The sequence below is a fragment of the Bidens hawaiensis genome, unplaced genomic scaffold, assembly GCF_021521415.1.
Source record: "Bidens hawaiensis isolate Kalapana, Puna unplaced genomic scaffold, B.hawaiensis_p1.1 tig00030217_1, whole genome shotgun sequence".
NCBI lineage: Eukaryota > Viridiplantae > Streptophyta > Magnoliopsida > Asterales > Asteraceae > Bidens > Bidens hawaiensis.
This window is the reverse complement of record NW_027505173.1, coordinates 6,140-78,228: the sequence shown is the minus strand read 5'-3', so window position 1 is coordinate 78,228 and position 72,089 is coordinate 6,140. Positions and strand designations below refer to the sequence as shown.

General features: G+C 40.2%; 2 protein-coding genes and 1 pseudogene across 2 annotated transcripts; 1 reads left to right on the top strand and 2 right to left on the bottom strand.

Annotated features, from left to right (window-relative positions):
- The first annotated feature begins 15,743 nt into the window (after nt 1-15,743).
- LOC143611220 (la-related protein 1A-like) lies at nt 15,744-21,586 on the top strand. The gene is made up of 14 exons (XM_077085476.1): nt 15,744-15,964; nt 16,708-17,158; nt 18,206-18,374; nt 18,457-18,547; nt 18,642-18,713; nt 18,811-19,052; nt 19,193-19,262; nt 19,339-19,446; nt 19,533-19,837; nt 19,921-20,064; nt 20,150-20,213; nt 20,340-20,485; nt 20,805-20,909; nt 21,407-21,586. Exons 1-14 carry the CDS (start codon nt 15,764-15,766, stop codon nt 21,543-21,545), a joined length of 2,307 nt encoding a protein of 768 aa, XP_076941591.1. The 5' UTR covers nt 15,744-15,763; the 3' UTR covers nt 21,546-21,586.
- Nucleotides 21,587-33,964: 12,378 nt separating this feature from the next.
- On the bottom strand, nt 33,965-40,895 carry LOC143611222 (molybdopterin biosynthesis protein CNX1-like). Its single transcript, XM_077085477.1, has 13 exons — nt 40,658-40,895; nt 40,064-40,190; nt 39,841-39,962; nt 39,648-39,749; nt 39,490-39,573; nt 38,428-38,655; nt 37,524-37,708; nt 37,322-37,426; nt 36,516-36,809; nt 35,901-36,058; nt 35,152-35,258; nt 35,008-35,064; nt 33,965-34,350 (listed from the first exon to the last, which is right to left on the bottom strand). The coding sequence occupies exons 1-13, from the start codon at nt 40,808-40,810 to the stop codon at nt 34,120-34,122; spliced, it is 1,953 nt and encodes a 650-aa protein (XP_076941592.1). The 5' UTR covers nt 40,811-40,895; the 3' UTR covers nt 33,965-34,119.
- A 21,417-nt stretch (nt 40,896-62,312) lies between these two features.
- Nucleotides 62,313-63,077, bottom strand: LOC143611223 (nuclear transcription factor Y subunit B-4 pseudogene; annotated as a pseudogene).
- Nucleotides 63,078-72,089: the final 9,012 nt, after the last annotated feature.

Below are 72,089 nucleotides of genomic sequence, written 5' to 3'. Positions count from 1 at the left end.
GACCAACGAGATCTTATTGTGTCTAAGTTGCTTGATCTTACCGTCCACTATTTCAATGGGTTCTTCTACGAAGTTGAGTTTATCATTTATTTGAACACCCTCTAAGGGTAACACCGATGTCTCATCCGCCAGACATCTTTTCAAATTTGACACATGGAACACGTTATGAACTGCACTTAGTTCCTCAGGCAGTTCTAATCGGTAAGCTACCGGACCGATTTTTGCAGTGATGCTGAATGGTCCAATGTATCTAGGGGCCAACTTCCCCGCCTTTCCAAATCTGACCACACCTTTCCAGGGTGATACTTTCAAATATACCTTTTCCCCCTTCTCAAATGACAACGGTTTTCGACGGGTATCGGCATAACTCTTCTGCCGATCCCGCGCGGCTTTCAGGTTGTTCTTAATCTCAAGAATCTTGCTGGTCGTCTCCTGGACCAGATCCGATCTAATGACCTGCGAGTCACCCACTTCAGACCAGCAAAGTGGTGATCGGCACTTCCGTCCATACAATGCTTCATAAGGTGCTGCCTTTATACTGCTATGGTAGCTGTTATTATAGGAAAATTCAACGAGTGGGAGACGTTGATCCCAATTTCCCTTAAAGTCCAGTACGCAGGCACGAAGCAAATCCTCCAAAGTTTGAATGGTCCTCTCAGACTGACCATCGGTCTGAGGGTGGTAAGCCGTGCTTAGGTCAATACGTGTTCCCAATGCTTCTTGGACAGCTTGCCAAAGTTTAGAGGTGAAATGGCTATCCCGATCGGAGATGATCGAGATGGGTATGCCATGACGAGACACTATTTCATTTATATAGATCTGCGCAAGTCTCTCAGTGTTATAAGTATTCCTAATCGGAATAAAATGTGCCGATTTGGTTAATCGATCCACGATTACCCAAATTGCATCATGACCTCGGGGCGTCTTGGGGAGATGTGTCACAAAATCCATTGTGATCTGCTCCCACTTCCATTCCGGAATTTCCGGTTGTTGCAACATTCCCGAGGGTTTCTGGTGCTCCGCCTTAACTCTCGCACACGTCGTACACTTGCCGACGTATGTGGCTATATCCTTTTTCATACCTGGCCACCAGTAAAATTCTTTCACGTCCTTGTACATTTTATCTGATCCCGGATGTATGGAATATTTTGATTTATGTGCTTCGTCCATGATCAAATTACGAAGGTCGTGGAGGGTCGGAATCCAAGTCCGATTTTTGAAATAGAGAATTTCGTCCACACGCTGTTCGAAATTCTTTTCGTTACCGTAAAGTCCCTCTTTTTCCAATTGTTCCTCTTTCAACGCCTCGCGTTGAGCGACTCGAACCAAATCTGAAAGGTTTGACTGAACAATCATCCCCAGCGCTCGCACTCGCAATGGCTTAACCCGATCCTTCCTACTCAAGGCATCGGCTACAACGTTAGCCTTGCCGGGGTGATAACGGATATCACAGTCATAGTCACTCAGTAACTCGACCCACCTTCGTTGTCTCATATTTAGTTCTTTCTGATCGAATATGTGTTGCAAACTTTTATGATCAGTGAAGATGGTGCACTTTGTACCGTAGAGATAGTGCCTCCAGATTTTAAGTGCGAAGATGACTGCTCCCAGTTCCAAGTCATGAGTAGTGTAGTTTTTCTCATGAACTTTTAACTGTCGAGACGCATAGGCTATGACCTTTTTATTTTGCATCAACACGCATCCTAACCCTTTACGGGATGCGTCACAATATACAACAAATCCATCGTCTCCGTCGGGGAGACTTAAGATTGGCGCTTGGCACAATCTTTGCTTTAGCGTTTGAAACGCCGCTTCCTGCTCTTCACCCCAATCATACCTTCGATCCTTTTGGGTCAGCAGGGTTAAAGGTTGGGCGATGCTGGAAAAGTTCTCTATAAATCGACGATAGTATCCAGCTAAGCCTAAGAATTGGCGGATTTCCTTTGGAGATTTAGGCGCTTGCCAATTCTTAATTGCTTCAACCTTACTCGGATCAACGTGTATTCCTTGGTGGTTTATAACGTGACCGAGGAATTGCACCTCTTGTAACCAGAAGTTACACTTGGAGAATTTTGCATATAACTTCTCCTGATCCAGGAGCTCTAGAACTAACTTTAAGTGTTGCTCGTGCTCTTCTTTACTCTTCGAGTATATCAAAATATCGTCAATAAACACGATGACGAATTTGTCAAGATAGGGTTTACAAACTCGGTTCATGAGATCCATGAACACCGCTGGCGCATTTGTTAGTCCAAAAGGCATAACTAAAAATTCGTAATGGCCGTAGCGAGTCCGGAATGCAGTTTTTGGGATATCCTCCTCCTGGATTCTAACCTGATGGTATCCCGATCTAAGATCTATTTTTGAAAAGTAGCTCGCACCTTGTAGTTGGTCGAACAGATCATCGATTCGGGGAAGAGGATACCTATTTTTGATTGTCAACTTGTTCAATTCCCTGTAATCAATGCACATTCTAAGGCTCCCGTCCTTCTTTTTCACGAATAAAACAGGTGCACCCCACGGGGAATAACTGGGACGTATAAATCCTTTATCCAACAATTCCTGCAACTGGTTGGATAATTCTTGCATCTCGGATGGTGCAAGTCGGTAGGGTGCCTTAGCAACAGGGCCAGCTTGAGGTAACAGATCGATTCTGAATTCGACCTGTCGGGTTGGCGGTAATCCAGGAAGTTCCTCTGGAAAAACTTGTGGAAATTCGCGTACCACGGGAATATCGTCCACCCGTTTTTCCTCAGAATCAGCGGCCGTCAGGCTCGCTAGATACGCCACACATCCCTGACGTATATATTTCAACACCTTGAGGTGGGATATAAATGGTATCATGGTGCCGGATTTTTCTCCCTGCACTAATACCTCCTCGTCATCCGACACCCGGATCTTGACGGTTTTCTTTTCACAGTTAATTTCTACCCTGTTACGTGCCAACCAATCCATTCCCACTATCACGTCAAAACTACCCAATTCTACCGGTAACAAGTCGATCAGGAAGGATTGTTCGTTCAGAATAAAAGGGCAATTCCGAACTATCCGATTAACTATCATGGTTTTACCGTTAGCGACTTCTACGGTGTAAGGTTCTATGGTTTCACCAATAGGAAGGTTTGCTATCGAAAGGAATCTAACGGAGACAAAACTTCTATCGGCGCCTGTATCAAATAATACAGAAGCGTAATGATCAGAGACGAGGAAGGTACCTGTCACTACGCTGGGGTCCTGGCGCGCCTCGTTCGCTCCCATCACGAATGCTCGGCCTCGCGCCGGATTGGACGACGATGCCTGACCCGTGAGTTGTCTCCCGTTTCCTCCCTGGTTCAGTTTCGGGCAGTTCCTTTTGAAGTGATACGTGCTGCCGCATTCGTAGCAAGCACGGCTAGTGGTCACCATCTGGTTTCCTTGCGGGTTCTGCTGTCGGACTGGTTGAGTCCTAAATGGTTGTGCACGAATCGGTTGCGGTTGTCGGTTCAGGTTGTTCAGATTTGTCTTACAATTTGGTGCGTAGTGTCCAATCCTGCCACACCGGTGGCACACCACCTCTTTGCACACGCCACCATGGTGATAACCACATTTCCCGCACTTAGGAAACGTTCCTTTCTGCGGTTCTTACCTTCCGCCCGAACTAGTCATGGCATAGCTCTGGGCAGCGGGCCTAGCTCGTTTGCTTTGCTGCTTTTCCTGGATTCTATGATCGTGCGTACCCCGTTTTCCCCCAGCGGATTCTCCTGTCACCTTTAGTGATCCGCTCCGCAAGAAATCATACGTGACAATGCCAGCCTGTGTCACTGCACTTTCATACGTCCGGTGTCCCCCCGCGTTGACTATACTCCTCACTACTGGAGTAAGTCCCCAAATATAACGTTCCACCCTCTTCGTCTCCGGGGTGACCAACCACGGTACTAATCGTGACAGTTCATTAAACCGATTGGTATAACCCAAGTGGTCCGCCCCCTTCATCTCCAGATTCCACAACTCATTTTCCAGTTTCTGCAATTCATTCTTTGGGCAGAAATGTTCCAACACAAGAGCCTTAAGCTCCGCCCAGGTCATATGGTTTGTCGCTGCCTGACCTCGAGTCTGTACTATGGTGTTCCACCATGTCAAGGCATGGTCTGTGAATGTACAGGTGGCGTACTTAACGACACAATCCTCGGGACAGTTGCTAATATTCACCACTGATTCTATTTTCTCTATCCATTTAACTAACCCATTCGGTCCTTCAGACCCGCTGAACTCTAATGGCTTGCACAACATAAAATCCTTGATCGAACATCCCCTGGATGCACGAATTGGTTCAGTACGGTTTGTCTCTACCGTAGGTATAGGGCCATTGCTGTCAGTAACGACCACCCTAGGCGGTGCGTCATTACTCGGAATAGTGTTATCATTCCTTGGAGGATTAGCATTTTGTTCCCCGTCATTATTTATGGGCGTTTGATTGCTCGGAGGGGTTGGATTGGTCGAGTTGTTGATACTAGCGGCGATGCGCGATACTATATCCGGTATCGCCGCCTCCAACTGTTGAGCAATCAAACGGCTCACATCTACTTCCGATATTTTCGTTGATCGTTTCGGTGCCATTCTACACAACATCAAGAAATACGTATAATCAATACCATTTCAAATTATAAAACACAATACATATTTCATTCATTAGTAAACATTGATACATATTACACAAACATCAGTTTACATACTTTCCAGTCAACATTACACAACTAAGTTTTAATACAAGGGCCCTATGTCGGTATCATCTTGACATAACCCGTAAAAGGGTCAGTGCTTGAATGATACCCAAAAGTATCTATAAAGATATGCCCCAAAAGAGACCCACCCTAGGGGCCAGTGGTTGTATCATAACTAAACAAGATTCACTCCGTGTTAGTATCACCACTACCTACTTACACAGAGTATCAAAAAATGGTCCCTGACTATCCCCATCCAAACATAACTACTAAACACGGTGGTATGCCCACCACATCATCACTGCCACCAACGCCACCACTACTGCCATCACCCCCCGGAGCCACGCCTCCAACCGCTGAACCATCAATAGGGAGTACGAGCACTCCCTTGTCAAACGGTCGATTGCATACTGGCAATCCAGTATGCGGTCACCAAGGTACACCCGTCTCTGTACCCCCACGGTCAGGGCGGCTGAGTGCTCATTTACTTGCTCTGTGAGCACTCGTAGCCAGGCTGCCGCATCCCGCTCCTGTCTCGGAAGGCCCCAGACAGGTAGAGCCATCGACTCGGGCTGAGATGAGGACTCTCCCCGACGAGTAGCAGGGCGGGGTGGGGGAGAGGTCGGTGGGACACGCGGAATGCTGATCCGCGCCGTAAGGCGGGGACCAAATCCCGGAGGGACAGAGGTGGCCTGCGGTGCGAGTGGAGTAGGGGATCTGACGATCCGGGCCGGGGAGGACTGGCTCGAGCTCCTGTGACTCGCCTCGCTAGGCTCGGAGTCGGATGACACGTGTAGGCTCCCGGAGTTTCCGGGGCTAACCTCCTCCGGATCCTCCTCTACTGATAAGCTATGCGGGCTTGACATTTTTACCTGCACACAAGTTAACAAGCATATAGTTCTTTCCATAGTGTAATTCATAATCAAATTAATACATACTTATTTATACAACTTTACCACATAATAATATTATCATATATTTACACATATGTTGCCAATTTTACCTATTTAAAGTTCCTCGTGACTTCCCCTGAATTCTCCCGTGCAGACAAGTCTGTTATTATGTTCCGGACCATAATAACTCACTTGTCCATCCAAGTTCATCCAGATCCCGTCACAATAAATTATCAGTTGATATTCAGATCCTATAATACTTGAGCTACTGGTTATATTTTAGGTATCTCTTTCAGACATCCTAATTCTTTATAACCAATGGCTCTGATACCAAGTTCTGTAACACCCCGTAACCGCAGCGGAAACGTACACGGGATGCAACAGACACATCTGATATCAACAGCATTGCTTATAAAGAAAATACCACTACATTAATTTATAACATATTACATTGTTGCGAGTTTCGTTACTGTCTAGGTGTTACACACATATTTTACCGATAAGACATTAATATATTCATTACAAAATATAGAACAGCAAGCTTCCAACAGGTAGCACAGATAGTTAAGCACATATCAATCATTCCAACTTGGGCATACCTAGAAAACATGTAAAGAAAACGGGTCAACTACGAATAGTTGGTGAGTTTCACTAATTTAAATAAACACTGACAGATCATTTTAATAACCATTTATTAGCAGTGTAATTATGCTGGGAACTATGTTACCCCAGAACATTTCCATTAATCTTCTGGGAACTAAGTTACCCCAGAACAATAATAACCTCTGGGAACTACGTTACCCCAGAACAATAATAACCTCTGGGAACTATGTTACCCCAGAACAATAATAACCTCTGGGAACTACGTTACCCCAGAACAATAATAACCCCTGGGAACTATGTTACCCCAGAACAATAATAACCTCTGGGAACTACGTTACCCCAGAACAATAATAACCCCTGGGAACTATGTTACCCCAGAACAATAATAACCCCTGGGACAATGTTACCCCAGAACAATAATAACCTCTGGGAACTATGTTACCCCAGAACAATTCCACACGATAAACAATTTATAAATTCTATGCATCAAACCATATATATATAAATATGCAAGTGTTTCCATACGATCGGTATGTACTTAAATATTTTAACAAAGACATGTTTTCCGCCCCGGGAAAATATTTAAAACAGTTCAGTAAAGGGGGCTCGTGAAAACTCACCTTTTTGTGAGTCGGTGGGTAATACAATGAACAGCTACGTGCCTGGATCTGTAATATAATATCTAGTCGTTACTATATAATTCCCGTAAATTAAATCTATGTCAATCGGTACGTCTGGGGACATTGTTAACCCAGTACTGTACTCGATCCGGGGACAATGTTGACCCCGTGACACTTCTAAGGACTCAGATTGTGACATTGCTTAGAGTTTGACAGTCAAAATTATCATTTTTATGTTTTCTTCGATTCGCGTGCCTAGCACGGTTATCCGTTTTTTTTTTAAGTTTCAAAAATGAGTTTGACCACACCCGACCCATAAATGGTGTTTGACTGATATTTTAGTTAAAGTGATGAAATTAGAGCTCGGTTTGGACACCCCGTTTGGCCGCGGGGCCCGTTTCCGTCATTTAGGTGCCGGAAACAGTAAAATCGGTTAAAATTACCCAACTCATCCGAATTATTTTCGGATGATTTATTTTTACTTAATTTACTTAGTTTTATGGAAATGGTCCATTTTTAAGGTTTTCATATACCAGTCAGCTCGCTTATGCGAGTTTTGCCGGTTTACACGTTTTAAGCTTTAAAAATTTGTTTTTATGTTCTTTTTAGCACAAATAATTACCCGTTTAATCTCGGGTCTTGAAATTTTGCTCAAAACTTATTTTGACAGTAAGAAATTTTATAAAAATTTTCCAGATTTATTTTCTTATATTTACATTTATTTATCTATTTTTAAACCTTATTAAAACACTAAATATGTCAAAAATACCAAAAGACTTTAGAAAAATCCCAAATTTTTCTGGGATGATCCCTGCCATCCTCATAACTCCCTGGAATTTTTCCAGAACCCAAAACTCATTTTTCAAGCCATTTTCACAAAAACCGAGCTAGAAAGCTCTAGAACTCGTTTTACCGAAAAGCCCCTTTAGACTTTTCCAACTGAGCTCAAATTTTGTGTGTGACTTTTATATGTTATAAAAAGATTATCCTAAATTTTTCAGAATTTTTCATCAAGTTTAGCTATTTTTCACCATTTTTGGCCAAAACCGAGCATTAAATTCACCAAATATTCATCTTTTATTCAAAAATTACCAAAAATTCACAGATCTCTTATTTTCATGTGTAGATCATCTCTGTGAAATTTCGTGACCCAACTCTAAGCACATTACAATCTGTCCAAAATCACTAACTCACACGAAAACCGAACTATCTTGTGTTTTCTAGCGTTAGATCGCAAAGATCCGGTTTTCTAGCCTTTGCTAGCCACTAGATACAACACTTACAAGCACAATAACACTATACCAAGCAAGTTACACCAACAATCAAACCATTTCTTTCATAGTGTCGGTTTTGATATAAAAACAAAGGTTTTAACCGTAAAAATCCGTTCTCGATTCTTTTTACTCATTTCTTGGACCAAGATCCCTTGTATAACATGTATACATCTCTTGATTATGCAAGAGTCGGTTTCATCTCGGGTTTTCACCCATCTTTCACTTGGAAACTCATTTTAACAAGATTTTAACCGTAAAATTTCGTTCTAAACTCTTTTAACTACTTTCTTGGATCAAGATCCCGTGTATAACTTGTATACATCACTTGATCGTGCAAGGATCGGTTCCATCTCGGGTTTTCACCCATATTTCACTTGGAACCTCTTGTTCTTGCAAAACAACTCAAATACATGAAATCAATACTATGATTTAACCAACTAAACCATGTTTTTACCTTACAAACTTGATAGAAATCAAGGGTTGTGGATGGATGATGAAGGAATTGAGAGAGTTTTGTGTGAGATGTGTGGTAAAAAAAAAGAAAATGAAATGAATGATAAAAACAAAGGACCGATCGGTCCATTAAGATGGATGGGGGTGGGCCCCACAGATCAATTCTAGGCCACACATTCGGATTACGCAATCCGGATAATGTTGTGGATAATCTGGCTCAGTTCGTTTCTCGTTTAAACTCGTAATTCGGCTTAAAACGAGCATAAAATGGTCGTTTTTCGGGTTAAAATAAAATTTACATAAAACCGACTTAAAAACTTTAAAAACTTAAACCATGACATTAAAACATCATATTATTAATAATTACACATCTTTTTCGGCTTGATCGATCGTCTCTTGCTTGGTTTGATGTTAAAGGTTTCGTTTATCGTACCGACGTACTAATAAATCGAAATCCTTTTTCTGTGCTATAATTCACTTATCCCGAAGCATTAATACTTCGTAAACATCACTAAACATTATATATTTCGTCTATAATGTAATTCCCGATTCGTTCGGGTTTCAATAATCGTTCATTGGTTAATTGTAATTCCAATACGATTCACTATATAATCGAGTATGATTCGTACTATGAATCATATATACTCGTATATACGTACTATAACTCATATAATCAATGTTAAATGACACGTAAATAGTATATACCGGCTAGGGTATACCTGGATTTGCCGGAATCGTTACAATCACTGACGCCAGAGCCACGCCACTTCATTATCACCGGGCTCCGGGGACTTCCTCAGGTAGTCGTCACCCCTTCTTGAACATTTGCGTAAAAGTATGAAACATGAGTTGGTCTCTGTTTCCAAAAGATCATTTCTTTATGTTTTGGTGAAGAGACATATATATATATATATATATATATATATATATTAAACCTAACCTAAATGAAGATAAAATTGTTAGTGTGCTATAAAATAATAAATCATTCAGCTTATCAATAAATATGACTATTGGTTCACTGGTAAACATTTGTGTATATAACTAGGGGTTCAAGAGATAAAATAACATGTAGGGTCTCTAGAATTTGCTTTTGAAAATATAATATAAAAGAACTATCATAACCAAATTTGTTATTGATGGAATTTAAAAAAATAAAAATAAACATTTGTTTAACCCTTTTATCTTTATAAGTTGATACTATTATTGTTATTATTTTCTTACAGTGGAATATGTTCCAAGTTTATCAATGAGTCACTATTGACAAATTATAAACCAGTTTAAAATCATAATATGATATGGTAAGTGTGTTCATAAAGAATATCTAAAACATTGTTGAACCAAATATACAACTTAATAAACAGATGAACAAATGTAAATATTTACTATTTATTTTATCTAAAACATTGTTGAACCAAATATACAACTTAATAAACAGTTCCGACTCAAATTTATAAAACAACAAATAACAAAAATAATAATAGTAATTATACATAAGTAATCATACAATACGTTGAAAATTAGAAATATAAATCTTACCAACAAAGGAATTACTTGTAGGTTATTACAACTCCCTAAAAGAACAAATCTAGTATCATTGTGAATTATCATTTAAGGTACGGATTCTAACCCCTTCCTTATTGTTATTATATTCGTTTGTTATAAGCCCTGTTAATATTATATATATATACTACTTTGGAACTCTTAACGTTATTTGACAACTCGATTCATTTGGCCGTCCGTTCGATTCATGTTCCGATTGTGATTTGTTATTTGACTTGATAGCATGCGATATATCTTTTATGATATTGTGCTCATTATCGCATGTTCCGATACTAATTATAATGTTATGGTTATTATTTATGGTTTATTAAATATATGTTATGATTGATTGTGCTCTGTTACCCTGAGTTCTAGCTTATCGTGGAGTGTCCCACGAGCATGTTGTTGTGGCATAAACAACATGTGCTCCTACCGTGACGGAGAGATTAGTTCACGGCGTCTCTTAAGGGCAGGTGTGGCCCATAGCTATTAGGAGGCGTATGGATTGGTCCTAGATATACTACTGTTTCTGCTACGGGAAATGGCTGTGGGTATGCCAACCCACGCCATTTCATGTGATTGATATACAGGAGTAGCTACTTGTATATCGTCACGTATTATATGTTTCTGTCGGGCTCACGGGTACATCTGTAAGATACGGTTTGTTTCTTTAAATTACTCTATATTGTATCGTATTACTGATTATGTTTCTGTTACTGTTGTATTACTGATCATGTTATAGCTTATATTGTAACAGTTATCGTTGTTATTTTGAGCTTATCGTTCCGTACTGGGCATTCGGCTCATTCCGTAAACTTTTCCTACACAGGTTCACAGGTTACTCTGGGCGGGATGAGAGAGTGAAATAAAATAGTAGGCTGCTATCTGAAGTTGCTAGTTATCTGTGAAATGTTTAAATAATATGTATTTGGACCTTAATGTTTTGGACTACTGGCTTGTAACTCTGACTTTTAAGTAAATGGAATTATGTCTTATGTTTCTGATTACTGTAAATAGTGACATATCAGCCCACTCCGGGTTGGGGTGTTACAGCCGGAATCAATAATCCATTCTTCATGCTGTATAGAATTACCTGTCATGGCCATGTTTGCTTTAGAAAAATGATCACCTTGCATGTTACTCTTAGTCTCTATAAAGTGTTTAAGAAGTGTTTGATAGAGTTTACATTCAAGCCACCAAAAGTGGTATTGCTTTGACTGTTCTTGACGCACCCAGCTTTCTACTTTCCTTTCTCTCTTTTTACTTTGCCTGGCCACCAATCGGGATCCACAATTCTCTCAAAACATGTGCCCCGTGAGTGACCTATTTTTTCAAAGTGCGTGCAAACTTCATTCTCGTTGTTGCGTTTTGTATCATTTGCCCCACCCTTATACCTTTGAGTCGTAAACCCACTATCACGTCTTGTCTGTTTTCCGGCTTGGAATGCAACAGAATCAGTTTGGTTGCGTTTGGCAGCGGTTATGCTTCTTTGTTATTCATCCTCGGAGGCGAGATGATATGCTTCTCCTAAAGTAGGAGCCGGCTTCATCTATAGCAGGTGTGTCCTTATGGCAGTGAAGTCGGAATCCAAACCCATAAGAAATTCATATAGTTTCTCTTTCTTCTGAAATCCTTTCAACTTATTTCTGACATTGTGCGAACAAATCCCGCAGGTGCAGCGTGGTGAGGGTAAGACCATATGGACCTCGCCCCATATGGAACAGAATTTTGTGTAATAGGTAGAGACCGAAGAACCGTCTTGTCTGGTCATAGTAACGGACTGCTTTAGTTCGTAGGCTCTCGGTGCCCTTTCTTTCCCAAACCGTTGTAAGGCCCCTGTCCCGATGCCCTATATTGGGTGTTGGATTTACTGATAAACAAAATTCTATATATTATAATGAATTAAACTTTTCACCGGAACATAAAAACATCAATCATTCATTACAAACATTCCAATTATTATCTTGACATTTTTCAAATTTGTCTTGCAAAATAAAAACATAACAAAAATAACATCATAACATTCTTCTTATGATGTCAGTCTCTTCAGTCCAATGCCATGTGTCTCCCTCAAGCCAACTGCTTTAACCTATTTTCCTGCGTGCATACTAAAAGTCAGCTTCGCTGAGTGAGTTCTAGTCAATCAGGCAACATGCATTACATTCACATATATACATATCCGAAGATACATATCGCATACTTGACTTGTTTTCCTTCTTTCATATATATAAACATACATACATTTATCCTTTCATGCTTTCATACTTTCTTACTTTCCATATTCATACTTTCACGTTTTAACTCATTTAATATATACATAGTTGCCTCTACGTTTTAAAGAGCATTTCGTCCTACTTTCTCGGATATTATTAGGGTCTGGTCCCTTCTTCCTTAGTTATTATTAGGGTTCGGTCCGTACATACCTCGGATATTATTAGGGTCCGGTTCCTTCTTCTCGTTTCATACATGTCATACATACTTTTAGTTATATATTTATCCATACACATCTACGTACATACTCTTAACCCTTTCTATGTCGTGCAAATATCATTCATAAACATCCATATAGCATACACTTACCACTCAAGGTATTTGTATTAACTAAACACGTAGGAGTATGCACAGATCCCCAAAAAACATAACAAAGAGAGGGGCTAGAAACTCACCTGGATCTTGTTTCTCTCGGAGTTAACTGTAGCACCTCTCCTTAGTTGTGCACGGCTAACGGTGTAATAATTTATAAGTATCAATTAACTACTTCTAACCAGATCACACTTCTTAAGTTAGTGAAGCCTTTAATGAATGGGGGTACGGGGCAGCGCCCCTGGCAGCGAAGTCCTAGGGGCGGCAACCCTCGCAGGGTCCAAAGGGCGTAGCCCCTAGCCGGGGTTAAGCTGCACAAACCAATCGAATCGAGTTTTCACAAACCAATCGACTCGAGTTTCCCTAAACCAGTCAAATCGAGTTTCCACAAACCAATCTAATGGAGTTTCTAGAAACCAATCAAATCGAGTTTATGGAAAACCATTGAACTGAGTTTCTGGAAACCAATCGAATCGAGTTTTTGAAAAACTAATTGAATCAAGTTTATGGAACACCAATCGAATCGAGTTTCCACAAACCAGTCGAGTTTCAGGAAACCAGTCGAATCAAGTTTCGAAACCCTATCAAATCGAGTTTCTGGAAACCAATCGAATTGACTATTTATGAATCCGATTCAAAATTGATTTTCATGCCCTTCAGCTATAATCATTTTCTTTCATCCCTCCTAGACCCGTTTTACCCTTTTTAACGAGTTTCAGCCTTAACAACCTTATCTACTCATTTTTCACGGTCCGAACGCCATCCATTCGTCCCGATTCATTCCAAACAACTTGCTTATGGAAAATTTTGGGTTTTTCTTACATGATATGGTCTAATTTGCCTTGGTATGAAATCTTATGGCATACCGACATCAAACACTTAAACTTTTATTCAAAAACATACCATTTTGGTTCGGTTTGGTTTAGGTTTGATTCAACCCATGAATCAGGATGCGTTTTCTTATGGTTTGATGATAGTCGACACGAAATGGACCCTTTCTTCAGCTCGGATTTGGGTTTGAAATGATAAGAGTGTTTGTGTGTGTTTTTGAGTGTGTGTAGGCAAATGGAAAATGAGAGTTTCGGGTTTTAGAGAGGTTTAAGGGGTTTATATAGTATAAGCCCATGGACCTTAAGGCCCATGACCATTCCCTTAGCCCATCTTTTATTTCCGAGCCCACAACTCAATTTATTATTGTTTAATTTAAGTAAAAAATAACACGCCATTAAATAAATAAAATTCTTTTATTTATTATTTTAAAAGTAAGATGTTGCAACAGTTCTCTTAAGTCCTACCAGATTTCAAGGGAGGTATTAGCATATTTGACACTACCTCGAAGTTTTTCTCCATGACGGTAGTCAACCATCCCTTGATCATAGCATCACAACGAAGCCACACCATATAATTATCTTCAATTAGATTGGGTTTTGGAATAGAACCGTCTACGAAACCCATCTTGTTTTTGGCAAATAAAAAATTCGTCATCGCTTGGCACCTATCGTTGTAGTTTACATCGATTAGCTGTCCGTTTACTTGCATTTGTTTGGGGTAATCAAAAGTGTGTATATAGTAGGGTGAACTAGGATCAATAGCTTTGTGATTACTCATGTTGCCACCGGGCGTTTCATCATCTCCAGCCATGATGATGTTGGTTAAGAACAATTGGGTTTATAGTTTTTAAAAAAACCCCGCTCTCATACCATGAAAAAATTCATATCCGAGAAGGTTATTTTTCATTATTCTAACTTTAATATCGAATACATAAACTATTTATATATCTAGATCTGGAACATCCTCTTGGTCAAATACAATTAGAAGAAGGATAAATAGTAAAAATAAACCTTTAATACATAAACCTTTAAACTAGTTATAAAGTTATCTTTAAATAGTAAAAATAATAACAAAATATAAAAGGCAACTGAAGAAGTATAAGACTCATATTTAAAATCAAAAACCAATATTAATAACATCGATCAAGTGCTATTAATCGTTTACCACGCTTCTTGTGTTTCACCTATCTCCTATCATGTATCATTCCGTGTCTTACGATCACAACCAAAACTCTAAAATCAAATCCAAACATTCAATATAAAGACCTATAATAAGAAAGAGTTCAAATACTACACGAGACAATCACTTTCACCACTTCATTATCCCAAGTTCATGTTCCAATTAGTCAACGTGTTCCTCTAATCCACCAATCTTAACACGTTCGTCGATTAGGTCCCCGCCTATGTGTTCCTCCGTGCATAACTATCCCCCCCCCCCCCCGTGCAACTTTGGTAAAATCATGCTTAATGTGACATACCAATTGCTAAAAATACCATCTACTTAATTTATGGTTAACTACGCAAATTTACTATACCGTCCCCTCCTAGTTATGTTTTGTAGTGAGCCATAATAAAGATGTATACCAAAAGTGTTTACACTTCATGTTTCCAATTAGTTCGAATTTAGGCGATTTCCATGATGCGTTCATGATATCACAAAAATAGTGACCCAAATCTTAAGCGAGTAAGAATGGCTGACCCTATATGGTAACCATAGGGTGCCACACAAAGCCTTGGTAGGCTACGACTTCACACTAATTTCTACTAAGTGTGCAAAGTCGAGTTTAGATTGATCAAATCGACAACTTAAACTAAAATTAATTAGTTAAACTGGCTTATATATAGTTTTATGTTATTCAGTTGTTCTTCTAGTCATCACTAGGTGGTTTTCATTATATTGTGGTTGACAGCCTTATCCACCAAATCGGTAACGTTACATTCATTCATGTCATGAGTCATAGGATCATCTCACTTTCATAGAAAAATAAAAAAACCGGGTGTTGTTGGTCCGGTGGATGTGAGTTGGGCCCAGTATATTGACCCAGAACAGACAGCCCTAGTTCCACATTCACTCCTACTACACTACACAATCACTCAAAACACTAAACACTTGATGTCGGAGACTTATACATGACGGCGCAGGCAACCCCTTAATCAAATCAATCATTCTCCTTTTTACTTTCTTACTTTCTTTCTTTCTCATCAAAAGCAATCAACATTCTTTCTTTCTTTATAGCTACTACTACTACTGGTTCACTTAATTAATTAATGGTGCTGATGGCTGACAGCGATAATAATAATAATCTCAAAGACCCTGGTCCCAAATCACCATGGAAGACCACACCCTCATCAACTCCGCCGCCGGTCATAGCTCCGCCCGCTGATTCTTGGCCGGCTCTCTCCGCCTTAAAATCCCCTTCCGCCGCCGCCGCTGATTCAGTCACTACTTCTTCTCCTAAACAAACCCAGGTTTTTATTATATATTATATTCACTTTCTTTAATCATTACCTTATTATTTTGAATACCTACATGTTAATGTATGTTCTGATTGTAGTCACTTATCAAATTGGGGGTTTTGTTTAAGGTTATTCATTTATTTATTGTTATTAACTGATTGAGTTGAATACATAGAAATTGGCTGTAATATGTGGCAATTGAAATGTTTAATGTGATTTCATTTTATTTTATATGTGGTTGGTGAGATCAATGTGTGACCTTTTTTGCTCAAATATAGATACTTTTGTTGGACCATATCTTCACTTGTTTTTAGTAACCAAGTTTTCCACTTAACTCATTCTTGTGTAATTTTTTTTTATTAATTTTTTTTTGTAAATGAAGTAATTAAATTAAACACATAAGAATCTTGATTGTTGTATTGTGATTGTTTTATTTTTTTCAGTTAACTTGAAGTAGGAGGTAATAGTGAAGATTACAATTCATTAAGTTATAACAAAGTTTCATAATTGTTTAAATAAAGCCAAATTGAAAAAAAAAAATCAATAATCAAGATTTGTATATGTAAGAATTAACATTTACAAAAAAATATGCAAGATCGGAACACCTAATAAAAGTTAAGAGACGTTGATAGTGGTTCGTTTAGAAAAGTCGGTTACTATTCTGCAAAGTTACCTTTTTTCCTATCTTGATTATTAATGTTATTAATCAAGTTACTAAATCTGTTTGTATTTTTGTTTAAATTTATTTTTCTCAGGCATCCGCCGAGGAGACAAAGACACACGGACGTGGGAATAATAATTTTCCTTCTAAGCAACCATCTCGTCAACATAAAACTGTCAACAAACATAATCCGAACACCGCACCATCTTTTCATGGACCGTTACCTTTTCATCAGCCACCAATGCCACCTGTTTATGGTGGCATGGCACCGTGGCCCGCTCATGTTCCTGTCCATGGGTACGCTTACCCGCTAGCTGTCGGGCCATTTGTTCCTGCAAGTGGGACCGCTGCAGCTCCACCAAGAGGCAATCCTAATAATTATGGCGTCGAGTTTCCTAACAGAAGACCTAATATGCAAGAAAATCAGAAACCGTTAGGCCCAAAAGAGAATAATGAGGGGCTTCAAAATGCTGGGCCAAGACCTTTTATTAGACCTCCCTTTTTTGGCCCGCCAGCTGGGTTTATGGGTGGTCCTGTTTTTCCTGGTAATTTTTGAGCTTTTAAAATTATGAGTGAAAGTAGATGGGTGGGTTGGTAATGGATAAAATGGGTTTATGTTGAAACAAGCCTTTTTTCAGTATGGGTCAGGTCTGGTTGAACAGGAAACAACTTTTTGTTCTTTTTTAGTTAAAAAGTTATTACAAAATAAAACATTTATGAAAAAAAGGTTAAAACAGTGAAAGTAGGTGACTAGATTGGCGGGTTGTTTAATGGTTAAAAAGGGTTTATGTTGAAACAGGCCATTTTTAGTATGGGTCAGGTCGGGTTGTGATGAATTGAAAACACTTTTTGCTCTTTTTTTATTGAAAAATTATCACAAGATGCAATATTAATGAAAGGTTATGAGTGAAAGCTGGTTACTAGATGGGCGAGTTGGGTAACCGTTAAAGCATGCAATGAGTCTCGATGGTTGGGAGGAATCAAAAACACTTTTGGTAGGAGTCAAAACAGGCTATTTTTCAATACTGGTCAGCTCGGGTTGGGATGAACCGAAAACATGTTTTTGTTTCTTTTTTTAATGAAAAATGATTACAAGATACAATATTTATGACAAAAAGGATATTTATGAAAAAAAGGCTACGAGTGGAAGTAGGTGACTAGATGGGTGGGTTTGGTAACAGTTAAAACGGGCCATCTTTTAATACAGGCTAGGATGTTTGGGATGAATCGAAAATACTTTCGTAAGAGTCAAAACGGGCTGTTTCTCAATACTGTTCTGGTTGGGTTGGGATGAACCAAAAACACTTTTTTGTTCCTTTTATACTAAAAAATGATTAAAAAAATACAGTATTTATCAAAAAAAAAAGGTTACGAATGGAAGTAGGTGACCAGATGGGCAGGTCTGGTAACGGTGACCAGAAGGTTACGAGTGGAAGTATTTTGAGCCAACTTTTTGTTATTTGTCCCATTTATGAGAACCCAAAGCGATCCATTGGGCCTGTTTCTTTTTTTCTTTTTTTTTTAATTTCTAATCATTTCAATTTTGAGGGTCTTTCGGTAACAATGACATGGCTGCAATATCTTCTTGTCAGGTCCTCCGGGTTCTATTGTCTATCTTCCTGCTATGCCTCCATATCCTGTTAGGGTCCCACCTCCACCATTTGGGGTTCCACATCAGCCGGGCTCTGCAGTTCCCATGTTACCTGCCCAGGCACAAGCCCTGAGAGTTGGTCTTAGAAACCAAATTGAATATTATTTCAGGTGAGTAATTTAAAAGTAGAGGATACAAATACAATATCGCATTTCTGCTTTCATATCTGAATATGTTTCTCGGTTTTCACAGTGATCAGAATCTGCAAAATGATCAGTATTTGATTTCTTTGATGGATGACCAAGGATGGGTTCCAATATCCACTATTGCAGACTTCAAAAGGGTATGCTTTATTATTATTTTTTTTAAATAAATTTATATAGTTTGAGTTTGACTAATTTTAAATTTTGGTTGTGTTTTATTTTTACATGGCACAGGTTAAAAGTATGAGTACAGATCTACCGCTTATTATTGACGCCTTACAGGGGTCTAGTACTCTTGAAGTGCAGGTTCGGTATCTCAATTCCTAATTTCTTATTAATGTTGTTTGGTTATGATGTGAGTTGTTGATGTTCGTGCTATGTGGGGCCCGCTGTTGTTTCACAGGGAGAGAAAGTAAGGAAGCGTGAGGATTGGTCAAAGTGGATTCCATCTTCTGTCGGGAACAAGTCTTCTTCTAATGTAGAGCGTTCGATAAAACAATCTGTCAAGAACAATAAGTCTGATTCTTTCAAGAATGATGCTTCAGGTGAAAATATAGATAAAGTTTGTGATGATTTTGCTAGTACTTTTATGTTTGACGAGGAGCTTGAGCTTGAGCACAAGTATCAGTCTTCTTCTAAAACAAGGTACCACATGAGCCACTTGTCTAAATTTTTTATTTTTTTCTATTATGTGCAATTTGTTACAAAGCTCGTGTGTCATGTTTTGTTATTTTCGCTATATAACTGTTATGCTGACTGTTATTTCACTTTTGGACTTGACCTAGGGTGGATGATGAAGACGATGAATTGGTTGTTAATGATCAAGCAGTTGAGAGGCTCGTGATTGTTACGCAAGTAAGTTTGATAATAAATAAATGTTTTAGTTTTTGTTTTATTATAATTAATGAAAAGATATTATTCGTTTTAACAGCAAAATAATAGGAATGCCCGAGGAACTAAAGGTTCTGTAGATGAAACAAAGCCATTTTCTAAGGAGCTTGCTTCTGCCATTAATGATGGTCTATACTATTATGAACAGGTTATTTACCATCTTAATTGTTTTATATGTATATTGTAAATTTAATACATTTGCACTTTTAGCATTCGTTGATCTGCTAATTTCAGGAGTTAAAATCAAAGCGAAATAAAGGCAGAAGAAATAATTCAACAAATGAAATAAAAGGCGGGACCTCCAAATCTCCTAAAGTTGGTTCCCACATAGCAAATCAGAAGGTAACAGGTGGCGCCGGTGACGTTGTGGGCAGTCCTAATTCTAAAAGGAAGCAAAATAAAGGTTTTCATAAACAGCAATCGTTTAAGAACCAACGGTGGTTTTTTGGCAGCCTCAAGAATAATGATATCGTATCAGAAAGCCCACCAAGTACTTCAGTCGGGTTTTTCTTTGGGTCAACCCCTCCTGATAATCCCGGGTCAGTTTAGACTTTAGATTATTAATTTTCAATGTTTAATTTCAAAATCTCATTTAATGTTTTTTCATGACTATTCTGTATAGATTAAGATCTTCAAAGCTTGGTGTGTCTCCTCATGGCGGCTTTACTGGTGGTAGTCCACCTGTCGGCTCCATGCCAAAGCCATTTCCGCCTTTCCAGCATCCTAGTCATCAGCTTTTAGAAGAAAACGGGTTCAGGCAGCAAAAGTGGGTATTGAATTTGATGATTATTATATTAAGTCCGTCTTTGTGAATCACTGAGGTGACTCATTCTATATTTCTATCTATGTAGGTATGTTAAATATCACAAGAGATGCCTAAGTGAGCGGAAGAAATGTGGCATTGGATGCAGTGAGGTAGTATTCAAGCTCGGGCTTGTAAATATTAAACAATAGCTATATTATTTATATAAATGAAAGGCTTGTTTCAATCCCTAACTTAATATTTGAATTTTTTTAAGTGTATATAATTTGTACTTGCAGGAAATGAACACACTTTACAGATTCTGGTCATATTTTCTTCGGGACTTGTTTGTTCCGTCAATGTATAATGAGTTTAAGAAAGTTGCACTGGAAGATGCAGCTCATGGTTACAATTATGGATTAGAATGCCTTTTCAGGTTTTACAGGTACATTATACCGACTATTTTGTCCTACGTTATTTCTTTAAGGGCTAACTGCGTTAAATGGAAAGCTACTGTTTTTCTGCTTTTTTAAAATTTCTGTTTTTGGTGACCGACTTATTTTAAAGCCGAAACCACATTAAAGTTTTAATTGTTTTTATTTAACACCATTAGCCATATTTGAATGAAAGTCAACATGGCAAAAGTTCAATCATGATTTTGATGGTTTTTTGGCATTATAAAAGTTTGTTATCTGAAACGGTTACAAGTTACCCTTTCTTGCAATTCGGCCACATGGCATTTATAATTTCCTTTTACATTGCAGCTATGGTTTGGAGAAGGACTTCAGGGAAAATGTATATGCGGATTTTGAACAGCTAACCCTGGATTTCTACCAGAAGGGAGATCTTTATGGTCTTGAAAAGTACTGGTAAGCTGGCTGTTTAAAATTAGGGTGTTAAAGGGACTGTGTTTGCAGGTCAAACTTGACACGGACCAGAAATTTTGACAGGACCTGAACACAACGCTAGTTTTTAGGACACGTAATTTTTTATTTATTTTATTTTTTGCATTCTAATAATTAGACACGTATTAAATAATTACATATTGCATGTAACCTATAAAATCTTATGCTTATATCTTTCTATTTCTAAATAAAAAATTTTGGTTTAAAATATCCAATCGATTTATTTTATGACAAAAAAATATATATTTGTTTAAATTCACAAAAAATATTTGGGCTAAAAGGGTCAACAAGCGAACCCTTAAAAGGGTTTTGTAAGCTTTGTATTATGTCAGAGATTTACACCGAGTTACTGTTAATTTGTTATTACAGTTTCACATGTTCTCTCTTTCATGACATCCAATATATGGTTTGTTAAAACAGTGGTGTAATTTTTGCGCTGAAATTAAGTTGTTTGTTGGCAGGGCATTCCATCACTATTCTCAAGTCAAGGACCATAAAAAGCTCCCAGAACTAGATAAGCTACTGAAAGAAGAATTCAGGAGCTTGAATGACTTTAAGGCCCGCCGAGCCAAAACAAAAGCCAAAAACGAGAGCAAGTAATCAGAATTTTTTTACAAAGGAAGTGCGGTGCTTCAAGTAGCGTATAGAGATGATAGTAATTTCTGGCTGATCCTTGTTTGTTCTTTTCTTGTGTTGGCTCTTTGGAACCCTTTTATTTTTGGGGATTATTTTCTAAACCAGAGACCATATTTTTGTCTGTAAAATGCAGTTTTTCGTTGTAATTAGAGTTTAAAGATAGTATGGATTGATTTGTTTGTTCATTAAAGCCTTTTACTTGTTCAAATTCTCTGTTTATGACATGCATATTTTTAGGCTAACGTGGTTTTAGTCGGTATGATGTGTAGTAATAAAATTGGCACACGTTTTTAGTAACACAATTTGTGTGTAATCAATTAATCATGACAAGTAAATGAGTAATATGGTTAAAAATGATAAATACGATGAATAAGCACGGGTATGGTTGTAGAGGTCGTTAGGCGATACCAGGGCGGTTGACTAGAGCGGTTGACTAGACAGGTGAGTACCCGAACAGGTTAAATTTCGGGAGATCATATGTATGTCAACTATCGTAATTTGATTGCTATCAATTTTAATCAAACCGACGCATGTTCAAATCGTCATCTGAGTAATCGTCGAGTAGCTCCAAGTAGTAGTCGTAGTTCTGAGTAATCACTTAGTTGTTTCGAGTTGACCACCGACTAGATCCGAGTAGGTCCAAATTGGCTACCTAGATCCGAGTAAAAGTGATAGGCCGAGTTGGAGAAAACCACATTCGAAAGGTTCCAAGTAGCGAGTAGTTGACCGAGTTTGAAGATTTCCTTTATTTTGTTTTTTCATCAACATCTTCATATCTTTCTCTCAAGTTATTAGTTTTATGAATAGTGATTTTTTTAAAGTAATACAAAATTAAGTTATGGAATATGAAGGCTAATAAAATAAAGGCTTTCTTAAAACCGTCTACTCGTTCAATACCCACGCATTAGTATCTATGATATTAAAATTGAATCGTCACTGAATAAATGACATTACAAGATGGCATAATAAATCTTGGTTTTATTTAATGTAACGATTTCAAAACAGGAACTTCGTTACTTAATATTATTTGAAAAAACATAACTTAAATCATATGTTATATACCCTTTTTCAAATAAAAATTTAGTATAAGGGCATCAAACAGAAGCACCACGCAACAATGAAAAGAGACGCAAACAAAACTCCGTATGGTCCAGGTTGCAACAAACCAATTATTCTCCTACAGAAAAGCAAGCGCAACAAAGTTCACCCCAACCCCAAAAAGACATTCTTAATCGCGGAGAATGTGACAAGAAGGAAGGCGGCAGAGAGCCTAACAGACCTCTACCAAGAATATAGACTCCCATCACCAAAACGCCTTCGCAAGTGTTAAGCACAGAGAATGTCCAGTTTAAAAACCCCATGCCATTACTCCATAAGGGACCACCGAACAGTGGCAAATATTGTGAGTTTCACAAATCCACAGGGCACAACACTGATGCATGCCATCATTTGAAGGATACGATCGAAAAAGATGTGAAATCGGGCAAGTTGGCTCACCTGGTAAAAAATCCAAGACCAGAGAACGAACAACCAGACGGAGCCTCAGCCAGTAAAAAATTCAAAAGAATCTGTGTAGCTGAAGGAAGAATGCAAGGGCAAAGATCGAGGAAGAGAAGCGCGCAAATCCAAGGGGATTGGCGCGAGCAACAAGTAATCTTTCCAAGAATCAGAGGAGGCCCGTCTATCAGCAGCTCTCTAGTCATCACTGCACACATCGCTCATTATGAGGTGTCAAGAGTCCTGGTGGACACCGGTAGTGAGTCAGACATCATGTATGAGCAATGTTTCAGGAAGTTGGATCCAGCAGACCAAGCAAGGCTTGAAGTTGTGAGTGCACCAATCTCGGGTGTCTCAAACGAAATTATTCACCCCCTAGGTCAGATACAATTCGAACTAACTATGGGGGATGAGAAGCACAAGCGAGCTGAAATTGTCAACTTCCTGGTCTTGCCCACCACTTCATGCCATAGTATGATCTTGGGCAGAGGAACGATTGCCCAATTCAACGCCATACCGTCACCAGCGCATGGCGCGTTGGGGTTCCCAACACCAACAGGAGTAACATTTGTGTACCGAGATCATTTATGCGCAGTAATAAGTATACCTCGAGAGGGGAGAATGAAGCTTCCAGTGGTAAACAACGCGCCAGAGGAATGGATTCTCAACCCAAAATTCCCAGAACAAACAATCACAATTGGAGCTACGATATCAGATGACACAATAGTGAGAATGAAAAGATTGCTCACAACGTATATGTCAGTCTTCGCGTGGCAACATTCTGATATGACTGGGGTTCCGCGAGACCTGGCGTAGCACTCTCTCAACACATTCAAGTCCGTGAAGCCAATTGCTCAAAAGAAAAGAGTCATGTGAGACGAGAAGACAAAGGCCATGAATGAGCAAGTAGAGGATCTACTGCACGCGAATATCATTCGCCCAATACGATATCAAACATGGGTAGCCAATCCTGTGATGGTAAAGAAGAGCAATGGGTCATGGAGAATGTGCATTGATTTCAAGGACCTCAACAAGGCGTGTCCAAAAGATTGTTACCCCCTCCCAAACATTGACATGAAGGTGGACTCTGTGGTGCCGTTTAAGCTCAAATGTTTCCTGGATGCCTATAAGGGCTATCACCAAATTCAAATGGCACCACAGGATGAAGACAAGACTGCTTTCAGAACTGACAAGGGTATTTTCTGTTACACAAAAATGCCCTTTGGTTTGAAGAATGCAGGAGCCACTTACCAAAGACTCATGGATGCAATTTTCAACGAGGAGATTGGGAAAAACTTAGAAGTCTACGTGGATGATTTGGTGATTAAAAGCAGGGAGGAAAAACAAATGCTCAAAGACATCGAAGAAACCCTTCGGCGCCTAAAGGAAGTAAATATGAAGCTCAACCCGAGCAAATGCACATTCGGTGTTGAAGAAGGGAAATTTCTCGGCGTAATGGTCACCAAGGATGGTTTCAAGGTGAACCCAGAGAAGGTGGAGGCTATCCTCGGCATGCCCTCACCATCCACCATGAAGGAAGTTCAAAAGTTGAATGGTAGATTGGTATCAATTAACAGGTTCCTAGCAAACCATGCAAGCAAATCTACCCCATTCATTAACACACTGAGAAATTGCTTAAAGAAAAGCCAATTCAAGTGGACGCCTGAGGCCGAGCAAGCTTTCAGTGAGATAAAAGAATGTCTGATAAATCTGCCTGCGCTCACAGCTCCACTACCTGGTGAAACTTTAACGTTGTACCTGTCAGCAGGAGAGCGCGCCATTGGCGCAGTATTATTGGTGGATCGCAAGGGAATCCAAACACCAATTTATTATGTAAGTCGGGTGCTGACAGATCCTGAGACACGCTACACCATCATAGAAAAGTTAGTTTTATCACTAACGCATGCGTCGCGCAAGCTTCACAGATATTTCAATGGTCATCCTATTGAAGTCCTGACTGATTACAACATCCAGCAAGTCTTGCGACGTCCCGCGCTCTCAGGAAGGCTGGCAAAATGGGCGCTGGAATTAGGGGAGCACACGATCACCTATAAGCCTCGTCCAGCAATCAAGGGACAAGTCTTAGCTGATTTCATCGCAGAAACCCCTGAAGGAAAAGTCGAAGAGGCTCAGGGCGAAGTAGACCCTCCGGAAGCCAATAATGAAGAAAACGTTTGGAGATTATTCACTGATGGAGCTTCAAACAACGAAGGGTCCGGCGCAGGCCTCAAATTGGTGGATCCAGAAAATCATGAGTATACTTACGCAATCAGGTTGGATTTCAGGAGCACCAACAATGAAGCTGAGTATGAAGCCCTGCTGGCTGGTTTGCGCATCGCGCACAAGTTCGGAGTTAAAAAGCTAGAGGCTCATGTAGATTCATACCTGGTAGCAGCACAAGTCAATAGCCTTTATGATGCCAAGGAGAACACCATGCCTCTGTATCTAGAGCAGGCGAAGAAACTCACCGAACAATTTGACTTTTTCAAAATCATACACATTCCGCGCAGTGAAAATAAGTCTGCCGACGCGCTAAGCAAGATGGCATCAACCAGCTTCGATTTGGCAAAAATGTCAGGGTGGAAGTAATGAGCAACCCGTCGGTGGGAGCGAAGTCTGTTCTTGTAATTCATACAACACCTTCATCATGGATAACTCCAATAATGGAATTCTTGAAGGAGGGAAAGTTACCAGACGATCGCGCACAGGCGAGGAAGATAAGACACAAGTCGCAGAACTACGAAATGCTCGATGGTACGTTATATCGACGCTCTTATCTTGGACCACTCATGAAATGCCTAGACGCTGAGAAAGCAAGCTATGTGATCAGAGAGATACACGAAGGAATCTGTGGAATACATGCTGGCCCGCGCATGGTGATCGCCAAGGCAATGAACGCATGTTATTATTGGCCAGGCATGTACTTGGACGCGTTAAAAGAGATCCAAAAATGCAAAGCGTGTCAGAGCTATGCGCCAAATACCATGCGGCCAAAGAACAACTTGATTCCGGTGACCTCTGAATGGCCTTTCCACAAGTGGGCAATCGATATTGTGGGTCCCTTACCACAAGCGCCAGGGCGAGTAAAGTTTTTGGTAGTGGCAGTAGACTATTTCACAAAATGGGTTGAAGCCAAGCCACTGGCAAAAATTACAGCCGAGGCAATGAAGCAATTTATTTGGAGCCACATCGTATGCCGTTTTGGCCTGCCCATGGAAATCGTGAGCGACAATGGCAAAACAATTCACTGACAGGAAGATATCCAGTTGGTTCAAGGAATTGCACATCAATCAGGTCTTCATTTCAGTGTACCACCCTCAAGGGAATGGTCAAGTGGAACGCGCGAACCAAAGCTTGCTGAATGGGCTGAAGAAAAGGTTGGAAGGAGAGTCCCATGCATGGGTCGAGGAGTTACCTAATGTCCTGTGGGCGCACAGGACATTAAGCAAAACCAGTAATGGCGAGTCCCCGTTCAGCCTAACCTATGGAACGGAGGCTATGATTCCAGCAGAGATTGGATGCCCATCCTATAGAGTGCTCATGATGAGTAAGAGGGATAACGAGCAAGAAAGGAGGTTGGATCTCAATTTGCTTGAGGGACGCAGAGAGGCGGCTATCATCAGTGAAGCCAAATACAAGAAAAAGCTAGAAAAATACTACAATCAGCGCGTGAAAGAATGCCACTTCAAGAAGAATGATTTTGTCCTTCGGAACAATGAAGCTAGTCGCGCAATACCCCCGGGAAAGATGTCTCCCAACTGGGAGGGACCTTATCAAGTCTCGGAAGAATTGGGAAAAGGCGCATACGCTTTAAAAGATTTAAATGGAAAGAAGATCCCGCGCACATGGAACGCAGCACAACTTAGAAAATGTTTCATGTAAAAGTTGTCAAGTTTGTAATCAAGGCTTTTTAAACCATTATGAATATTGATGAGCTCTATATGCGTTCTATTACCTTTTGCATACATGTTTCACACTTCCCTTTATTAATTTTGAGCAATATGACAACATTGTATTGACATCAAACTAAAAATAAAAAGAAGTAAAGCATACATGCGCGAGCTTCAAGCTCAGACGCGTTAACGAGTTTTAACTCTAAAACGTCAGGGCCTTAACCCAATAATATGAGCCTTAGCTCAAATTACTCATAGCATCCATCCTACGTATTGCGCAGCTGGACCATAAAAATACCTAAGCGCAACTAAGGCAAAGCACATGCCAAAGCATAGTTGTTAAGGTCTCAGGACGGGGCCGCGCATAGGATCATAATGGATATAGGCAGAGTAACACATACTGACACGTAAAGGCTAAAAAACTCATTCATAATTCCCTATAATAAATGCACGATAACGTCGCACAAAAGAGGAATAATGAAATGCCAAGGCACGTGTCAGCATATTCAGAATATCGCAAAGTAACTTGAAATATGACAACTGTAAAGGATTAAGTAAATATAATTTCCTTACAACCTTGTTCAAGTTTCAATGTGTAAGCATACCTTATATTCAACAAGCACACGCATGCAATATAAAGAGATGAATTGGGAATGCGCAAGATGCAAATAAGGGAAAAACAAAATTTCATTCCAAAATATAGAAGTTCACAAATTTACAAATGATGAGGTAACTACAAACACAACTAAAAAAAAAAAAAAAAAAAAAAAAAAAAAAAAAAAAAACAAGCGTTTTTCAAGTCTCTATGTTAATGTCAGCCTCTTCATCTTCCTCATCATTATTTCCTCCCTCAGCATCTGGCGCAGCTCGCTCCTCGTCATCTCCAAATTTACTATAATCAAGCTGTTCGTCTTGATTATAGTCGTCTTCTGTCATGATAGCGTCAGGAGTAGGTCCTTTGGCCACGCCAGAGCCGCTGGCAGAGGTAGCGTTGCCCGCGCCATCATCATTGCCACCAGTCCCTTCACATTCATCAAGTAATTTCTTTAAAGCGCCAAGATCGGGCTGGTCAGCAAGCGCGGCTATCTGCAAGTCACAAGGAACAGTATAAGTACAAAAGATTATGAAAATAAGTCAAGTAAACTCATTAAGGTTAAAATACCTGCTCAAGGATGGGAATTGGAGTATTCAAGTACTTCTCCCCCACCTCAGCCATGTCAGCGCAGACAGCGTCGAGCTGATAAGGGTAGTCGGATGGATTCTTCTTTAGCATGCCATACTCATAACCATCCTTAAACCCTTCAGCCCGACCCACCAAGCGCGACGCCGCATTACAGTCCATCACAAGGGTCTGGAACTCGTCTGAATATTTCATGGCATAAGCGCAACGAGTCACACCCTGTGAAATCAGCCAATGACGATCCTGCGCAAGAGAAGAGACAGACGTCTCAAAAGCAGGAATCTGAGAGTTTAACAACTCAACAGTTTCTTTGGCTTGCTTCAGCTCTTCCTTTTCGGACGCCGCCGCCAAGGCCTCTTTCTTCTCTGCTTGCGCAGCAACAAGCTCTTCTTTCAGGCGCGCAACCTCATTTTCCAACAAAGATTTTTCAATATTAACCTGCGCAATAGTTTGGTCACGCGCCTCCACTGCCAACTCCAGGTCACGCGCTTGACGCGCGTGCTTTGCCGCATCTGCCTCTGCCACTTGCAGTTTCTCCCGCGCAGCTTGCAGCTCATGCCCGCGCTTCACAAAAGCAGCGTTGGAACTAGCCCGGTTCTCGCTAAGTTCTGCTTGGAGTTTCTCAGCTTTCTCTCGTGCATCAGAAAGATTCCAAGCAGAAATCTTAGCCTCTTGCTTGGCCTCCGCAAGGGCATCACGTACCTTTATATAATCATGGCGAAGCTCTTGGGAGGCAGCAAAAAACGCAGACCCAGCAAAAAGGTGGTCATTAAGCAAATCCACGCGAGCGCGGTCCTCTTGAAACCTCCTTTCAGCTGGAGGAACAGAGTGAGCCCAAAAGTCTTCACATACGCCCAAGGATTGGAATGAGCTCTCTTCAGTGATACTCCAGCTCGGGCGGTATATGTGATCGGCTCCCTACAAGCACAAAGCATCGCAAAGAAACGTTTTAGTTATCTAAACACTAATTTGGAAGTCTGCGCAGCGGAGCAAAATAAAGTTATACCTGAGGAGAACTGGCAGAAAGGTTAGCGCCAGCTGATGAGCTCCTGCCTGCCCCATGAGAAGAAGGCTGCGCCACGAAATCGCGTGGCGCTGTAGGGCTTACGCGGCCACCATCAGAATTTTCAAAATCAACCTCCTCATCATCCTCTATAACAGGTCTCTTCTCCTGCGACTTGGAAGAATAAAAAATAGTCTCACGAGGAGGGCTGCGCGCAGGAGGAGGTGAGGGAGGTCTTGACGCTGTTAGAGTAGCGCGAAATATAGTCTCCTGCTCCTTAGTGATCCCAATAAGGGGAGATTCAGTACTTGTTGGAGCAGGAGCAGAACTAACGGCGCCAGCGCTAGCAGTGCCACCAGCAGCTTGTGTGCCAGCTATAATTCCTATGAAAAACCAACAAGGAGAAATGATTCATGACTTGAACTAAAGGAAAAAATCAGACAATCAAAGCGCAATAAATACCTTGGCGCACCGCAGTCCGCGAATTAAGCATCGCCATGAAGTCCATTTTCCCCCTTTTTGAGGGCAAAACAGAGGACTTCAAAACAACCTTCGGCATAGCCTTGGCACCTTGCTGCGCCTGAGGTTGAGCCACCAACGTTGCCGGCTCTACACACATTTGAGTGAACAAAGCTTCATTAATAACTCTATCGGAATCACGCTCATAAAACCACAAAATATAAACAAAGTATACCTGTTGGAGAAGACGAAACAGCAGGCGCAACACCGCTTCCCTTGTCTGCCGCGCGCAGAGATGAGGTGGCAGCACCATACCTCGTGTGGACTAGAGGAGTGCCCACACCTTGAGGCAAAGAAGACGAGGAAAACTTGGAAGTAAAACCCTTGGTTTTCTCAAGTCCCTTCACTTGAGTAGGAGGAAGATTATGGGCAACAGAGGCATCATCTTTTTTCTGTTTTTTACTGGCCCTTGCGCCAGTCTTGCCTTTAGCCTTGCGCTTGAGTTTTCGCGCTTCAGCTTCCTCCTCCTCCCCTTCCTCTTCCACAGGCTCCAACCCATAATTAGCGAGCGCATCTACAATACGCGCAACAGAAATGATAAAATCAAATTTGGTATTCTAAGGGCCTAAACACAAATACAAGGGCTTACCAGGCGTATCGCTGTCAAAGCAAAATTCTAAGTCGACAGGGATGAACATATCATCGAAGCGATCAGGGAAAGCAACTTCCCCAGCGTTCAGGGCGACAGAGCCACCTTCTGTATGCTCGTCATAGGCGGCGTGGATGTATTCCTTGCTTTCTGCATAAAACAAGACAAGTGATATCAGCAAAACGAATTACACTCGCGCAAAATGAATGCAATGAACAACCAACCCACCTGAGCCATCAACATGGATGACAGGCTCAGTCTCGCTGTCAGTCCACCTCTTGCTCATACCAACCCCCACCAACGCTTCCTCGCAAATATTCTTGGCGGGGGATGGTTCAGCAGTTAATTTTTTAACCCATGTGCCCGTTGGGTTGTTAAGGACATTGTCATCCGCAGGCGCAGAAGTGATCGCGCGCATAGTCATGTGGATTGGAATAACACCAGCTTTGACATAGAAAAACTTCTCAGTCCAGTCATGAAGGCTCTTAAAAGTGACAGTAGAGCATTTAACCTTCTGACTGCGCGGAGTAAACGAAAACCAAGAATCTTGAACCTTTGGTTTATAGAAATATTGAAAGCGGCGAGGAGTAGGCTCTTCGCGCTGAGCTTTGCACATAAACTCAAAATTAGTCATGCGCACCAACCCAAAAGGGTGAACTTGGGATATGTGAATCCCATAAAATTGAAGGAGCGCACCTATAAACCTTGTCATCGGAAGACGAAGGTTACAGTGAGTAAGAAAATGAGAATATAGAGAGATATAGCCGGCAGGAGGATCCGCAGCCGTCTGCCCGGCTGCCGGGAGCAGACAACCATACTCAGGGAGAAAACCCTGAGAAGCAATGAGACTATCAAGCTCGGGCTGTTTCAACTTGCAGGGGATCTCGTCCCATCTTTTCGCCGTTTTATTCTTTCCCCCCTCCTCCGACGAAGCCTCGGCAACCCGAGTACCCTTACCGGTTTTCTTCAAAGTAGATATAACCACTGATTTTACACGGCCTTTACTAGGGGATATTGTGGTGTCTGGGTTATCAGACATACAATTGCGAATCGAACAATATGGTTACTTTAAGCACGGAATTCAGGGACAAAGACGAAAGCTCTTAATCAGAATGTAAATGATAGGCAAAAGCTCTGAAAATGACAGTGAAGATGAAGAAAAAACCGTTCAAAAGGTTTGGTTTTATAGGCCCAGGGGAGAGAAAGAGAAACAAGTAATAATCAGATCTACGCTCACGCGCCCCCACTCGCAGGCGTAGGCCAACATAAGCGCGACACGTGTTCCTGACACTGCATGAGGAGACGTGAAAGGCCACTGTAGCACCTCGAGCACGCGAAAGGTCTGACACATAACGTCTCTATCTCTGATGCATGTCAACACCAACCAACCACGTGCATTGACGATTCGTTTTAACCAAAGGGATGGAATTTCGCGCAACGCGCGTACAAGAAAAGAAAAAGAAAAAACAAGCCCTATTGAAAAAGCAAACTATTAAGTCTAACATCTATCTTACCTCGCTCGCGCTAGACAAGACACACATTAGACTGGGGGGGCTTGAAGAGGTATGCACCCGCCTTAACATCGAGCGGGGCGGGTCAACCCACAAGATATAGACAAGAGGCTTGAAATCAGGATGTCATGAAGACACAAAGCCAAAACCTATGCGCAAGCGCATGAAACATCTGCGCGTGGCGCATATCACATACGCGCAAGCGCATGAAACATCTATGAGAATAAAGAGAAGACCTTGCGCATCCCCGGGATAGGCGCATAAAGGCCGCGCGTAAGCGACACACAACAAATGAGACAATAGTCTAATCCAAATCAGGATAAGGACAACCATGATTGTATTCATCAGGCAACCTTCCAGAAGGTATCTTTTAAGGAATAAAGAATGTGCTGATGTTGACAGCTGCCAATGAAGGGTGGACAACTCAGCAAAGCCCATGTGCCACCACGTGATGGCACATGGGTCAGGTGAAATACCTTGGTCAGAGAATAATCAATGAAAAAGCACCAGGTGTCCTAAGTACACGTGGCGCGAAGCAATAGGAGGAGGCCAAAAAGGCCCTAATGGGGTCTGAGCCCAATCATTGGAAACCCTAATACTATAAATACCACACCACCTCCACAGTTGGAGGCAAAGGCAAGAAAATATACTCTAAGTCCTTTACTCATTTTCACATCTTGATTATCTTCTCCTACAATACCTGATTCTCACACCGGAGGGTTACCCCAAAGAGGACCCCTCTGTCCCTTTCTGAGGGGTAAGCTCACGGTGCTGTTCGTTTTGTAGGTGGAAGAACTCGTATCTCGGAAAACCATCGGTGATATAGCACACTCGTACCCGAGGAACGTTGATCGTATACAAGTAAGTCGATACACGCTTCTTCAGGCATCATATCAGAAACATTTACGCCTCATCCTGATTTTCTAGCGAAGAATTGTCGTAGGCCATTCACTTGAAAGTTTTGTGACGAGGTAACGTGGTTTGTCATAAATCAAACGAATTTTTTGATTTTGACTCATAAAACCATGTCATGAATTACATAGATGTCATGTTTGACTCTTTACGTATTGTCACGAGTCATTATGGAGACTTTGACTAAGGCTCATAATTCTATTTAAATTTGCATTAACATGTGTTGAATCCAAATGACAGTTATATCCGACTCATAAAATTTTCATTATTATGATTTCTTTCTTTTCCACTAGAAAACCATCTTCCATGGTGATTCCTCTAGCTAGTGAGCTATCTCCCGAGGTACATCGATAGTTGAGACAAACGAGTTCTTCAAGGGGAGACTCTAAATCTAGAGGGACTCGTGTTGAACACGAATCCTCAAACAGTCAAACACAACTGTCATGTGGTTGACAATGTTACTTGGCATGCGACACTTTAGTATCATATGTTAATGGTAATGTCAACATGTATTGTTTTTTTTTAACAAACATGCTCAACATCATTTTGCTTTAATCTACTTATGTCACATGGACATAACTAGAAGCATAATGTACAAGTAAAATAGATTAGTTTGTTTGATAGTTCTGGAAAGAATGACTACTAGAAGAGTGTCAGTGTTGACATTTGAACAAGAGAAGGTTCAACATACGATACAATTTCAACTAAATCAAGGTGGGCCTAAAAGTTATTTGTTAAAATAATAAAATTCTTTGTTTTTGTCAAAAGTCCAAATTTGTATTAAACCTGACTTAACTAAACAGCCAAAAATTGAGGCATGTGGTCAATTAACCGCACTATTTTATGTGATTAACCAACAATCGGAAATAATTATATCAAACTCAAACCGGGTGAAGGACTGAGGGTACCCGAAGGTGCCCCTACCACCCTAACCAACCGTGAACGCCCCAAACTAGGGGTTCATGAATGTAAAGCTGACGTAAAAAGTCCCTCAAAAGTTAGGCGTTTAGCAAGACGGCAATTCCCGACACAGTTTGAACACAATTTAGTTTTGGATTGACTGATATAAGTATATAACCTATTATAAAATGGATCAACCCGAACACAACCCGTTTATTAAATGGGTTTTGTTTAATGAACATGTTGACTCATTTAAGCTTAAGGGTTTTTTCCTTAAGTATTTTTTTTGTTAACATAAACTAGAGTAATTGGTTATATAAATCATTACTAACATATGTTTTTTCTACATGAAACAATTTTCCAAAACCATTTTTAACACCTGCACCTCTTAAATGGGTTATCTAGCAACAGAGACAAATTTCACTTTGGCATACTTCAGTGTCCATTAAGCATTTTAACAAACAAATGGTTCGACACCTGTACCAAATTTAACTTTATTATTTTGTAAAAATGTCCAACATTTGCATACAACACTTATGTGCAATCACATGTGTGCTTAGAAGCACGCGGTTCTTTAGCATCGTTGTGAGCAGCCTGATAACTACGTTCCCACACGTCCTTTGGATCTGCTTGTGCGTGAGGAACATGACGTGGATGCTTCTCTCTTTTATCCCCTTTTATTTGCTTCAAAGCATGCTTTAATGCCGGAAGCAATGCCTCCATACACTCACCGACTGCATTTGGATTCCCAGGCATATTGATAATCTAACAAATTTTAATAGCATTGTTAATAGATCGGGCAAATTTCATATTTAAAGCTAAAAACTTGTATAATATCATAGTTAGCCAACCAAAAAAGTCATTTAGCCAATATCAGATACTACACCCAAAGTACTTTAGAATTTCATATTTGTTCATTTCATAAAATAGAATTTACAATGACTTACAACGTTTTCTTTCGCCTTACTCTCCAAACTCTCATTGTCAAATGGAAGTTTTAAGGGAATGGTACAAGTGTCAATTAAAAATGGGTATATTTGATATTGCTACTTTTATGTTGGATAAATATGATAATTTACCCATTTCAAAATGACTATTATACCCTTCTCTTTCTCATTACACCCCTAACTCCAGTACCTGAGTGGAAGTTTTAAGGGAATGGTATAAAACTATATATATCATAATTACAAAAAAGGGTATATTTGATATTATTATGTCAGATAAATATGACAATTAATCATTTCATTAAAAACAATTTATAATGACAGTTATACCCTTCTCTTTATCCTAGTGTAAGTTTTAAGGAAGGGTATAAATGTCATAAATTTAAAAAATAGGTGTATTCAATATTATGAATCTGCGTAAAAAAATGATATTTTAATGCTATCATCAAAATGTAACACTTGGATAAAAATCCCTTACTAGTGTTGATCCACGTATTCCGGCTGCAGCACGCGAAAGCATTGCAAATTGTGTAACCTGGTTATTATTATTTCCAGATGTTTAATGGATCTTTTCAACATAAATGTTATGATAGAATTACAAAATGTGTAGCAATAAAAATACCTTAAGGCTTTCATGCATCATTACATGTAGAAGTCCCGGGGTTTCCTTTTCTATCACAGCTTTTGTTGCTTCGGGTGTAACGTCCCTAGGTGTGAAACCGGTACCACCTATTATTAAAATTCATTTCATAAATATAAAAAGAAAAAAATTGTTTTCGAGAATCATCATGGGAAAACTCACGGCCACACTAATACCCTGGCTAACAAATGGGATCAGGTAGACAACAATTTGTGTTGAATAGATGAATATTTTGTACTAATAGGTGATTTACAAAACCATGTGTGTTCCCAGGTACTTTTTGGAAGTAATTGTAAAAGTAGGTAACTCTCTGGGGGGTAGAAAGCAAGTTTAACCAAATAGAGCTTTCAAATTTCTAAAATAGAATACTTCATTATACATATAACCTGAGTTTTCTCTAAAAACTTGTAATATTGAGTTTTCATAATATCTAAATACAGAGTTTTGTTTTATTTTTTTGCATTTGATGTAAATTTAATGATAAACGGGTTGTTTCAAAATAAAGTATTTTTTTATCTCGTAAACAAAATTTATACTTCATTATGAATAAAACTCGTTTTTGATCAAATTTACATCCGTCGACTAAACTTTTTAAACAAAACTATGCATTTAGAACTTTTGAAAACTTAAATATTACAAGTTAATAGAAAGAATAAAATTATATGTACAATAAAGGTATTACAAATTAAATTACTAATAATCCAGAAAAAACAAATAATAAGAAAGATTACCGAGCGTTAAAATCAAATCTATTTTTTCAACATCACTCCATCTCTCCAATATCTCCTTGATATTAGGTATATCATCCGGAACCACAGCTATTGCAGCTACCATCGCGCCTCCTAATTTTTCAGAAGCAGAGTTCACAACAGAAACCCCTCTTGGACCACTGCGATTTTACATGAAATTATGAAATAGTTATTATATAATTAGATTCAAATAGGCTTTTAAATAAACATGAATGGAGCATTTACATCTTAATTCCAAATACATGAACAATTAAACGAACATTGTTTTCTTGTTGGTGTTCATTAATGTTCGTTCGTTAATGTGAAGAACAATGTGTAGGGCCTAAAATATTATTAAAACCATACTAAGTTGTAACAGGCCAAATAACTTAAATGAATATATTAGCGAATGCAAACAAATTAACATAAACAAATACAAAGTAACAAACATAAATAAACATAAACGAATATAAATGAATAAACGTTCAAGAACGAGACATGTGTTCATGTGTGTTCGTTTATTAATTTAAATAAATGAACTCATGCCAAACAGTTCACGAATTGTTCACTGAACATTCAGGTCGTTTACAGGCCCAGGATCAAGAAAGTGTAAAATACCTTCGATCGGGTCCTGCACCAGATGCAACAGTATCACTGACTGTAAGGATAGCAACTTTATATGGTGTATCAGGTAACTTCACGGATGTTGTATTTTGTGTAACAATATCTGGTTTTGAAGATGATAAATTATTCAGCGGTGCAATCCCAACAATATCAGAAATTATAATTGCTGGTACGGGAGTCGCGGAAGGTATTTCTTTTCCTGATACTGGTAATTCTAACAGTGCGTTTGCAGACTTCATACTTAGAAGCCGACTACTCATTTGATGACCTGTACTCTCGGCTACAAATCTGCAGATGTGAAAAAACAGAGAAAAATAATATTATTATTAATTTCTAATTGACCAACTAATATATCAGACATAAAAGTAGAGGTGGAAAAACAGGTTAGATTGACCAGGAACACTTTTCATCCAAATTTCAAGTCCAAATTTCAAGTTTTTACAAGTAACTAGCGTGTCAAATGTGGTTGCAAGAAAATATCATTTCATTAATAATCTATTTTTAAATACAACAATATAGGTGGTTTAATGCATCAAAACTACACTTGTAGTTTGACCCGTTTAACTTTTTTCCTATTTAGCAAACTTATTCATATTTGACCCGTTTGATCTTTTTTTCCTTTCTAGTTAGCTTATTTATATTTGACCCATTTGACTTGTTTCCTTCATATATAAAATTTTACCTGTTTGACCCATTAGAGATAAAACAAAACTAGTATGAGCCATTCCTTAATAAACGGGTCAAAATTTCCACCTCTACTGACCACCCATACTACTTCAAAAACACACTAAAGGCAGTACCCAGGAAATCCCAATCCAGCATCATTCTCCCATTTGATTATAGCACGATGAAACTCTTTACGGGCCGAGTCTGTCTTAATGGGATGTTTAAGGTAAGCATGTACTCTGCAACCATTAAACAAAAGATTTTGTAATCAGATGCTAAACTAATAGTGTTCAACATTACACATGTGATATTAAGTTAAATTGGTAGGCAAAACACCTTGGAAGATGTGGTTTATTCCATCCAGAAAGATTATGAATTGATGGAATGACAAAGACATTGAAACAGACCAAACAGCTGACTGGATTTCCAGGTAACCCAAATGCAAGAACCTTTTTCATTTTCTCTCCTGATTGAGTTGTGAGTTCTGCAAATGTAAGAGGCTTTCCGGGCTTCATGGTAACCTGCATCAATAATGGTTTGCATTTACACCCGTTTATTACATTTTAAACTTCATAAGACGCCAGCCCAACCGATTCTTCAAGAAAAAAAACGTAAATGAGTCAAGCCGCTCATGAGATCAGCTCACTAAAATCTCGAATTAAGCTGAGCTTAAGCAAGCTCAAGCCTGAGCCGAAAATAAGCTTGTTCAATAAACAATCCTGAGCCCAAGCTTCACTAATTGAGCTCGAGCTGCTCACAAGCCTAAACGAGCCTATTATTCTTAAGGTTATTATTAAATATATTAATATAATTATAATATATATAAAACATAATTATAAATCGATATAAATTAATTAATAAATAACAAATGAGCCGAGCTCGAGGTCAACAAACTTACACCCCCAGACGTATTATGAATAGATCGATTTGTATGTGTTCTTATAGGTCAACTTAAAATAAAGTAAATAGCTAAAACAGGAGCAGGTCAAACAGGTTGAAAGTAGCTCAAAAACATTTTTAAGGCATACAATTTTCAAAATTGTTTTATTTAAAGATTCAGATCGCAATGATTTGTAGTGATAATTACTGAACTAACAATAATAATAAAAAAAGACAATTCATCAATGAACAAAAAGATTGTTTGCTGGTCAACCTGACCCAACCAATTAAGCAAACCTGTTTCAACACGAAATAAAACAAAGATACAGAAGATGAAACAAAACAAATTCGCATAGTTAACCTTGTCAAAATAGACTTGGCCTCTATTTTGGAGATAAGGTTTGACAAAATCACGGTCCCCCATAGAAACACCACCAGAAGTGAGAAGAATATCAATGTCGGCTGCCAATGCTTTATCCAAAACTGCCCTGATTTCATCCTCGTCATCGCGGGCAATACCAAGGTCAACAATTTTGCACTTGTGCTGTGTTGCAGCAGCAACAATCATTGCCCTGTTTGAATCCCGGATCTAATATAGGAAACACATCAAGATGCAAGACAATTCACACAAGGTGTATCTAAAGTCTAAAGTCTAAACATACATAGATGAGATGTATGGTCTGTGCTACAGAAACAGGCATTGCAGACTACGGCTGTTAACTAGCCGAGCCAGAGTGGGCTCGGGCTTAGCTCTAGCTAGGCTCGACAAAAATAAATCGAGCCAGCTTGTTTATCTTTAAAGATTGTATGCTGACATACTGTTTATCTTTTATGCGTGTTGAAATATATAAAAAAAAGTAAAAATAATATCTGTAACATAAATATAACAAAAAGTTTATAAGCTACAGAATTCATAGTAATCTATATATATTAAAATTTAGGCTTTACTTTAAACGATCCAATTAGTAGTCTAAAATTTGGGCTTTACTTTAAATGAGCCAAATAAAAGTCTCGATAACTTTTTTTCCATTAAAAACTGTCATGCCACTTTATGTTATGAATGTATACGCATACACACATGCGGGCTTCAATTTATTAGCCAACTAGCCAGCTAACAAGTGGACCACAAGCCAAGGCGACCTTGGCTCGTTTACAGACTGATCCGGTCGGCTCGACTTGTTTATTAATGACCGACTTTGAGCTAGCTTTTTTCAAGCGAGCCGCGAGCTTTTATCGAACAGCCCTACTGCAAACTGTTAGATTTCTTCGCAGTTACTTCATTCATAACAACTATTTATGGAAGGAAAACACAATGATCATGTTAAGGAACATATGAGGGTGCAAATGCTTTTTTTCCCCTCATGCAGTCCACATTAATCATTAATTAAAGTAATTTTTATTCTGATATTTTGCTTCTGTGTACCTGGCCACGGTTTAGTGACTTGCAAGTTGGCTCCACCAACTCATCTCCTGTGGAAAGTACAGCAATAGTTGGAGTAGGATATACCTGCATGTTTTCATTGCCAGTTAAACACATCATTACATATAAAAGCAATCAACTATTTTAAGAACTGATAATACCTTCACTGTAAGAACACCGACTGTTGCAAGTAGCCCAATTTCTGCAGCACCAAGTAGCTCTTCGGCTTTCAGAACCACATCATCTTTGCTTATGTCACATCCCTATCAAACAATGTTACAATGACCAACTTTACACACACTAGCATATTGCAAAGCAATTTAAGATACTCTATAAAACAAACGAACTTATTACCACAGGACGAATATCAACTCCCTTGTTAACTTTCACCAAAACGCGTACGCGTTTTGGTTCACTTTGTACTAGTTCAGTATCCTCCACTTGCACAACTGCATCAGCTCCATCAGGTATAGGCCCTGAGAGAGCAGCAGAACACATTTTATAACACCACTTGGTAATATACAAAAGACAATTATCTATTATTACTTGAGACATAAATAGAGATATAAAGGTTCACCTCCAGTTGTAACATATGCAACAGTTCCCGGAGTGACCGTGACACCAAGACCATCATTCCCGGCTCGTGATTCAGTAATAACAGGATACTCACCAGGTCCATCTGCAGCAATTACAGCATATCCATCCTGCAGATTAACATAAGATATATCGGTTATCGGTCCCTTGGTAAATATCGGACAGAATATCGGTAATGATAATATCGGCGACATTGGCCGATATACCTCCGATATCAGTGTTTTAAGTCTTAATTATCAATTTTTAGTGTTCAATGTTAGTGTTTTAAGACTTTAATCAGTTCCTACTTGCTAAGACGATTGTTAGTGTTTTGCAAGTTGCAAAATGTAAATTTGTTAATGGCATGAGAGTATGCTGAATTATTAATGTTAAATTGCTATATTATGATTTTTACATGATATTAATATTCCACCTATATCCGACATTTGTCTGCATTAACTAGTTAGGATAATAATAAGTTTGACATTTGAGCGTTGAATTAAATGCATACTTTTGACTTCGTGTTTGACTGTTAACTGTTTTCTATGAGTATACTAAATGGATTAGGTTTTCAATTGATTAATATGATGTAAAGGACCTTGATGGAAGCAGGATAAGGAGGAAGAGGATCGGGAGCTCGAATGTCCTCAGCCAAAACCTTGCCGAGAGCATCGTCAAGAGCCACCGTCACCGGCGGCAAGCGTTTAGATGCGTCCAACACTATCCGCAGAGCTTCTTCTACTGGAATCATCTCCTCTGTAGGGTTTGACTTTGATAGTTGAATTTACGACGACATTTTATTTTAGGATCATATTCTATTCTCTACTCCGGTCTCCACTCAAATATTATTATACTTAGCATTGAATAAAAAAGAAATTTGAAAATGACTGGCTTAGCACGTGTATACAATCTATCTTACTCGAGTTTGATTTCTAAAACATTTCAGTGCTTATAGAGGTAGGGTACCAAAAATACCCAAATACTCTTAAGTACCACCCGCGGGTCATTAAGGAACCTCTCATGTATCACCCTCGGGACATTCGGATCACCCGCATATCCTGGGAAAGGAAGAACATCCTCGTAACACGTGCGGAAGCATCCTGGCATCCTCAGAGGTCATCCGCAGGACGGGACATCTATCCGCCAAAATGATCAGAAGGCAATGCCAACGGGACAGCTGTCAACAACTAACTACACTCTAGAAGAACGTCCACGAGTATTGCTTGAGGAGTACGTGACTTGCCACCAATGAAAGAAAGACACCTGGCCAGTTTGTTATAACCGTGCACATGGCCAGGGTGCAATTCGTCCTATCATTAGGTGACGCGTGTCCAGGTTGTTATACCCATGCACATGGGACGTATAGCTCAACCTATCATAAGAGGACACGCGTCCAGGCAGTTATCAAGATCTTCTAGAAGAGGGAAGTTGGCCCAGTCACCTTCCTACATCCTTCGGCTATAAATACCTTGTCAACTTGCATGAGGTATTCATTCACTCATTAGTATTCTAACTCACATATACTCTGACTGCTCTTAGTCTGCTTACTTCAGTACTTCTCTCTTTGCGAACGTTACTGATTCTCACGCCGGAGGGTGGTTACAGAAAGACCCCCCCCCCCTCTCTTGTCTTTCTTATAACGAGACTCACGGTGTCTGTTTTGCAGGTTCCAATCATTGGACTTTGGGAAGTTGTGCTCATACTGTGCTAGTAGTTATCGTATTTTACACTGTGGACTCATTTGATCCAGGACCCATACCAGGGGAACGGATCCGTGTTTCTTCATTGGCGCCATCCGTTTTGGTGTTAGAACTGCACAATTTTTTCTTCGTTGGTTTTTCGGTTCGTTTAAAGTATGAGTAAACTTCCTGAGGGGCCGAAGGGAACTCCTGTACAAACACCACGTGTCGATAATACTGAAATACCTGAAGGTTTTGCTTCCGGTATTTTTGCACGTGGCTTAGCTTCGGGTTCACGTGCCACCGGTGCAACGCCGGAAGGTCGTACCCTTGAGCATGTTGTTGCACCAGCCGGACCAACTCCCACAGATTTGGGACGTGTTACAGCTCCGGAGGGTTCCAATTTGGCAGGTCAAGGATGAATTACGATAGAGACTCGCAGTACTAGATCAGTTCTGGATCTAGAAGACGATTCCAGAGATTCTGAACTCGCGAGATCTCATCGTCATGAGTCCAGATCTCGAGGACTGTTATCTCCGGACGAATGGCTCCGCGTGCAATAGGAAAGTTTGGTGGCTGAATATGAACGCAGGGTACATAATGAACGTTATCATGCCCGTGCTTTGACTTACGAAGAGTCTCCTCAGAGATCTCTTTCTCCTCCTCCAACGGTGAGAGAAAGTCAAATTCGTTATAGCCAACAAACTGACCAAGAGTTCATTGAACCACGAAGGCTACGCCCTCGTCCTCGCATAGACATGCGGATGCCTTCCTATTTGGACGAATATGACAGTTATGACTCAACCTATCGCCTGGAAGATAGCTTCTATACGGGTAATAGCAGGATGAGTTCAAGGGCAAGAAGCAGTCGTCCGCATGATATCGTCCGTCATACCGAGTATCACAGCGATGTTGAGGAAGACTTCACCAAGCCATACCGTCCGGCAGCCTTTGCCGAGAAGTCGAAATTTAGCTAGCTGTCAATGCTAAAATACCTACAACGGTGGGTAGATACAATGGCATGACTTATCCAAGTGATCATCTGCAGAACTTCGTGGCGGTAGGCGGAGTGAGTGGATGGACGCTCCCTTATTGGTGTCATATGTTCGCATTAACACTAACAAGTTCAGCGAGGGAATGGCTCGAAAAACTCCCTGATGGTCAAATTTCTAGTTGGGATGATCTGGTGAAAAAGTTCTCATAACAGTTCAGCCAATAGAAGAAGCATACGCGTGACCAATCAGAAATTCTGGATGTTATCCGCCCGGATAATGAGTCCATAGAAGATTTCATCACCAGGTTCAATGACGAAAGCCTAAACATTGGCGGGATAAGCAGAGACATGCTCCACGGTGCTTTTTGCAAAAACGTCAAGTGTGACGAATTGATCCGCACACTCACTGGCCGGGATGAAATGCCAAAAGAGTGGGATGATCTTATGACCGCAGCAAAGTTATTTGCCAATACTGAAAAAACATTGGGGAACAACAGTTCAAGACAAAAATTCAAAGTTGAGTTTCAATCTCCACGACCCAATAAACAGGAAAATGGGCCAATCTGGTCAAGACTTCAGCCAAATACAGAGGCATCAAAGCCATTTGATGCAAGATCTCTCATCGGCAACAAGAACAAGGCAGGACCAACAAGTAGAGGTCCTAACAAATGGACTCCTCTTTCAAAAACTCCCGCCGAGATTCTCACCACTGAGAATGTAAACTTTCAAAAGCCACAACCACTCACAAGGAGATCGTTCCTTAACAATAAAAAGCATTGTTCGTTCCATAATGACATTGGCCATAATACGAACGAGTGTAATGCTTTAAGAAGCGAAATTGAAGCGGCTGTAAAGTCCGGTAAGCTAGGACACCTGGTAAAAGATGGAAAGTCCGGGACTGGTAAAGCCCCTATGCGGGACAACCAGGGCCCATCCAAAAAACAAGTTAAGGACTTGAACGTCCATATGATCCAAGGTGGACGAAAGACGGGAGGAAAGAGAAGAGAATATGACGAAGAGGAATGGAAAAATGAACCAGTAATTTTTCCACGAGTGAAGGGCGGACCCAATAACAAGAACCCCCTGATCATCACCGCCCTTTTCGGTCATTACCGTTCTCAATATGTGTTCTTTGACACTGGGAGTACATCGGATATCATGTACGAACAGTGCTTTGAACAACTTGATGATGAGGACAAAGAAAGATTGAAACCCATCCATGCTCCAGTTTTGGGGTTTGGAGGAGAAATAATGCATCCGCGTGGGGTGATTTCTTTCCCAGTCACCCTAAGCGATGGAACTCATTCAAGGACCGAGGAAGTCGAATTCCTAGTTCTGCCAGCAACATCGGAACATGACATCATCCTCGGACGAGAAGCCGTTGGTGACTTCAATGCTCATCCGTCAACTGCTCACGGCGCGGTAGGAGTTCCAATACCCACCGGCGTGGCAATAATTCATGTCAATCGACATTGCTTTGCAACTGAGAGTTCAAAGCCCAGCAAGATTCCAAAACAGGCTCAACGAACTGAGCCTGAAAAGTGGGTTTTGAACAAAAAGTTTCCTGACCAAACTGTAACAACCGGACCTGCTATCCCGAGATAGTAAGGACTTTTCTGAAGCAGTTGTTGACAAAAAATATTGATGTCTTCGCATGGCAGCCCGTGGACATGTCTGGTGTCCCGCGGAGCATTGCGAAACACAAACTGAGGGTAAACCCTATGTTTACACCGATCGTTCAAAAACAGCATAAGATGGGTCCGGAACAAACAAAAGCAATGAATAAGCAAGTTCAGGACCTCTTACAGGCTGGATCATCCGACCAATTCAGTATCAAACCTGGGTCGCCAATCCGGTTATCGTTCCCAAAAGCAACGGGACGTGGCGGATGTGCATAGATTTCAAGGATCTTAACAAGGCGTGTCCTAAGGATTGCTATCATTTGCCCGAAATAGATCTCAAAGTTGATGTTCTGGCACCATTCAAGTTCAAATGTTTCCTGGATGCCTATAAAGGCTATCATCAGATCCGATGGCTGCGGGCGATGAAGACAAAACATCATTTCGCACGGATCAAGGTACTTTTTGCTAAAAAATGATGCCTTTCAGATTGAAGAATGCGGGTGCCACATATCAATGGTTGATGGATATAGGGTTTAAAGGACAAATTGGTCGAAATTTGGAAGTGTATATAGACGATCTTGTGATAAAAAGTGTTGAGGAAGACCATATGTTGAGGGATATCAAAGAGACATTCAAAACCTTGAGGAGCATCAACATGAAGCTGAATCCAGCTAAATGTTCGTTCGGGATGGAGGAAGGAAAATTCCTCGGAGTAATTGTCACGGGTGCAGGCTTCAAAGCTAATCCGGATACAGTCCAAGCTATAGCCCGCATGCCTTCTCCTTCCTCTCTCAAAGAAGTTCAAACACTCAATGGTCGATTGGTTGCTTTGAATCGTTTCTTGGCGAATCATGCAGCCAAGTCTTATCCTTTTGTATCAACACTACAGAATTGCCTCAAAAAAGCACAGTTCAGATGGACCGCGGAAGCGGAACAAGCTTTCTTGGAGGTTAAAAAATGTTTGCTGGAATTGCCTACGTTGACAGCACCTTATGCGGGGGAACCTTTAACGACGTATTTGTCAGGATCAGACATTGCTATCGGGGCTGTCCTTCTGACGGATAGAAAAAACGTTCAAACACCGATCTATTATGTCAGCAGAACACTGTCAGACCCGGAGACTAGATATTCCATGCTAGAGAAACTAGTTTTAGCATTGGTCTATGCAGCACGACGCCTCCGCAAATACTTTCAGGGGCATCCCATCAACGTTTTAACCGGATACAAGCTCAAAAACGTCCTCAGCAAGCCGGAATTGTTTGGGCGATTGGCCAAATAGGCCATCGAACTAGGTGAACACGCGATAGAGTATAAACCTAGACCAGCAATCAAAGGGAAGGTGTTGGCGGACTTCGTCACTGAAGTCCCGCAACACAAAGAGAAAGAATGTTGGATCGAGCAACAACCTCAAGCACCTCCGGAACAAGGACAAATTTGGTATTTGTTCACGGACGGGGCTTCAAGCAGTGAGGGATGTGGCGCAGGCCTTAGGCTAGTCAATCCCGAAGGCAATGAATTCACATATGCCATAAAGTTAGACTTCAAGAGTACTAACAACGAGGCAGAATATGAAGCTTTTTTGCCAGGCTTACGGATAGCCAAAAAGCTAAGCTTGGGGTTAAACATTTGGAAGCTCGTGTGGATTCCATGTTAATTGCGGGGCAGATTAACGGCACATATGAAGCAAAGAATGACATCATGGCTTCATATGTATCACAGGCGAAGGATTTGATGCTTCAGTTCTCCTCGTGCAAGGTCATTCACATAAAAAGAAGCGAGAACAAATCAGCAGATGCTCTTAGCAAATTGGCTTCAACAAACTTCGAACATTTTGCCAAAGATATCCGCATCGAAATATTGGACCGCCCGTTTGTCCCGCAAAATCAAGTTTTAGTGATCCAAACAGGAGTAGAGTCCTGGATGACACCCATTACAGCATACTTGTCATCCGGAGCTCTCCCAGAAGGAAAAGCCGCGGCTCGGAAGATAAAACACAAAGCCTTGAACTATCAGTTACACGATGGTGTTCTATACCGACGTTCCTTCCTCGGACCACTACTTCGTTGTGTGGACGCCGAGGACGCGAATTATCTAATTATCGAAGTTCATGAAGGCATATGTAGTCTTCACGCTGGCCCGCGCATGGTCGTAGCAAAGATAATGAACGCCGGATATTATTGGCCAGGAATGCATGTGGATGCTGTGCACGAAATCAGAAAGTGTGATTCATGCCAACGTCATGCTCCTAACACGCTACGACCAAAGAACGAGTTAGTTCCAGTCACTTCGGCTTGGCCGTTCCAGAAATGGGCGATTGACATAATGGGACCTTTCCCCGAAGCCCCCAGACGTGTCAAATTCTTGATAGTAGCCATCGACTACTTCACAAAGTGGGTAGAAGCTAAACCGGTTGCTTCCATAACAGCAGCAAGTGCTAAGAAATTCCAGTGGGAATTCATAATATGTCGGTTTGGTCTTCCTCTGGAACTCGTTAGCGATAATGAAACTCGGTTCGCGGACAGTGGGCTACGAGAATGGTTAAAAGAGTTACACATTTCACAAATCTTCACCTCTGTAGCCCACCCGCAAGCGAATGGTCAGGTTGAGAGAACCAACCGGACGATCAAGGAAGGAATCAAAGCAAGACTAGGGACTAAACGGACGGGCTGGGTCGACGAATTGCCCCATGTACTATGGGCCTTTCGCACCCAAAAGAATTCCAGTAATTCTAAATCCCCCTTTAGTCTAACCTATGGCACAGAGGCCATGATTCCAGCCGAGATTGAAATCCCATCCGCCTTAGTTTTACTCATTGAGGACAATGATCATGAACTCCGGATGAACCTTGACCTCCTCGAAGAGAGGAGAGAACTAGCATCGATCCGCGAGCACAATTACAAACGCCAGTTGCAAAAGTATTATAACTCGCGGTTCCAAAGATGTGAGTTTGATGCGGGAGACTATGTCTTCAACAATAATGAAGCCTCCGGGCAAGAGCCTCCGGGCAAGTTGGCCCCAACTTGGGAAGGACCCTATAAAATTCAGAAAGTTTTATCTAAAGGTGCCTACAAGTTAGAAAAGTTGGATGGGACTGAGATCCCTAGAACTTGGAATGAGGCCCAACTAAAGAAACGCTACATGTAGTTTGTTTTTTCTTTTGGCCTGCGTGCCTAATTAAATATTCACAACCTATGTAATTTCACCTCTTGTAATTCGGCTTATGCCTCATTTATAGAAATTTTCATTTCAGTCGTTTAAGACTTGTATTGTTATGTAATCCTTTATTGGCCTACAAAGAAGATCCTCCAAACACTTATATTATGAAAAATAAACAAAGTGTACCGGATATAAAAATAAACCTTCTTTATTCATACAAAAGGGATTACAAGACATGGAGAGTTTAGTTACAAAGAAAAAGAAAAATCTATCTATGGTGCGACATCATTATGTCCCGCACCTTCGCCTCCCGCATCTTCTTCTTCTTCTTCATCTTCTTTGTTAAGTTCAAGAAGAGATTTTAGCTGCTTGATGTTGTCCTCCTTATCCGCAAGCTCGGATATCTGCTCCGTCAAAAAATATTTCAAAGAATCAAAATCCTTTGTCTTTTGTTTAAGGACGGCAGTAGGCCAGCCAAAATATACTCCTCAGGAATCCTGGAAGTTGAACCAAACTGGTAACCTTCCTTGAAACCCAGTTGGCGGCCAGCTTGCTTGGATGCCTTCAGAAGAACAGCAACACAGTTCCCAAGCTCATCACTCGCCCAAACATCGGCGATGACCTGTTGAAACAATTATGCATAAGTAACTCTACACACTTAGATTATTTATAACAAAAAAAAGGTACATACCTTGGGGATCGCTTCCGCCAATAGCCATTTCTGATCCGCCTTGGCCCAAACAAGCTCCATCTTATGACCGGCACACTCTAAGGCTTGATCTCGGCTCTTGGCATTAAGGTCAGACAAACGTTTGTCCTTGGCAGCCGATTCAGCTCACAGAGCCTCCACCAATTTGGGTTGCTTATCCATTGATTTGGCTGGTTCATCTAATTGTTTATGGAGAGAAATCCTGGCAGCCTCGGCAGCGGATCGAGCAACCTTCTCCACCTCCAGAGCCTGGCGGTCCTCTCGAGCCTCGTTTATAGCTTTAAGACCTTCCTCCTTGGCCTCAGACGAAGAGGCCGCCAGCTCGTCCCATTGCTCATTCATCGCCAACAAGTCCCTGGTTATTTCCTGGTTAGTGGAAATAGTATTCGCCAAATAATAAGAATTGGAGTTCAATAATTCTTGGTGAATACTACAGCGGCGTCGCTCCCTCTCACCGGGAGGACGACTCTCCCGCAAATATTCAAAACATAGGTCCACGTCACGGAATGTTGAATCCCGACGTAAGGACCAACGCGGTTGGTGCGGGGTAGGATCTTCCTCCTGAGGAGCTGGAGAAGTCTGAGGAGCGTGAGGAAACATGCTCACGTCTCCTTGATCCCTGAAGTGATGAGCATTATAAGAAGGTGACATACTGACATGTTCAGTATTGTCGACCTCTTTATTTTTCTGAGGAGAATCATCCGCCACAATAACCGGATCCTTAGCGGTGTTAGGAGGTGGCGGTGGCGGAAGAGAAGTTGAACCCTTCAAACCTGTAACACCTTCATAAAGGTTATCCAGGTTCACTGAAGAACATTAAAAGTGGGTTAGACACATTCTAATTCACAGCAGTTAACAAATAAAAAGCTTTTGATTACCTAAAGAAGGATCGCCCACGTCAAGTTGGTCCAAACGCGTTTCCAAAGCAGAAGGCTTCGCCTTCTTAGACTTCTTCTTAGGGGCGGCCTTGGCAGGATTCACCTTGCGCTTGCCAGCCACCTTTGAAACATCCGCATCAGCAACTGGATGTCCACCTTCAGTAGTGGCATCGTCAAGTTGGGGATGGTCCCCTCCCGCAGCAGTGTCAATATCATCTTGATCCGCTGCCTGACTAGTGTTGGCTCTATGGCAGGTAAGACCTGCAATCGAGTCCACAGCGATATTAACATCTACTGTAAAACTTTCTTCGCAAAATGATGACTCTTCGCTGGACGAAAAGAGTACAATCATCCCGCTAGAAGTAATAGCAGTCACAGGTCGAGGTCGTAGAAAGCCCTCACCTTTTTGAATGCATTCTTCAACATAGTCATCACCTTTGGCGTACATCGCCTCGGAAACTATTGGTTTCGAGCGAAACGCGGTGGGAAACACATAATTAGGGCGGGTGCGCTCAAGAAAAGGCACATCCCTTTCATTGATTGAGTGGCGCACCATCATTCCCCCCTCATGATCTAACAAAGTGATGAAGGCGGAACCCTCACCTGCACAAATAATGATAATAGTCAGAAATCTGAGGTATATTAAAACAAGAGAAGGAATAATCCAAAAACTTACTCTTGTCAGTCTGCTCGTAGTAAGGTTCCAAAGAGGGAAATGGCCATAGACGGCTCATCTTCGCACTCACCATTGCCCCTTCATGGATTGGGCGCATGGGAGTTGGAGTGGTAGTCAAGGCTGTAAACCAGGCAAGCCCCTCGTGGGCAGAAGCCGGAACCACTGGCATGGTCTCCTCCTCCTTCCGACGGGTCATCCGGAACGGGGTAACCTCCTCCCAGATCCAGAAAAACTTCGGCTTCCAGCCATGAAGGCTGCGGATCCATTCCGTGCCTATAACGTTCTTCCCGGTGGAAGCAAAACTATACCATCCATCGCGGAAGGTCATTTTGTAGAATACGGCAAACATGCCGACGGACGGTTCGAAGTTTCGAACTTGACAACAGAATTCAAAGTGCCGAATCCTTAACATCCCAAAAGGATGGACCTGGGATAAATGGATCCCATAAGTCGTCAAAATTGACTGGACGAATTTCGTCACCGGAATTTGGAAATTTCCGGTCGTAAAATGGTCTATGTATATAGCCATCTTCTTAGGCGGTGGACTGGAAATTCTGGCTCCCATTCAGGGGCCAGACCGTAGACATTTACAACGTCATCAAAATCCTTCTGTTTAAGGCCTACAATAACTTCACCAATGGTGGGGGTACCTTTCTTTTCTCCTGCCATCTAATATGAAGGAGAAGGAAATCCCAGAAAGTTTTATATCTTGAAGGTTTGAAAGAAGAAAAGTTTGAAAGCAATAAGAGTTGTATGAAATCTCAAGCGGTATATTTATACTCATCGCAATTAATGCGATTGATGGTGTGCCAGAGGAGAGAGAAACTGCGGACCGCCAGATGATTGAAACGTTAGGCGGGAGACTCAAGAAACTGTAGACAGAATGTCAAAGACGTCATACACGTCTTGTTAGTTGTCACCAGAAATTTCTCTCTCCGCCACGTCATACAAGTTATCCGACTTGCAAAATTCAAAAATACCTTCTCAAGGTATTTTCTTTAAAACAGTTGGATATTCGCAAAAGACAAAAAACTCTTTCTCATTAAATATTCAAAAGAAATATTACAAACGTGGAAAGAAAAACTACAAGTCATGAAACACCTAAACCTATCCTAAGGGTTTGAGGTCATTTCACCTTCTGGAGCCTTCAGCGATGTATCATCCGAGGAATCATCTTCAGGGTAATCGCCTAAGTAACTCCTCATGTAACATCCTAAAATGATTCTAGTATTAAATAAAGAAAGTTGCGTTTAATTATCGAGTGTTAATAATTAATTTATGCTAAATAAAGAAAAGATCATGGATTGGGATTAAATATGATGGATTAAAGGGTAACGGGCTTTAGGTCCATGGGCCTTGGGGAATATAAATATCCTCCTAAACCACCATAAAACCCTAAACCTCATTTCATTCCATCTTAATCTCTACACACTCCAAACACACACACCATACGCGGCCGAGCGAGAGAGAGGTGAAATCTGAGCAAGAAAACGTGATTCAAGAGTTATACAAGTTCCAAAGTTCATAAGCTAGCTAACCGAAACCAAAACGAAAACATAAAGGTATGATTTCGATCTTAAAGTTCATATTTTAATAGATGGTTAGCCATGAAACTTGAAACTATAATAGATCGTCTCTAAACGAAACGTAAAGTAACGAACTTGATGCTTGGACGAATCCAATGAACCCATAAACAGATACGGTTCGTATAGGATAAACCGTAAATCTTGTATTGAACGTTTTTACCATAAAGGTCCAAACTTTACGTCATTCCGGGCTAAGTTTTACCCGAACAAGGCCATGGGAATGATCGCGGGACTTGTTAACGTCATATCCAAGAATTTCTCGATGAAACGAGGGTGATTCTGGTGATTACGAATGAACAGAGGTAAATGCTGAATAACTTCGCCTACAAGCCAACTTCGCCTTCAAGCAAGTTCGCTTGCAAGCAAGTTCGCCAGCCAAGTTCGCCCCTGACAACTTCGCCTGGCATATGTTCGCTTAAGGCTAACTTCGCCAACCTAACTTCGCTTGATGTTAAGTTCGCTACAAGCAAGTTCGCCTACCTTATCAACTTCTCTGAACCATATGTTCGCTGGACTCTAAGTTCGCCGAGTCTTAAGTTCGCTTAAGTTAAGTTCGCTTAACATGCATTTTAAGGTACCGAATCGGGCTAACGAATGAGTAGGTGAATAAAATAGTAACTTAAAATCCTAATAGGAAATGCGTTAAGACAGTTAATGAAAATAAAATTTTTCCAAGCTGACCTGGCAGCTCGACCCCAGCCAGGGGCTCTGCCCCTTAGACCCTGCTAGGGGCTACCGCCCCTAGACCCCGCTGCCATGGGCGTTGCCCCCGGACCCCCGTTCGTTGTGGGTAGTAGCTAAGACTAGAAAGATGATATGAGTAGTGATAGTTAATTGATACGTGTACTTATTATACAGTCAGCCGTGCACAACTAAAGAAAGGGATTACGATTAACGGTGAACGTAACCGCATTCAGGTGAGTTTCTAGCCCCATTTATGTGTTATGTTTTCGGGGCTGTGTGCATACTCAATATGTTTGTTAATACGCTTATCCTAAGAGATAAGTGTATGCCTTATGTGAATAATGTGAAATGTCTGAATGATTGCTTGATGGTACGTGAACGATCTTCGGATATTGCACGTACTGTCACGTTGTAACGCTATATATAAGGTAAGTATGATATGTATGCTTATTTGTATGAACGTGATAAAGTTAATAAAAGAATGAAAGGATGGTTGTATGGTTACGAAAAGGGTACCGAGCCCTAATAATACTCGAGGTATGATGTATGGTTGTATGGTAACGAAGAGGGTACCGAGCCCTAATAATACTCGAGGAAGGAGGGTACCGAGCCCTAATAATACTCGAGGAAGGAGGGTACCGAGCCCTAATAATACTCGAGGAATGTAGGGCGTAATGCTCTTTATAACGTAAGATATGAAAGCAAGTTAGCACAAAAGAAAGTATGAAAGTATGAATGTATGAATGAAAGAATATAAGTTTGTGTGTATTGTATAATGTATGATTAACTAGAACTCACTCAGCGTAGCTGACTTTTAGTATGCACACAGGTGAGTAGGATGAGGCAGCTCTCTTGAGGAGACACGTGGCGTTGAATAAGAGACTGGCATCATAAGGTTCAGGGCGTGTTATGTTTTAATTACTTAGTTTTCGAAAGACAAGTTGGTTGTTTAAGACAAGTTTTGAATTGTTATGAAATGTTTTATTAAAGTTTTTATATTCCGCGAATGTTCTTAATTAACTCTGATATTAGAACTGTGTTTATGAGTAAATCCAACACAAAAGTAGGGCTACCGGTAACGGGGCCTTACACCTCAGTTGCTGCACGCCATCTTCGGCGGACGCAAACTTCGGAAGCATATTTTTCAAAGGGAAGACCAAGGCATCGTGCTCTTTCACCAGTATAGCACGTTCTTGCTTGACGTCAAGGCCATGAAGCAGATGATCTTTAAATGTGCGGTTACTTTGAGCATAATTCATCCCCTCATGAAATCCCATTACGCGCCCAAGTGAAGAAGAGGCAGTCATTAGATTGGCAAAGCTATCAGTAAGCTCCTTACTTCCCTTGATATGGCGGACGACCTGTCAGAATAAAAATACAAGTTTTCAATATCAAAAATGAGAAGTAAGCAATGAACATTCAAGAGGAAAAAACTTACAGCATCAACTCCCCGAGTGAGGAACCACTGACAGTCCTGCTCCGCGTGTTCAGCTCGCGCCTGGAGCGCTTGAGATCTTGCGGCTGTTTCCTTATGAGCTTGCAGGAGGGAGTCATAAGCAGCTTGGACCTCAATGGCACTTTTGTCTTTAAGCTCAGTTTTCTCCCTCTGTAGCTTTAGCTCCGCCTCAAGCTCTTGGATTCGAGTGCCTTGAAGAATCACTTGATTTTCCAAGGCCGAGTTTGCTTCCTGAGCCCGGGCCAAGTCATCTCTTTCCTTTTGAGCCTTTGCCCGAGCAGCCTCAAGAAGGGAGTTTTGCTTTTCACAAGCTTCCTTCCATCGACGAGCAGCGGCAACATTGCGATCCTGCTCACTCTTGAGAGCGTTCTCCGCGTCAGCCTGCTTCCATTTAGCAGTATGGGCCGCAACGTGGTGCTCCTCAGCTTCTTTCTTCGCGGCCTCGGCGGCTCGACGAGCTTCTCCCACTTTACCGCCTAGAGTACGCCACTCACATAAAACCTCCTGACTACCAGCTAAAGCGTTAGCCAGATGATAAGCTACATTCGTATGAAGGTCGTGGCGGGAGAGGTCACGTTGATATGCCATCTCTGCAGGTGGCGTACAATGCTTAACAAAACTCATGCAGGTCTCGGAGTCAGTAAACCGAGACCCATTGGTAATGTCCCATGGAGGGACAAACATATCATGCTTATCTCCCAGTTTAGGGTCCCCATAATAGCGGGAACCTGATGGTTCGAGGCGAACCGGGAAAGAAGATGATTGTTGTGGAGGAGGACGAGGAGGAGACTCGTTAATCCCGTGACCCTCCACATCCGCAGCAGGGTTGTCTTCCTGGAAACCAGTACCACCCGCAGCCTGGAACAGATAGTCAAAACGATTATCAGTCCCAGACTGGTTGTTGGGTTCCTCTGCTGAAGTATCAATCGGAGGAGAGGTCGGTTGATCTTCCACGTTAATATTACTTGGAGGAGAAGAAGGCTGGTCTTCCACTTCCCTTTCTAGAAGAGGAGATGGTTGCCTTTCCATTTGAGGAGTTGGAGTAGGCAACCTCTCAGATACATCTTCTGGTAAGATCAGTGGATCTGCACAAAAAGCTTCACTTAGTTAAACAACCCAAAATAGTAAAGTATTTCAAAAGTAGTATATACCTTCTATCGTATCAATGCGATCATCAAGATTGTACTATGGCTTCTTGGGACGTCGAGTTTTTCGTTTTTTCTTCGAAGGTCCCGCCTCAGTGTCCGCAGCTTTTGCATTCGCGTGACTCGCCTGAAGGGCCGAGAAAGCTCTTTTCTTCTCCAATTCTGCCAATAAATGGGAGACAAAAGAAGATTCAGGGACATCGTCATCAGACCCCCTTTCCACTTGAGAGGTGGAAAAATCAGAGGCATCGCCATCATCATCACTCGATAATAAAGTGGCAATCGTCCCATCAGAAGTAACAGCATTAAGCGGATGAGGGTTTAGAACATACGCACTTGTCTCAAAGGTGGCGTCCGAGACAATAGGCTCAACTCGCACCTTCTTTGGAAAAAGGAAACGAGACTTGGTTTTCTTAAGAATAGGTTGGTCCCCTGCATCCCGAATGCTATATCGGACACAACCCCTATCCTCAAAAAGGGCATTGAGCAAAGAACCTCGACCTGAAAAGATAAGAATTTAATCATAAAAAACTTCAAAGAAGAAGAAAGAACAGTAGGGGTAACTTACGTACATGTAAGTCAATGAAGATGGGCTCCATAAACTCCGAGGCCCATAAACGGCTCATGCCTGCCCACACCAGGGCTTCCTCAGGTAGTGCCCGCATTAGTGTTGGTTCCGCCATTAGAGTGCGAAACCAATCGCGTCCTTCATGGGCAGCCGTAACAACATCCGGAAGATGAGAATTAACAGGACGACGGATCATGGTAACAAGCACCACGTCCTCAGAAATCCAAAAAAATTTACTACGCCATTCGGCGGACACCTTCTCAACCTCGTACCCAATACTTTCGTCGGAAAATCCTTGACAGGTGTAACAACCATCACGGATGGCAAGACGGTAGAAAACCGGAAAACGATCAACATGCGGCACCAGGTCACGTGCTATACATACAAATTCGTAATGGTGAATTCACATTACAGTACGTGGGTGTAACTGGGATAAATGAACCCCGTAGGCAGTTAATACCTTCACAAAGAATTTCATTAAGGGAAGACGAAAGTTCCCACATACGAAGTAATCAGCATAAACAACCATTTTACCAGGAGGAGATAAACTGGCTATAGAGCCCGGAGAAGGAAACTCCGGCTCCCACTCCGGTGGAATGCCATACGTCTCTAGCAGTCTCTCGTATCTTGAATAGTCCCATGAAATTTCTATCTCGTCAACTTCAGTTTGAACGTTTGACATCGTAGAAGAATTTGGTAAAAGGATATATGAGAAAGTTCAATGCTTTATCAGAAAGAAAGCAAAGAAGGTAATTAGAAAATAAAGGCGATAAAACTTCGATTAAAAGATTTCTCTCCCTTTTATACCCATCGCAATTAATGCGATAGGATATGAACAGTGGAGAGAGAAACTCATCGCCTAATCACCAATCGCCACGTCACGCGGGAAATTCGAAAAAGAGAAAAGCAGCGCAGTCGGGTACAGTGATAGCCGGCATAAACGTCCTATCATCTGTTCACGCGCCTGCGAGTGGTCAACTTGTTTTTCATGATTATCTATACCAACAGAAGATATTTTCTACCTAACTTCAAAATCCAAAAACCCCCGAAATACATTAAGCCCAGAATTTCACCCGCATAAAGACTTCACACGGAAGAAACACTGGACTGGGGGGACTTATAGAGGTAGGGTACCAAAAAGACCCAAATACCATTAAGTACCACCCGCGGGTCATTAAGGAACCTCTCATGTATCACTCGCGGGACATTCGGATCACCCGCATATCCTGGGAAAGGAAGAACATCCTCGTAACACGTGCGGAAGCATCCTGGCACCCTCAGAGGTCATCCGCAGGACGGGACATCTGTCCGCCAAAATAATCAGAAGGCAATGCCAATGGGACAACTGTCAACAACTAACTACACTCTAGAAGAACGTCCACTAGTATTGCTTGAGGAGTACGTGACTTGCCCACCAATGAAAGAAGGACACCTGGCCAGTTTGTTATAACCGTGCACATGGCCAGGGTGCAATTCGTCCTATCATTAGATGACGCGTGTCCAGGTTGTTATACCCATGCACATGGTACGTATAGCTCAACCTATCATAAGAGGACACGCGTCCAGGCAGTTATCAAGATCTTCTAGAAGAGGACAGCTGGCCCAGTCACCTTCCTACATCCTTCGGCTATAAATACCTTGTCAACCTGCATGAGGTATTCATTCACTCATTAGTATTCTAACTTGTAACACCACATCCTGAACCCTCTCAATTTTGGTTTAAATATACTAACTTAGAAAGTACAAGGACCAGAATTGTAAATTATGAAAATCTTCTCCCGTCGCGGTACGCGACTGGATAACAATTAAACCCATCGCGTAGCGTGATGGGGTTGGTGAGTCACCGGACACGTGTTAACACCGTGTCGACACGTGGCGCAATATGACAGGCCGCGTGTCACCACTGCATAAGGCGGTGTAAAAAGGCGGCGTCGCGATACGCGACGGGCCACAAGGAACCCATCGCGTACCGCGATGGGGGCCAATTTCGCCTATAAAAGGGGAGGAGACGGGTTTAAAATCCATTCATCCCATTTTCACCTCCACTTTCACACACATAACCTCGTAAGGCGTGCCCCGTTGCTGTAGCAAGCCGACGTGCTGTTTTCTCGTAATACGTGCAAGAAACGAAGTTGGAATTAAGCTAGAAATCACATAAACGAATAGATCAAGTCATGCCTTATCGTGTCATCAATCTAAGCATTCGAATTAAGGTAGGAGTTATGTTTAAGTTATTTGAATTATAGCTTAGACTATCAATCGAGGCTATGGCCTTTAACATTGATTGTATTTTACAAACATTCATTCACAATCATGTTTTCATAAAACGTTACTTCAAGATGAAGTAATGTTAAACAAAAGAGATATTTTGATGGGCATGTAGTAACTGGAAGGGGGATATCATTAGTAGTAAGTTTCTTGCCTAAGGAAAAGTAATTCGCATAAATCCCAATCAACCGAGGGACCCGTTTACTTACCTGGAGAAACTTACCAACATGATAGAACCTATTAGGCCAAAGCATGCTATATCAAACGTCACATAAAACTAAGTGTTTTCATTCACAATCAAAGATAAACGATTTCAAGGTTAAGCTTACAATCATAGCTTAACATCATTCAAAACATTCATACGAACCTATTTATGTATAGGTTAATATCATTCACAGTCGATCAATCAATCAGTCAAGGTTTACAACACCTACGGTACAAGTGAATACGTTTAAACCTTTTTAATCAGTCAAAACATATTTATACTCAGTGAGACGAACAGGTGTTTGTCTTAACGAGTCAATCAATGTCTACATGAGATAATGAAATCTATAAAACATTATAATACAAAGTAGAGAATAATATCAACTCAGACCGAATACGCATGTGTCTGGATCCAAACATAACTGTTAAAGCTCAATCAATCAATCAAAGGCAATAAAGCCGCGAGCTTAAACGGTCATGACCAGTTCTCAGTTTAGGGCCGTTTGGCTCGGGGAATACCGTTGTGTGTGTAGGGCAGTGGTACATATACCGGAAGTAGAAATGCTTCCGCTGAGATTGTCAAGAAAACTACATTTGTATTAAATTGTCATTCAAAATGTTTTATTGAGTCATACGTGTTCACCAGCATATAGCTGACGTATTTTTCCAACCCATTGCAGGTAATTAAGCGTAAGTGGCATTAACAAGGATTAGAGTCTTAATGAAGATAGAAGCGCGTACAAGATGGCTCCGTTTTTGATATAAAAATCCTTGTAATATGAAAACATATCTTTTGTAAACCAATACTCGGGTATTTAATTCCCGAGTAAATTTTCAATGTAAATTAATATTATATTCAACCAAAAGTCTTCCGCTAAAATTAACCCATAAAACTCTGATATATTTACAAAACAGGTACCAACTCGTGGTCACACGCTTAGGCCCTAAGTCGGGGTGTGACATAACTCACATATACTCTGACTGCTCTTAGTCTGCTTACTTCAGTACTTCTCTCTTTGCGAACGTTACTGATTCTCACGCCGGAGGGTGGTTATAGGAAGACCCCCCCCCCTCTTGTCCTTCCTGTAACAAGACTCACGGTGTTTGTTTTGCAGGTTCCAGTCATTGAACTTTGGGAAGTTGTGCCCATATTGTGCTAGTAGTTATCGTATTTTACCTTGTGGACTCATTGGATCCAGGACCCATACCAGGGGAACGGATCCGTGTTTCTTCAGTGATCTTCTTTGTTGGATAACATATATAGTTCACACCCTAAAAGCTGGTATACATCGAGATTGCCCTATGTGCCTACATGTTTGCATTTATTACACTCTTATGGGATGTTTTATACTTGGGATAATTCCCAAAATGATCCAAAACAAGAGAGAGAGAAAAAAAGATCCTAAATGGGTCCAAGTTCCTAAACTAACCCATCAAATATGTACTGAGGAGACGCTTTGGTAAAATAAATGACGAGATTTTTAAACCAATCAAAAGGTGACATGTGTAAAGGATCTGACACACCAGACGAGATTTTTAAAAATCTCGTCTGTTCCGACCATATTTTTAACTTAATTCACTTTTATAAAACAGTCTACCAAGACGGTTTTTTTATGTTTCTTATCTGGTCCGTTCAAATTATTATTTTTCCTAACTTTATCTTCTTCATCTTCATCTTAATTCTCCACATTATTTTTCCTAACCACCAACTCCACCCCCACCACCACCACAAACCACCGTCATAATCCCGATAATACCCTTCTTAACCTCATCCGGCAAAGAAAAACCGTCGGTGGTGGAAGCTTCGTGTAGTTTAAACCGAGATGTGTTTATGGTGGGGTGGAGGTGGGGCTAATGGAGGTAGTGGTGGTGGCGGGGTTGGGTGAAGGTTGTGATGGTGGACAGTGGTGGTGGTGAGGGTGGGGGTATAACGGTCATTACGCCGTGAAATTGAACCGGGGTAAAGCTCCGGCGAGTTGTTCAGTGGTGGGAGCTTCGTGTAGTTTAAGATCTGTTTATGAATTTGTGGAGAATTAAAGATGAAGATGAAGAAGATGAAGAAGATAAAGATGAAGAAGATGAAGTTAGGAAAAAAAAATATGAACTGACCAGATAAGAAAAATTAAAAAACCGTCTTGGTAGACTGTTTTATAAAAAGTGAATTAAGTTAAAAATATTGTCGGAATAGACGGGATTTTTAAAAATCTCGTATGGTGTGTCAGATCCTTTACACATGTCACCTTTTGATTGGTTTAAAAATCTCGTCGTTTATTTTACCAAAGCGTCTCCTCAGTACATATTTGATGTGTTAGTTTGGGAATGTGGACAATGATAGGATCTTTTTTCTCTCTCTCTCTCTTGTTTTGGATCATTTTGAGAATTTTCCCTTTATACTTCTTCCGTCTCATTAAAAGTGTTATTGTTTGAAAAAGACAAAGTTCAAAGTAGATTGAATGATTATTTTTTTGCTTATTAAATGACAATAATGTCATTGGAAATTTGGTCCATCAATATTATTTATTAATGTTAGTTGCGTGTGTTTAAGGATAAACTTGGAAATTAGCTAATAAATTTTGAAAATGGACGTTTGTAATGGGACAAATTTAAAAGGAAATATAACACAATACTGCTAGACAACGTTGACTCGGTTCTTTAGGAGCAACTTAATTGATACTGCATGATCGGTTCTATTGTCTCATTAAAACCCTATTAAGAAACTCAATGAGAAAAATAGTTTGAATATGTATATAATTATGAACAGTATGCTTTTCTACCATTCTGTCAAGTCGTTTTGACTAAAAAGTTACAATATTTAAATACTTTCAGGTTTGTAATATTTCAGTGTTGTGTGCATATTCAATCATAGAGGCAGTCGGGCAACAATCTAAATGTATTGGACTTTTGTATTTTCAGAAGTTCCAACAAAGTCATGCAAATCACCTTAATAGCCATTTTGATTAGAAAAAAACACTATCATAATAGCCATGACACTTGTATTTTTGGTGTAGGAGATTCTTGTGGCCGACCAATACTAGTGCGAGAAGTGATCTGCTGCACCATATGGCGTATGAGAAGGAAAATAATGGTGCATTAGGTTAGGGGTGTGCACAAAACCGAAAAGACCGAACCAAAACCGAAACAACCAAAAAAACCGAACCAAAAAAACCAAACCGAATTAGAAACCGGTGGTTCGGTTATGAACTTTAGAAAAAACCGAAATATTGGTTTTGGTTCGGTTTTGTATTTGTAAAGAACCGAAAAAACCGAACCGAACCGAAATTACAAAAATTGTAATAACCATAATATCTTAACTGTAACCATTAAAATAAAATCTGTCAATAACTATTTGTTTAGTTTTAACATATTGTTAATAACAAATATATTTAGTTTATGCATATGGTTAATAGCTAATAATATTGATACTTTTAGTTTTGATTTCGAATTTTGATTTTAAAGTATCCTTTATAAGCTTTTAATATTTGAGATCTAAAATACTCAATGTTATATTAATTATTAGTTTAAAGGAAAAAAAAATATCATGCCTAATTTCAATATCTTAGGTCAAAATTCTTTTTTTTATCCAAAAAGTTTTGGCTTGATTAGCAAAACCGAAAAAACCGCATCCAATACCGAACCGAAATCAAAATCCAAAAACCGGAAACCGAAAAAACCGAAACCAAACGGTTTTAAAAAACTGTAAAACCGAAAGTTTGGTTTTCGGTTCGGTTTTAGTTAAAAACCGCACCACGCACACCCCTACATTAGGTATAGGAGTTGACGCAGAATATGAATGATTGAGCAAGAGCACAAAGTCAAGACTATTTTGGTAATTTAAAAAGTCAAACTTAACTTATGTTGGTCATTAGGACTATCTTGGTGATTTTTCTTTATGATTATAATAAGGCATAAAAGTCGCGATATACCCAGCATAATAAAGATAACTTGTACTTTCTTTTGTCTATGTAGTTTTATACTTTTATGATCTAGCTTGATTAGTTTGATTATGTGTCAAAGAAAAACACTTTATTATTGCATCAATATTGTAGATATAGTTATTTCAATCAACCTACTTCACTAATCACCAATAATACAATAGCAGGTTGCTTTTGCACAAATGATCAATTATACCGTGCTGAGTTCTATCAAGCAGGCTGTTTCAATCAGTCAATCACAGTTGTTCACTAAATTCCAGATCATTTATTCACCAGTACAATCATTCAATACGCTAATGTAGTGCTGCACACTCAGAGTTTATGTCTGAATGTTCTTAGTTGTTCGTTAGCAAAAATGATTATTTAAATAACCTGTCTCATTAATATAATCCACTAGAAATATGGTAATTTAGAAATGGGTTGAAACTTGAAAGTGACTAGTGCTCAAATGCTTGTAACCTTCTAAATCTGCATTCGTAAATAAGTAGAGTATTATTTTAATTATAATTATTGTTCTTATGCTCGTCGAATTCAATACATTACTTATTTAAACTTCAAAAGAAAACGTTTGTGGTGAACCCGTCCTGAATCGGCCCTTCCTGACCCATTATGCAAGTGGTAGAAATATTCCAATGTATACTCAAAAACAAATAAAGAAAACTCATAGTTACAAATACGTTTTATGAAAGAATAACATCCATTTACCAATGTCCAACCGAATCAATGCTTTCTTGTTGATTATGCATTTGTGTCTGAATTGAACTCGGTGAAAACGGCAAACCGAACTGTTGATCAGGACCAATTATAAACGAGGGTTGCGACATTATACTTGCGGCAGAAGAAGAATAGATATTTTCATAATTAGGTAACGCGTTATGCTGTTGTTCAATGCAATGATGTTGCTTAGGCACATTATTATTAACCTTGTCCCCTTCCAACTCCCTATACTTTAGAAGATACTATTTGAGCGGGTCCACGTATTCCTCGAACCCTAAAGTCGTGATGGCGCAAATAATATCATCACCATTGATCGTCTTTCGCTTCTCTTGTTGGCATTTATCCGAGGCTTCCCCGGTAATAAAGCTAATGAATTCGGACACGCATTCTTGAACGGTTTCCTTTGCTTCCTTTGAGATTTTCCCGTTTGACGGGATCACCTTTTTCATGATGCGGCCGACATTTGCTATTGGCAAGAACCGGTCTTGTTCTTTGTTGTTGGTGTTATTGTTATTGTTGTTGTCGTTGTGGTGGGTTTCTAGGGATCTTTTACCTTGCCTGCCATCTTCCATTTGTAATTGTGAGTTGGATAAAAGGATGATATTTAAAAGTGTGTTATAGGAAAGAGATTAAATGGCAATTGAGGCATAAATGTAGGCAGGTGAAAAGGGTTACCGGAGGGATCGGGTATACGCTACAAGTTTAGTCCCTTGGAAGCGCTCTCATGTCATTTCAATTAGAGTCATTGTTACACTTTTTATGTGTTTAATGTGTTTTTTAATGTGATGGATGTTTTCATTTGGTATTTATTAAGCACATTATTCACAAGTGAGAGAGATGGTAAAATGAAATAAAAATGGTTCAAACATTTTTGTGAATATGTTATGTACGTTTGTAATATTTTAGCATGTTTTAGTTGTTCTAAAGATGAAGTTATATAAAGATTAGAATAGTAAGAAAAAAATAATATGATATTTTAACAAATTAATTGGTATACACGATACTCGCGGGTATGCTTGAACGAATAACTACCATGATAATTGTAGGAAAAGTGGTTCATTTTTAGTTAAGATAATAATAAAATTATAATAACGATACTCTCGTTAATCATGGGAAATTCACTTAGTACAATACCGTTTACAAAAGTACATAAAAAGAATATAAAATACAAATTTATATACCTAAATGATTCAATCCATATCTTACTAGGAGTGCTTCCATAAGCTTTCTTCTATCATCCATGTCATGAGTCTTCTTCACTTGAGTCTTCAACAAATGTTTCTTCAAAACAACAATTCGTCTATTGAAATTGGGTAACGGTTTTGGTTGAGGATCGTGTTAGACACGGGGCCCTTAAAACAGATTTCATGCCTACTCTCAAGCGCGTCTGTTTCCCAGCGTACAACAACCGGAACAGTATGTGTACTGCCGGAGATGGCCACGAATCCGATGAAGTCACCGGCTATATTGGTGTTTATCAAGATGTAGGAAAATTTGTTGAAGTTGTTTGACATAAGTATAGAGAGTGCTCCTCTCTAAATTTTGTCATGAGTGTGTGTAAGTGACTCCAAAATATCTTTAAGTGTTATTACAACATGAACCAACAAGTTCATTATATACTTACACAAAATGAGAAATACTCAACCAAAATTAATATGTCATAAACAATAAAATTAATTTAGTCATAAACAAGATAATTAATCTTGTAATAAACTTGAAATTAATTATTGTAATTAACATGGTTAAATACTTTTAATTAGATTTAAGTGTTGAATCAAAACCATCATATTTATTCATGACATGAGTTGAAACAAACTATTTGACCACGTCTAAATAACTGTTCGCAACAGTCCGTTATGCAGGCGCGACACTCATGCGCTCCTACGTGGGACACGATGTCAAAGATAAATCCAATTTTCTCTTCTTTGGTTATTCCAACCATACAACTTCGAGCATTGATATTCATTCATCTACGCTCCGTTTTGGACACTCACATCAATATTTATACAACACATATATAAATATATTATTCATGTCCAAAGTTAGTGAAAAACCATTTTCACTAATAAATTTTTCCAACAATCCCCACATGAATGGAGATCAATTAAAACACACAAAATTTCCAATGAAAACCTCGACAGTTGAGTATTGCAGGATAGGTAGGTGTTACCCTTTGAACCTTCCTTTGTGAAGCATACTTAGCCTCCTAGCGGTTTGTAGACGCGATGTCTTTGAACAGACCCCCATTTGTGGAAACGACAATATGCCTTCACACAATACTCTCCTTAGCTGGGCACATCCCCTCACTGTCGTGTCCGTTATGGTCATGGAACACTAGCCTGGTTCTGTGAAAGCTCTAATAACTGCGCACCCCACAGTTTCATTCGAAGCGACCCCACTTCTCTTTCACATAGGTGATTTTATCTCAAATCATTAAAAACATTAAGGTTAACACGATTTACACAAAATCATCAACCATACATTATGCTTAACCTCACAGCATATCACCGTTGTTAATAGGAATGGACTAGGAAGTAATTAAACTCCCTTTATTATTTTTTGGAGGATATTTATATATATATATATATATATATATATATATATATATATATATAAACATATATATTAGCTTGTATGTAAACATATACATTAGCGATGCCCCCACAGTGACTACCATTCGGTTATATGATTAAGTTGTCCTATTGAACTTAGCTCTTGGGATCTCCAGTCTGCTAAGTTAGGTTTCCCTCATACTTCCTTTTTTCCCACGGGCTTTAGTCCCATTCCACAACTTCATCTCTCGTCAACCCTTGGGTTGTTGGATCCAAAATATTATCTATGACTTTGTCAAGTCATTTGTAGATAATTTCAGTTTGAGATGAGTTTGAAAATAATTGTGGTAAAAGTGATTGCCTTCGTATTACACAAAAGGGAATAAATACAAGTATATGAAGGTAAGTAAATCTCCTATTCTATTAGAGATATACACCATATCAATTATACATTTAATACAATATATTTTGGTTAATATCATCTAATACCCCCCTTTAATCTGCATGGTGGAGGACCGAGACGTAGCAGTGTCCGAAAAGACTCAAAGGATGCACGCGGAAGAATTTTAGTAAAAATATCTGCTACCTGTAGATTGGTCGGAACAAACTTGGTGTAACGTTTGCCAGAACTAACCAGCTCACGAATAAAGTGATAATCTAAATCAATATGCTTCGCCCGTTTATGAGAAACAGGATTTTGAGTCATGAACAGTGCACTTTTATTATCACAAAGAAGAGTTGGTCTGTCTGGAGGTAATGCGTAGAGCTCACGGAGCAGATGAGTGATCTAGACGATCTCGGCTGCAGTATTGGCCATGGCACGATATTCTGATTCACAGCTAGATCGCGAAACAGTTGGTTGCTTTTTCGCACTCCAAGAGACAAGATTGCCACCGAGAAAAATAGTGTAACCATAAGTGGAACGTCTGGTGTCAATGCAACGAGCCCAATCAGCATCTGAGTAACCAAGAATCGAATTCTTCTTAGGCCGAGTAAAGTGGAGGCCAAACGAAACTGTGCCTTTGACATATCTAATAATCCGCTTAACTGACTGAAAATGTGTTACGGTTGGAGCATGAAGAAACTGGCTAACTTGATTTACAGCGTAGGATAAATCAGGTCTTGTGATGGTCAAGTACTGCAAGGCATCCACTAAAGACCGATATAAGGTAGTGTCCGAGAAGGGATCACCATCAGCTGTGAAGGAATCATGAGGAGCCAGAGGTGTAGTTACCGGTTTAAAGTGTAAAAGTTCGGCCCTTTTTAAGATGTCGGTAGCATATTTCGTTTGAGCCAAAAACAAACCATCATCAGTGTAAGCAACTTCCAAGCCCAAAAAATAACTTAGGTTACCAAGATCTTTAATTGCAAACTCACAAATTTAAGCGATCAACAAAACCACGAATCGTATCCTCACAATTACCGGTAACGATAAGATCATCCACATATACGAGAAGGTACATAAGATGTGACCCACGATTATAGACGAATAAAGAAGTGTCTGCCCTGCTGCAACTGAAACCAAAGGCAAGAAGAAAGGAGCTCAAGCATTGGAACCATGCTCTAGGGGCTTGCTTTAAACCATAAAGAGCCTTAGAGAGTTTGCAAACATGGTTTGGATGATCCTTGCTCATAAAACCTGGAGGTTGTTCCATAAACACCGTCTCGTTTAAGTGACCATTTTAAAAAGGCGTTCTTGACGTCTAGTTGGTGAATACCCCATTTATTAAGTACGGCAATAGAAAGCACAATACGAACTGTCGAGGCTTTGACAACTAGACTGAACGTATATGAGTAGTCTAAACCAGGTACCTGAGAGTATCCTTGGGCCACAAGACGCGCTTTTTAGCTTTCAATAGAACCATCGGACTTATACTTGATACGATACACCCATTTGGAACCAACCACATTTGCATTAGAAGGAAGAGGAACAAGAGTCCAGGTACCGTTTTGTTGAAGAGCATCGAGCTCTTCGTTCATAGCCGCTAACCAAGAAGGATTTTTAGCAACAGTCTTGACCCCTTTTGGAATGGACTCAGCGTAAAGAGCCATGTGGAGTTTATGCTGAGATAAGGAAGCAAAATAGGCTAAGTGTTTGAGTTTGAAAATACCAGATTTGGCTCGGGTAACCATCGGGTGGTTGTTGGAAGCCGTGGGTAATGAGTCCGGAGGTGGTGGGTTAGGTTCCGGTGTGAGGGGATTGGTGTTGTGGGGTTGGGCCGAGGGGTTCGAATTTGTGGGTGGGCTAAGAGGCGGATGATCTTGGGGAGAGGGGGCTGTTTGAGAGGAATCCGATGGGGATTGGGCTGGTGATAGTGAGCTAGTAGATGGAGGTGTGTTTTGGGCCTGGATAGGGGGTGGACTGGCGGAGGGAGTGGGCTGGCATAAGTCACAAGGGATGAGTTGGGTGTTGGCAGGGTTAATAGGGTGTGATGGAATATTAGGTGGTGAGTGATTTATGATAGTAGTTGGTGTATCATCAAGGAAACTAGTGAGTTGAAGTGAGTCCGAATGTGGGTGGGATTTAATGCCCAGAAAGGGAAAATCAAGTTCATTAAAACGCACATGTCGAGTAACATAGACACGTGATGTGGCTGGGTCAAGACATCGATACCCTTTGTGTTGGGTACTATAGCCAATAAAGATGCACGGAATGCTTCTCGGGGCAAGCTTATGCGGCGAATAGTCTTGAAGATACGGATACACTCGACAACCAAAGACACGAAAGTTTTCATTTGTCGGTGAGTGGAATAAATAAGCTCGAATGGAGTCTTATTTTCGAGAACGGGTGTGGGTAGCCGATTTATTATATAAGCCGCCGAGGAGAAAGCATCGGTCCAATATGAGGCGGGTTATGAGCATTAAAGAGCATGGCAAGTCCAGTTTCGACAATATGTCGATGTTTACGCTCAGCTCGTCCGTTTTGCTCAGACGTGTATGGACATGAGATTTGATGAAATGTACCATTATCCTCAAAAATTTTACGAACGGTGTGATTAACGAACTCGAAACCACCGTCGGATTGAAACACCTTTATTTTTCGGGAACACTGTGTTTCAGCTAGCTTAATAAAAGCACTAAAGACCGAATAAAAACCGTTTTTTGTCTTCAAGGGATATAACCAAGTCAAACGAGAGTGGTCGTCCACAAAAACCACATAATAACGATAACCGTCAACAGACGTGATTGGGGCGGGACCCCATAGGTCACAATGGATTAAGTCTAATGGGTGTAGAGACCTTTTTTTATTAGATTAAAACGGTAATTTATGTGACTTGCAAAGTTGACAAGACTCACAAACAATTGGTTTAGGTAATAAAGAAGTAACATTCAACACACCAAGTTTTTGCAACAAAGAAAATCTCAAAAGAAACATGTCCAAGGGGACTATGCCAAGTCTCAAAAGAAACTTTATTTAAAACACCATGACGCGAAAGTAAGGCTTGAGGTCCGTCCTTTAACACGTATAACCCGTTCTCACAGCGTCCGCTAGCCAGAACCTGTTTCGTGTGGCAGTCCTGAATAGTAAAAAAAGGTTGAGAAAGTAAGACATCAACTGGAAGATCAGACGTTAATTTACTAATGGAAAGTAAATTGGTTGTGATATTAGGAACGAATAAGACATCACACAAAGGTAGATGCTTATTAATAAAAGAAGTTCCAGTTTTAGTGACGGGTAAGGTGAGACCATTTGCAAAAGTGACATGTAAATTACCGTGGTTATGATGATGAGTGTGATGAAGGTGACCCAGATCGGAGGTCATGTGAGCCGCGGCACCCGAGTCCACTTTCCAGTCAGGCGTGTCATGGGTAAAATGGCACTTGGCATGGAAATCTTTAGCAATTTCATCCAGTGGGAGATGACCTGGCTGTAAAAGTATAGTTTGGTCATTCGGAGGCGTAGTGACCAAACGTACGACACAATTGACATCTGGGAGTTCGAGAGCCTCTTCCTTTACCACGGTTTTGATTGTTTGAACCACTTCGGCCATGGTAAGTGTTGGATCGACTACAGTTGTGACTATCAGTTGAAGTGGACCGATTGTGGTTAGCATTAAAAGCGGCAACGGGTGGAAAGGAAGCATGAATGCATTTGAGAAACATCTCGTGACTTTCGGCCTGAGAAACGAGATCCCGAACAGCTGGTCCGGGCTTGACCGTTTTGATAGAGATGGAAAAAGACTCAAACGAAGGGCCTAGGCCACATAAAAACCAATGCAGTTTGTCCATGTCATGGACGGGTTGGCCGATGGCAGCAAGTTGATCACAAAAAAACTTGAATTGACGACCATATTCGGCAACAGTGGAGTTACCTTTAGTTAATTGTCGAAGGGAGTCACGAAGAGTATAGGCACGCTCAATGGAAGTGTTGCTGTAAGTGTGTTCTAACGCGACCCAAATGTCCCTCGCTGTGGACAACCCGAGGACTTCACTCTGAGCCTCTTCAGAAAGTGAGGAATTGAGAATAATAATTGCATGTTGGTCACGTTCAATCCAGGGGAGAAAACCCGGATTCTCGATGACTTTGTCAGCTGAAGTGATTTTGGGCTCGGGTTTTGGGGAAGAGCCATCAAGGTGTGGGAGAAGTTTTTGGTATGCAAAAACTGGTGTGACATGATTCTTCCATACTAGGTAGTTGGTCGAGGTTAGTTTGACCGGAATCAAGTGAAGTAGGGTGTTCATGGGGAGGGTGTTATCGGAAGAGGAAGAGGAAGAGGAAGCCATGAAAGAACAGAGGAGGAATGGATAGGGACGGTGGTGGGAGAGGAGGATGGCGGCCAAGATTAGGGTTTAGAAACCTGCTTGTGATACCATGAAAATAATTGTGGTAAAAGTGATTGCCTTCATATTACACAAAAGGGAATAAATACAAGTATATGAAGGTAAGTAAATCTCCTATTCTATTAGAGATATACATCATATCAATTATACATTTAATACAATGAAAATAATTGTGGTAAAAGTGATTGCCTTCGTATTACACAAAAGGGAATAAATACAAGTATATGAAGGTAAGTAAATCTCCTATTCTGTTAGAGATATACACCATATCAATTATACATTTAATACAATATATTTTGGTTAATATCATCTAATAGATTTGTTATGATGTATTCTTAACTTGTAAGTTAATTTGCCTATATTCAAGCTTCTATGACTATAACAACAGGTATCACCTTGAACCTTGTTATAATAAGTGTCTTAGAAGAACATAAATGTTATGTTTTAGGCGAACACGTGTTTGCAATATCTATTTGGATCACCAAATTCTTGTTGCCAAACATTAGCAACCAAACATATGCCCAATATTCAAATGCAAGTTACTCCCACATTTAAGTGTTATTGGATAGCATCCAAATGGGGTAATGAAAGGTTCTCCCTTTCTACGTGTTTGAGAATCTTCTCATACAACCAATTTTACATACCCAAAGGGTCGGTTCTTAAATGTCACATCCCCCCACATTTCTTGCCATTTGAACTACTATTTGTATAACCTTACTTATGACAACAAATGTTTATAACGACATTTAGATACCCGTGATTTGAACAAGAGTTGCCTCATTGTATCAGTGAGTTCATCAATGTTTATTTTGGTACTCAATAGCTTATGATTTGACTAGCCAACATATGTCATTGTCATAAGTTTGTCATCAAACCAATGAGTTTAATGTCCTTCCTTGTAATGAATGAAAGTATCTTTCAACTTTCCCTACACACGAATTCGTTGTGTGTCCATATATACGTTTTGAATATATAAAGTTAATTAGTCTCCGGGGAGTACCATAATTAACTAAGTACTAGTCTAGCATGCTTTAGACTACAATACTTTAGCATGTGAACAGAAGATGCATCATTCTGATCCTTCACACCCTCAAGGTATAACACCATATACCTTGTTCACATTCACTTAGACACACCACACCTTCAATGTTTAGAAAAAATCTCTAGATTATTTCATGTTACAAACATGACTTTATCATTCAGTTCAAGAACACAACTCTTTTTCCCTTGATCTTCAAGGCTTCAACATTTGACTTATGTGGACTTACACATAAGTCTTAATCCAAGTCAATTTTGCTGAAGACCTTGTTTTCTTGAAACCATGTATTAGGATACTCTCCCAAAATGAAGGACACATCCTCCACATAGTTCAAACAAAATTGATGGTGGTAGAAGCATCTACGAGTCCATCATTAGTAAAACTCTTATAACAAATCTCTAACGATTTAATATAAATGTTAATAATAGTAATAACATATATTTCTTTCATATGTTGTAATCAAATTAGAATTCACACTTTGTGAAATTCTCATGTTGATACTCTTAACGTTTAATGATATATTTCATTCTTGTGTATATCCTTTCAATATACGTATAGTTTTTATCATGATACTCTGACGATTTAGTTAAACATTTGATATCTTGTTTCATCTTGAAACTCCAAACTTGAACAATGACAAATCTAGTCCAAAACAATAAAGATGTTTACATGACAAACTACTCACAAGTAGTTGAACAATTAATTATGTTCACAACAATAACAAAATTGTTTTAACAAAATAACTTACTCGAGACTAGCTAATATATGGTTCAATATGTGCTAATTATCTTTCTAGCAACGAACCAATATTAATTGCAAACGACGTGTTTTATTCGTTCAAATCATATATTAAGTTTGCAATTGTTTTAATAATAAACTTTATGAGTTTTATGTTTTGATAACCAATCAAGACCATAAACTCCAAAATATGTTTATTAAATAAAACATTATCTACCCCGCTCGTTAGAAAATTAAAAACGATTACAAATCGTTTGTTCACCAAAATATAGTTTTATCACACTAAACCGATTCTAACACGCTCGTTTGAAAAATAAACGATTGCACATCATTGAAGTAAACGATAAAATGTTTTATCGTTTATAAGATAAAACGATTCTAATACGCTCATTAGAAACAAATGTTTACTAAACGATAAAATGTTGGTTCTTATTAACATAAGCAATTCCTAACTTCTTGTTAGAAATAACCAATTTTACATCGTTTTTAAAACTTGCGATTCTTACGAACCACTTCAAAGACACTCCTTAGAAAATAAAAAAGAATAGACTTGATTATAAAGCTTATTAATTTATAGGATTTAAAGCGGTTCTAAGACGCTCCTTAGAAATAAGCAATTATAAAAAAAAACCGTTTTAGAGGTTA

Coding starts and splice junctions, on each gene's coding strand:
- LOC143611222 (XM_077085477.1), bottom strand. CDS start 40,810: ATGATTCCAGTAGAAGAAGCTCTGCGGATAGTGTTGGACGCATCTAAA. Junction 37,427..37,523: donor AATAAACCACATCTTCCAAG/GTGTTTTGCCTA, acceptor TAATGGTTGCAG/AGTACATGCTTACCTTAAAC. Junction 36,059..36,515: donor GGTGCAGGACCCGATCGAAG/GTATTTTACACT, acceptor GTAAAATCGCAG/TGGTCCAAGAGGGGTTTCTG.
- LOC143611220 (XM_077085476.1), top strand. CDS start 15,764: ATGGTGCTGATGGCTGACAGCGATAATAATAATAATCTCAAAGACCCT. Junction 20,486..20,804: donor TGCCTTTTCAGGTTTTACAG/GTACATTATACC, acceptor TTTACATTGCAG/CTATGGTTTGGAGAAGGACT. Junction 20,910..21,406: donor TATGGTCTTGAAAAGTACTG/GTAAGCTGGCTG, acceptor GTTTGTTGGCAG/GGCATTCCATCACTATTCTC.